General features: G+C 28.0%; 3 protein-coding genes and 1 long non-coding RNA gene across 4 annotated transcripts; 2 read left to right on the top strand and 2 right to left on the bottom strand.

The window, feature by feature from the left end:
* The first annotated feature begins 4651 nt into the window (after positions 1-4651).
* Positions 4652-6292, top strand: LOC135928040 (tigger transposable element-derived protein 4-like). The gene is made up of 3 exons (XM_065464363.1): positions 4652-4986; positions 5027-5965; positions 6007-6292. Exons 1-3 carry the CDS (start codon positions 4659-4661, stop codon positions 6222-6224), a joined length of 1485 nt encoding a protein of 494 aa, XP_065320435.1. The 5' UTR covers positions 4652-4658; the 3' UTR covers positions 6225-6292.
* A 418-nt stretch (positions 6293-6710) lies between these two features.
* On the bottom strand, positions 6711-7036 carry LOC135928041 (uncharacterized). The gene is made up of 2 exons (XR_010572230.1): positions 6885-7036; positions 6711-6844 (listed from the first exon to the last, which is right to left on the bottom strand). It is a non-coding gene; the product is annotated as an uncharacterized LOC135928041 (long non-coding RNA).
* An 18335-nt stretch (positions 7037-25371) lies between these two features.
* LOC135927830 (uncharacterized) lies at positions 25372-34094 on the bottom strand. Its single transcript, XM_065464031.1, has 5 exons — positions 34004-34094; positions 31992-32105; positions 27710-27820; positions 25896-26136; positions 25372-25644 (listed from the first exon to the last, which is right to left on the bottom strand). The coding sequence occupies exons 2-5, from the start codon at positions 32100-32102 to the stop codon at positions 25526-25528; spliced, it is 582 nt and encodes a 193-aa protein (XP_065320103.1). The 5' UTR covers positions 32103-32105; positions 34004-34094; the 3' UTR covers positions 25372-25525.
* Positions 34095-35879: 1785 nt separating this feature from the next.
* Positions 35880-36772, top strand: LOC135928109 (uncharacterized). The gene is made up of 4 exons (XM_065464460.1): positions 35880-35969; positions 36277-36386; positions 36425-36590; positions 36635-36772. The coding sequence occupies exons 1-4, from the start codon at positions 35880-35882 to the stop codon at positions 36770-36772; spliced, it is 504 nt and encodes a 167-aa protein (XP_065320532.1).
* The last annotated feature ends 18569 nt before the right edge of the window (positions 36773-55341 follow it).

Consider the following 55341-nt stretch of genomic DNA (forward strand, 5'->3'; position numbering starts at 1 on the left):
AAATTTGAGTGGTTCTTCGAAGACAGCATCACCTGTTTCATAGATTATCTCCTGGCGCTGATGTCCCTGGATCGCATGTTCGCTATTGCGTATCCGTTTCTATATTCTAATTTATTCAGAATTCGAAATATCAAAAGAAACGTGTACGTTATCCTACTCCTCAGCATAATATTATCACTACCATTCTTGAATTATTATCAAGTAAAACGCATTCTCTGGTTCCACCAAACAAATGATACGACATTAAACAACACGGAGAGGGCTATTCCATCTTCCACCCTAATATCCCATGATCACAAATATTTATTGAACATCGGCCCGATCTACACTTACACATTTAACGATAAAATGGAAAAATTCTCCTCCATATTCGATAAAATTAGCGCCGTGATTACGAATTTGCTTCCTTGCCTCATCACGTTAACTAGCAACGTTATAACCGCTATCCTATTTTATAGGCGTTCCAAGACTGGTTCGAGGAGAATAAAAATACCCTCATTCAGAGTCAGCCGCCTGGAAAAATATTTTAATTCCAAAATTCTCCTAAGATTCAAAGAATACACGATTTCGAATCCTAAAATGCTCATAAATAGCATCTCCTCTCTCAGAAATGTGAATAAGATAAACAATGCTGAGAATCCTAAACAATCGAACTTATCTTTGCAAGCCATTTCGAATGGCAACCAAGTCTTACCGTGCTCAATGGTGGCATCGTCATCTTCGAGAATAGACTTGGTGAAAGAGAGAAACAGGAATTTTACGATACTAACAGGATGCTTGAGTTTGGTATCTGTCACGTTTTCTCTGCCTTGGCTCATCTTCATATTTCGAAAGCTTCCAAAGTGGGAAGATGATTTTTTGATGTCCGATTCTAACCTACAATTCTTCGTGTACGTAATGATGTACAGTCAATACTCTATTTATCCCTACTTGATTATCCTGACTACACCTCTTTATAGGAAATATCTATTCAAACATATTTTATGCCATTGTTGTTAGCTAACGAAGATTTCGCTAATTTTTAAGATAACATTGTTTGAGATAATATGAAATATCTCTTCCCCCCCCCCCCCCAATTTATTTTATGATCAAACACATTTAATATGTATATAATATATATATATATATATGTATTTGTTAGTTATATAGTTTTATAGGATTGAGTAGCAAATAAATTTTATAAATTTTAAACTAATTCAAACAAAATTGATTGTGATCTATAAGGACCTCTTATAAAAAGCTCAATTTTTGATTATGATCTCGTTAAATAGCTCATTCATGAATTTATGAGTTCAAAATTGATTCGGCATCAGGTTTAAAAGATACAAAAAAAATATATTAAGTCTAGTTCTTTGCTTTAAAGAATATATATATTCCTATTAGGACTCAAACTTGTGTTACTAAATGAGAAAGATGAGAAAGCGTAAGCCAAACAGTAGAATTATTCTGAGACCTAACTCAAATAAATCCTACCTGACTTGATTCTCTTGTGATTCCCTAAATCCTATTTATTTTTTATTTTTTCCTTTTTAGAGAATTCTTGTTTGAAATTGAATGTGAATTATAAACTATAAAAACAATATTAAACAAAACAAATCTTTAATCTAGTCGATATTTTATATCCTTATAAAGCCATTTTGTTTTTATTAATTCTTTAATAATTTTTTATTATTAACTTAAATTTAACTTTTATTATATATATATATATATAAATATAATTTTTAGTAATTTAAAAATAAAATATAATACAATATCATGATCAGGAAAAATGTAATAAAAAAAATAATATTATTCCAATCAAAACACTAAAAAATTTCTCATTATTTAATTCATGGTCTTCTTTTCCACATGTTTTATTTTATGGTGATCAATTTATGTAATGCATATTGACTCCTGGGAATTTTCATCCCAAATTTAAACATGATTTTTGAACTCCTCTAGGGAATTCTCTCTTGGAGTAGGAACGACGCTTATATTTAAGAAAACCCTCTTTACCGATAGGCGCTACGAACAACTCCACTTACATAACCGAGTTTGTCCAAACATGAATTTCTCAAAAATTAAGCAACGACGCCAACGCTTATATCGAAAAATACAAAGTTTCTTCGACATCAGTAAGATTTCCATCAGAAAATTTATCAACATTGGAGCGATCTATACGGAAGCAGATCTCTTTGACCCCATCGCCTATCTTGATAAAATTTAAACTTACAATCCCTCCAAAGATCTATAATGCCAAGCTCTCCGAGTATGCTGCCGTGCAAACAAAGAAGAGACGTATAAGACATGGGTCATGGGATAGCCAGACTCAACAAAGAATGCAAATTCAGTGGTACTCAACACATTATTGAAAAGGTCAAAGTGGCCACTATTTTCAAAAAGATAAGGAGAGAAGTCAAAGAGCACTATGACTATAGAGGATGTCAACGATCTAGGTTTAGAAGAAGATATTAGGAACATGGCGAGGGTAGAAGCTATACATTTGGATCACCTCGAACACGAGAGGGATAAAGTATCTGGGCAAAGCTAAGAATATCTATGAGGCCAAGAAACCTAAACAGGACTCAAGTACATGTGACAAATCTCTTGTAAGATACGTCGCCTCCACCAAGTAACAGCTCCTGTACGATAACCGCCACGATAATCGCTACCACAATAGTCGCGGCAGCCGTTTCGGTAATCGCTACAATAACAGTTATGCCAATCACTACGTCGACCGTTATGACGATCGTTTTTACAACCATTACAACTCTCGCTATGACAACCTACATGACAAACGTTGTGACCATTGTAAAAACTGTTATTCACGTGATTATAAAAGCAGAGGTCTACATTAATACAACTATCCACCTCGCGATATCACAGACTCAATTCTTAAAACAGCAATGGCTTTCCCAAATTTTTACCTATGCCCAATTACTAAAACAAAGGCAACTATAATATTAAGAGGTCTTGTAATAATAAAGGTCAAAAATGCTTCTAATACTTCTAAATAATTGTGTACATTTATCTCCTAAACTCCATTTATTATTTTAATTGTATGAATGATATATTTTCTAAACTGTAGTAGATATTATCAACGAAAATCTAATATTGTTGAAGCAATGAATGACACCAATAGAATATTTAACTGAGCTGAGGCAGGTGCCATAGACATTTTTTTAGGTCAACTTTAATAATTTTTTAAGTTTGAATGATAAACTAAATATTAAAATTAATAAACTCAAGCTTATCATCAATGACATTTTTGCTTTATATCAATAAGTAATCTTTAAGCTGTCATCAATTACCTGTCAACAGTTGAGCGACACCAATAATATTTTTGGAATTTGTATAAAAAAATTAATCTTTTTTTAGAGTCTAATATGTCTCACCATCATTAGAGCCTTCCAGCAATTTCCAAGCAATTTTATCGACCTATTAAAATTTTCAACTTTAAAAGAATTTCAATATTCTTTTAAATCTAAGAACTGGATAATAACACTTTTATTAATAACTACCTGTACAAATGAAAAATTATTTTCCTTCTTTGGGCTACGCAGAAAAGTTATTTATAGGAAACATTTAACCATAGATTATTTCTTAAATATGATAAGAGAATATCAATCCCTTTCTAAATGAAGTCATTAAAGAAATGGATAAGAGGATATTTAAGATTAGATAAAAAATATATAAAGATAAATGTGCATATTTTGATCGAATTTATTATCAATATTAATAAGAAAATTTATAATAGTTTTATTATTAATAGCAAACACTATCTGAAATTTTGATAGATATTATAAAAAATTATTTATAATCTTTTTTGTATTTTTTGTGGTAAAATAATGAATTCTTAATTGCGATTTATATTCGAAATAAATCTTTGATTTTTGCTTAAAATTAAAGATTTTGTATACATTAAAATTAGCAAGCAAATCTTTTAGGCTTTTTGATAATTATAAGAAGTCATTATATTTATTTTATCGTTAATGGTTAAAAAGTATAAAATTTTATAATTTAATTAAAAAAAATTATTGTATGTCAAATTTTGTTATTATTTTAATATATAAAAATAAAAATATGAGTTTTTTTAGATAAACCAGACCAATGGTCAGTCAAAGGGTCAAATGCCCGTTAATAGAGACAGGGGTGTAGTTAGCGGGGGGGGGGTAGAAGAGAAATCCCTCATCCCACAGACCTAAATTGGAAGAACAGTATCGACAGCTGAGAATTATGCAAGATTATAAAAAAATAAGATTGTAGTCTGAGTTTTTTAACTCATAAAACATATAAAAGAAGTCAAATCTTGAAGCGTCTTATAGAATAGGAATTTGGTTAGAACTTTCATTTAGATTTCCTTATACAGTCAAAACCGTTTAATTGCATATCGCTTAAGTGCAAAAACTTTTAAATGCGAAAAAACCCCGCGATTTTGATAATAATTACTATGGTATAATGTTAAATTACATTTATAATTGCGAATCGGTTAATTGCGAAATATCGGATAATTGCAAAATTTTTCAGGTCCCATTTATATTACAATAACGTTAATTTAATCGGATAAATGAAAAAATAAAAAAAATTTATCGAAAAAAATTATTCATCATTTTTTTTATTTAACCTTTTTCCATTCATTCATTCATTCATTCATTTCCACGCCAGAAATTAATATAAAAATGGTAAAAAAATCATTCCAAACATTAACCCTGAAGCATAAAAAAGAAATAATTGATAAATTAAACACTACATCAAAAACACAATTAGCATCAAATTACAATTGCCACGTCTCGACAATCTACCGTTTAATAGCGAATAAAGAAAATCTATGCTCACAATTTCTAAGGAATAAACCTCCTACAACTAAAAGAGTTAGAATGAGTTGTTACCCAAAGACAGAAGCAGCTTTATTGGTTTGGTTTACACAAATGCGAAGTAAAAATTGCAGTCTAAATGGGCCAGTGATGTTAGAAAAAGCTATGTTTTTTAGCCAAACATTCAATGAAGGTAATTATAAGTTTTTATAATATATATATATAAATTATAGGCATTCCTACTAGCAGCTGGTTGCAGAGATTTAGGAAAAGACAGAATATAAATTTTCATAATGTTTGCAATGAAAAGGGGAGTGCAGATATTATTAATGCAAATGAATGGAGCAGAAATACACTCCCATCTCTGATTAAAGATTATCAAAGGAGTAATATTTACAATTGTGATGAGACAGGACTATACTACCGAGCATTACCAAAGGGCACAATGGAATTTAGTGGAATTCAACCACTGGGCTTCAAACCAGACAAGGAAAAGGTCACAGTTCTATTTATCATAAATGGGGATGGATCTGATAAAAAGTTATATGTTGTAGGGAAATTTAAAAACCCTAGGTGCTTTAAAAATAAAAAATTACCAGTTAAATACTACTCCAATAAAAGCAGCTGGATGACAACCTCAACTTTTGAAGATATTCTTAAAGAATGGGATTCCTCATTAAAGAAGAAAATTTTATTGTTTTGTGACAATGCATCTTGTCACAAAACAAAATTAACATTTAACAATATAAAATTAATTTTTTTACCAGCAAATACAACATCATTAATTCAACCTTTGGACATGGGTGCAATTAGATCCTTTAAATGTCATTATAGAAAGGGTATCATGAGAAAAATGATAACATTGATGGAAGGAAATGACACCATTTCTTTTTATAAAAGATTTACACTTTATGATAGCCTCTATCTTATAAAATTTGCATGGGGTGAGGTGACAAGTACCACAATCATAAAGTGTTTTATTGAAGCTAAATTTTTTGATAAGTCTATGGCATTTGATTGGGAATCGGAGGATGATATAGCATTAACTGACAATGAAGAAGATGAATTTGATCCCATATTTGAAGAATATGTGTTACACGATGATGATGCTAGCTGCCATGGAATTTTAGATGATCAGGATATTTGTAATCAGATAAGATTAGAGTTGGAAGGTTTAATTACTTAAAATTTTAATTAATCTTATTTTTTATAGAAGGTTATGAAAGCTCCGAAAATGACGAAGGGAACCTAGACATATCTGATCATTTAATTACAAAAAATCAGGCTCTTAATGGTTATTATACTTTTCTTGAATATGCTCATGAACATCTAAGGGATCAAGATTCACTAAGAAAGCTAGAGAATATAGTGGAAAAAGAATTATTTACTCCAGAGTCTAGCCAAGCTCTTATCACAAAATATTTTTATTAAATCTTATATTACTTTATAATAATTGTGATACATGTATAATAAAATTAGTTCAAATAAAATCTTATGTTATAAAGCATTAATAAACTTTCATTCCAGCATGGTCTGTTAATACATTTACATTTATAATATTAGAATTTATAAGATTTGAATAGGCATAGGATTTTAAATCAAATATCATGTGAATGAAAACAAAACACTTAATAAACTTAAATTCTTTTATATTAATCTTATTGTTTCCAGTTTTTTAGGCAAAATATTTTAAAATTTGGCTTTAATAATAAATTAGAATTTAAAAAGTGATAATATATTTGTGTAAAATTATATTTCAGTAAATTTAATGAAGGTAAAATGACAAAAGTAGTTAAAATTAATGGAAATAAATATTAGGGTATTGTAAAGGAAAAAATGTTATTATCTTTCACAAAAGCTTTTTTTTGCTTTAATTCTTACATATCTTAAATAAAAAATGAGATAAAATCAAGTAAACAAATTTAATTATAATTTTATTCAATAAAAAATAATTTATCAACAACTATAATGCTAATACATAAATAATTACAATCTTTTTATAATTAAGTCTTGTTTTCTTTGTTCTTTTCTGTCTATAATCATGTCTAGATCTAGAGAAAATATAAATATATTCAAAATATATCACATTACTTTCAAATGCTTCAGATATTTTAATATTATTTGATTGATCTAAATTAATTGAATACTTTTTATAAAATAATAACTTGATGAATTGACGATAAAAATATAGGATTATTGGTGGGAAGAAAAAAAAAGCTATGATCATATGTTTCAACAAATAAGATAAATTTTTAAAATTTAGTTTTTTTATTCGATACATAACTTATTCAAATTAAAATATATAGTTGGTTACATTAATTAAAAATTGTATTTATTGCAAAGTTTGATGGCTTATATGATTAAAATATATATAGATGATAAATATCTTTATAAAAAACACAAACTGATTTTTAATAAATAAATTGTTGAATTTTAATCGTATAATTGCGAAAAATCGGATAATTGCGAAATTTTTAAATATTTCGGTCCCAAGCTTTCGCAATTAAACGGTTTTGACTGTATTGTAATTCTTTTAATTAAACTAAATTTAATTTATTTTCAGTATTAATTCCCTAAAATTATTTTATATTGATCCATATTTTAAATGAACGAATCTTCAAGATAGGTCTAGGTAGCATTACATTATGTTTGGCATTGATTTCCATTTTTAGATAATGCCCCTCCCATGATTTCATTTCTGGAAAATCAAAACTCCCTTATTAAGGCTGACTCTTTATAGTCTCGATATTGTTATTATTATTATTTATTAATATTATTTATTATTATTATTTATTATTATTATTATTTATTATTATTATTTATTATTATTATTTATTATTATTATTTATTATTATTATTTATTATTATTATTTATTATTATTATTATTATTATTATTTATTATTATTATTTATTATTATTATTTATTATTATTATTTATTATTATTATTTATTATTATTATTTATTATTATTATTTATTATTATTATTTATTATTATTATTTATTATTATTATTTATTATTATTATTTATTATTATTATTTATTATTATTATTTATTATTATTATTTATTATTATTATTTATTATTATTATTTATTATTATTATTTATTATTATTATTATTATTTATTATTATTATTTATTATTATTATTTATTATTATTATTTATTATTATTATTATAGATGCATGGGGTGAGGGGCTGAGGAAACATTTCTAATTAGGCTAAACGTGGAATGATTGTTTAATATTGTTCTAAAAAAAATCTATAATTCACATTCTATTCAAACAAGAATTATACTAAGAAAAAAATAAAATAATAGGATTTAGGATACCGCAGAGAATCAAGTCAGCTGGGGTCTTATTTCAGTTTGAGTCGGTTTTAAAATTTTTCACGATTAATTCGGCTGTTTGGATTAAGCCTTCTCAGTTAATAACACTTGCTATTAGGAGAATACATATATATATTTTTTTAAAGTAATAACTAGAACTTAATAAAAAGCATTTTTGTATCTTTTAACCTGATTTTAAACTTATAAATTCATGAATTAGCTATATAACGAGATCTTTAGAAAAATTGAGCTATCCTCATAAAGAAGGCCTTATATATCACAATTCTGTTTGATTAGGCTAAATTTATATATTTATTTGGTACTCAACCGTATAAAACTATAAAACTAACAAATATATATATATATATATACTATATATATATATATACTATATATATATATACTATATACATATTAAATGTGTTTGATCATATAATAAATTGGGGGAAGAGATGATCATTACACATTATCTCAAACAATGTTAGCTAACAACAAGGGCATAAAATATGTTTGAATAGAAATTTCCTATAAAGAGGTGTAGTTAGGATAATCAAGTAGGGATAAATAGAGTATTGACTGTACATCATTACGTACACGAAGAATTGTAGGTTAGGATCGGACATCAAAAAATCGTCTTCCCAGGTTGGAAGCTTTTGAAATATAAAGATGAGCCAAGGCAGAGAAAAGATGACAGATGCCAAACTTAAACATCCGGTTAGTATGGTAAAATTCCTGTTTCTCTCTTTCACCAAGTCTATTCTCAAAGATGACGATGTCACCACTGAGCACGGTAAGACTTGGTTGCCTCTTGAAATGGCTTGCAATGATAATTTCGATTGCTTAGATGTTTCAGCGTTATTTGCTCTATTGGAATTTTTGAGAAATATGCTAATTTTAAGCGCTTTGGGAGTTGAAATAGTGAATTCTTTGAATCTTAGCAGAATCCTGGAATAAAAACGGGTTTCTAGGCCGACCCTAAATAAGGGTATTTTTATTCTACTTGAAGTAGCATTGGATCTCCTATAAAATAGGATAGCGGTTATAACGTTGCTAGATAACGTGATGAGGCAAGGAAGCAAATTCGTAATCACGGCGCTAATTTTATCGAATATGGAGGAGAATTTTTCCATTTTATCGTTAAATGAGTATGTATAGATGGGGTCGATGTTCAATAAATATTTGTGATCAGGGGATAATTTAATAGAAGATGGAATAGCCCTCTCCGTGTTGTTTAGTGTCGTATTATATGTCGTATCATTTGTTTGGTGGAACCAGAGAATGCGTTTTACTTGATAATAATTCAAGAATGGTAGGGATAATGTTATGCTGAGAAGTAGAATGACATACACACTTCTTTTGATGTTTCCAATTTTAAATAAATTAGAATATAGGAAAGGATATGCGATGGCGAGCATGCGATCCAAGGACATCAGAGCCAGGAGATAATCGATGAAACAGGCGATGCTGTCTTCCAAGAACCACTCGAATTTGCCGAACCATACGCTAAAAATTAGCGTATATTGGCTTTTAAAATAATTATTACTATCGTAAACCACCCATGGAATTAAAACCATTAATATTAGTATGTTGGCCAATGCCAGCGTTACAAAATAGAATCGGGATCTTTGCTGAACCTGACAATGGAGTCTCTTAGAAATCACCATAAAAATCGTCAAGAGGTTACCGGGGATTCCAAATGCTATGATGACGCACAGATGCTTCACTAGCGTTTTGTTGAGCTCCCTATGCTTACCTAGAATGTCCTTAAAAATTATGGAGGTGATATCTGTCACGTTCCCTGTGATCGTTTTATCGATAGTTCCAATCATTGCTTATTGAAAATATATCAAAGAATTATTTCATATTTTTGGTTTTTTAATTATAAGATATAAATTTCAAAAAAATTATTATTGGATCGATTTCTTAAAATTATTATATTTTTAAAATATTTTATATCAATTAATTTTTAATTTTTTAAATATTTATTATCATTTAAATATCGCCGTTTTGAAAGAAATCATTTTATGTTATATCGATTTAAAATAAAATAATATATATATTTTATTAAATAAATAAATAAATAGAAATTATGTCCCATGTATATAATTAAAGGATAATTAATAATTTATATGGTTTCTTGGAAATAAGTCACAACAAAAAAATCATTTTGTCTCCCAGCTGATCCGTGTTGTTTATATGTTATATTATTTGTCTGGTAGAACCAGCATAGGCTTTTTTTTACTTGATAATAATTTCGGGAATGGTAGAGATAATATTATTACTGATTGAGTAGGGATAACATGCAGACTTCTTTTAATATTTATACAATTTTGAATAAATTAGGATGTAGGGGACGGATACGCAATGGCTTACACGCGATATGAGGACATTAGCGCAGGGAGATTATCGATAAAACGGGTGGTGCCGTATCAATATCATAAACTCTCCCCCCATGGAATTATAACCAGTAATATTAATATGTTAGGGGCTACAAATTAGAATCGGGATCTCTGTTTTCCTGACATTGAAATCTCTTAGCGATAACTATAAAAATCGTCAAGAGATTACCAGGAATCCCAAAATTCTACGATGACGCACAGATACCTCACTGTTGAACCCCCTATGCTTACAAACAATGCCCTTTAAAATTAATGGATGTTATATCGGTCACGTTCCTTCAATCATCGACAGATTAATATATTAAAATAATATTCAAAGCTTTAGCCTTAATATCAGGTTGAAATGTAATTATAGATATAAATTCTTTCTTTCTTTCTTTCTTTCGTTTCTTTCTTAGAGTCCTTTATTAGAATACCATAGAACTATTGTGAATGCTTTGATATTCCGTCATTTGATACATCCGGTATTAAAGGAAAATGGATCACTATATTTTTCATGTCTCAGTTGGCAGGGCCTGTGATTGACATTTGATGTTTTATATTTTTAAAATCGGGAAAAGCGATAAGTTTGCGATGCAATTGCTTAGAATATAAATATCTAAGCAATTTTATGGGTGATGTGATAGATAAATGTCGCTCTCGATATCGAAAATACAGTTATATTATCGCCCACATAAATTATTGTTTTTTAATATCTTTTTGCCTTGATTTTTCACCTTATAAACTGCTCTAGGTTTGATATTAAAGTTTTGTATTGTATATTATAAGAATCGCATTTTAATCAATTTTTTGGTTCATCTACCTCTAATCATTCAATAATATAATTCGGCGGGTATTTAATTATAATTGCGTTTATAGGGTTATTTGATGTTAAATTTTATTTTTTTAAAAAAAGTATCTTTGTGATTTTTATATATAATAACTCAAATTAATGGAAATAAAAAAAGTAGAAAAGGAAGAGATAATTGTTAAACTTAAAAATTAAAATTTCATTTTTAACCAATCAAAAATTATAATTTCATTTTCAACCAATCAAAAATTATTTAACAATATAAAAGATGTAAAGTTCTGTTTTTTAAAAAAAAAACTTATATCCATTGTGTGTAGATTTTTGACTTTAAATATAAAATAATTTATTTCGCATTCATAAGGAATCATTTTCCAGTTGTTAAACCGCTCATTTTGGAGCCTTTAAAAAACGGCTAACTCAATATTTTATCGGGAAAAAATATTATGCAACCCCAAGATTTTGTTTCATAGGTGGCTGGCACGAAGGTTTGAAACATCTACCAATCAAATCTCGAGGCCTAGGCAATATTTTTCTGGCTAATGTTTCCTTCATTTCTAACGGTTTAGAATAAAGCAACCATAAAGAAGAATCCCTCTTTATACGCCCTCGTAGTCGATAACGAAACGCGGTTCCGACTTCAAACTTTGTTCGATCCGAACCGAAATTCGAACCGTAAACCGAGTTTTTCGACTCCGAAGCGCGACTAAATATCGTTACGTTTCTAGGAGCGATTCTGACTTAGAGGCGGTTAGTCCTTAATCCCCAGATGGTAGCGTCGCGTCGTCGGCTTTTCAGCCGGATGCCTGAACCATGTATGCTCAAGAATTTGGCATCAGGTTTCTGGTTAAACAAATTTTATATTCAAATTTTCTATTTTAAAAAAAAAATTATTGGGAAAACCTACAAATATATTTAATAAAAAAAACATATGGCGGCGAAGGCCTAACATTAACGTTGACGTAATTTTGGCGTAAACACGGTAAAATCATGCGCGCGCATGCGCACGTATAAATATGTAAAAATAAACAGGTGTATACAATTAATTTTTTTTAAATAATTTAATGCCCCCCCCCCTTGTAACGCCGAATTAGGGAATATTTATTTCCAAAAAAATTGAACGATTAATTATTATTGGGTAAATTTAAAGTCACTTATACGCCAATCAAAAAAACGTTAAATCTTACTTGACTTCACTTATTTTTTTTTTCTATAAAATCTGAGGAATTTTTTTTATTCGAACCGCTGAAAAAATACGATATTTATTGGAAAAATTATTTTAAAAAAATTAATAAATTTTGAAATCGTGGCCTAAATCCGATCGAGATGGGAAAAAATGTTTACCCCAATCAGATCGATCCGGGTTCGAACGGATTTCGATTCGGTAAACCGGTCCTTGCCTATGATATCTTGTGATCAGTTAACCTGCAAGCCAACCTGATCCTAGCCCCCAACTCATCCTGAAATAATAAATTTATCACAAATAGCTCAACCCAACTCAAGGCTCGGTTGACGGGTTTGGGTTTTTTGGGACAGGTTTGAGTCAACTAAGTATCTACCTCATCGCATCTACTCACATCTAGCGATTTTTTTTAAAAAAATTGCACCCGTTAAAATTCTAAAAAAATGTTTTTTTCTAACAAGAAATCTGTAATTATAATCCTTTTTGTTTTAAGACCTGCCCAACTCTGATTCCTTACGAGTGAGCAAGTTTTATTTAAAGACTTAACGGTGCCGACCTTCCCTTAAATCTGATTCTAAAGTTTTTTTTATAGACAATACACAATAGCCTTTCATGCAATTAATATGCTTATAGTTTGTTTTTTTAATTAAAAAAAACACCCTTTTGTTCCTCGTGTTTAATAGGAAAAAAAGAATTTTAAGAAAAAATTATTAGTTAAGGGGGATATTGTTTTTTTTTTGCGGGGAGAAAAAAATAAATAAACATTGTATTTTCTATTTTATCATAACTACTATAATCCACATGGAAAATATATTCTGACCAATATTTCATCGCACATTTTTCAATATCAAATTATACATTCCTAGTGTTGTTAAATGGCTTCATTTTGAGCCCCATTTTTAAAAAGTCGGTATTTTAGCCAGAAGAAGTATGACCTAACACTCGTGATTTGGCTAATAGATCTCCAAACCTTTGTTCCATCTACAAACAAAAGTGTTCTGGATGAAATACCCTAACCCTAACGAGCCGTTCAACAACACCAATTAGACTCCCTCAGCTTCGTGAACTTAAACAAATTTAATTTTTGACGAGTATTTTAAATATTCGGTTAAAATAAATTTCTAAGCGCGATTAATTTTTTTTGTTCCGTTTCTTTTCCCATTTCCAATTATTAAACACATTAAGGCGCGAAAAAAAAAATTTGCCGGTATACAAATAAAATATAAATTTTTTCAAAAATAAGTGGTATCGTATGGATATATCATATACCAGTGCTATTAAAGTAGCGCGATACTTTTTTCAGTAGCGGTAGCTCCGCCGCGTTACGTCTGCGCATCCATCTTATAGGGGTGGATATAAATATCAGATAGGTATCGGATCGGTTTTGAAGCAATATCGGAAAATATCGGATCGGTGAAAAATATGTGGATCGGCAAATACGTTTCAATTATCAAAATTAATAATTTTATAGCCTTTAAAAAAAATATAAAAACCTTTTTTAAACTTTTAACATCGGTTAAATTTGCGGACAATTAATGTCATACATGATGATTAAACTTCGGTATAACTTGTGTAATAAATTGAAATGATAAAAATAAAATATATTTAATTTTAATATTTTGGCGGTTGCGTGAGGTTATAGCTCGCGCTAGCGGCAGAAAAACGATTTTAAAATGGTGGTTTCAAAAAAATGTATCACGCCGCCTAAACCCTACGTTCACTACTGTTAGCGCGAATTCGCGGCGGGGTAATATAAAATATGATATAAACATTGGCGATCTGCATCGGGCCTAATAAATCCGGTCCCGCCCCCGGTTTTGTCCCGAAAAACCCGACCCGAAAAAAATTATTGGTCTGCCCGAAATATATTTAAAGAAGGCTTGGGCAGGGTAATGGAACGGGTCATGATTGGCATATCTCTAAAATATGATTTTTTGTATACGCCGTTAATTAGTGCTAACTCGCGAAATGTTTTATTTATACATCCCTACACTTAAAATGTATCATGATAAATAAAAAAAAATTTTAAATTTTGAATAATAAAATCAGATATGCCGGAAATATAAATAATCCTTTCAAATCTTACTTCCGGCAAAGACAAAGACCGGGTCATGATTGGCATATCTCTAATATGATTTTTTGTATATGCCGTTGATTAATGCAAACTCGCGAAATATTTTATTATACTTAAAATGTATCATGATAAATAAAAAAAATTTAAAATTTTGAATAATAAATTCAGATATACCGGAAATATAAATAATCCTTTCAAATCTTACTTCCGGCAAAGACATTATTTTTTAAATTCAAGCCGCGACTTTTAATTTTTCTCCAAATTTTTTATTTTTTTTATTTATTTATAACACGAATAAATTCATATAAATAATATTTAAATAAATATAATACATAAATAAATTACAAATTTCGTTTTTTCAAATGTTGGAAGAATAATTTTTCAAGATTTTTTTCGAGGATCGATGACAATGTGCAACGTCAACGCGTTAGGTTGATTAATAGCGGTATAACTTTAACAATAAAATATACAAGAGAGAAAATAAAAATTAAAATAAGTTTGTTTATTTAAATTTTTCCTTTAAAATTAAAATCCCAGCCCAGCGTAAGCTAGTCAATTGACAGAAAAGGTATGATCTCCCTCCCCCCTTATGACAAAATCTCGATTCAATAATTTTATTGGGGATATAAACGAACACTTCCCAGAAATCCCGGCATTTTTTGCTGGTTCCCAATCCTGGACTCTTCTTTTTAGAAAAATCTTTTATTCCTGAATTCGGAACTAGAAGGGTTCCCTGATAAATGATAGTAGTAAATTGAATGGCAAAAGATAAAAGTTACTGAATAAAACTTTACCATTTGATATAATATAATATTTAGGGGAGGATAGATGTTATAATAATAGTAAAACTTTAGCTAATCTATATTTTTTAAAAAAAAAACCACATTACCAAAAGATGACAGATTTCCTATGAAAAATTTCAAGGGAAAGGGGGGGGGGTTTAAGCACACAAAAAATTTCTTAGATTATCAACAAATAAGTGTAAAAAATAAATAAAATATTCATTACATCTCGCCCTTTTTTAAAACCATTCATTCATAAAAAAAATGGCGGTTGCAATGTGGCAATAATCATATTACGGTCAACTATTCCCCCCCCCCCCGAAAGATATGAAATGAATGATAACCTAGTGCCTCGAGGACGATAAGAACGTCCCTTTTCTTGAGTGCTTTTGATTATCGTCGTTGAAGTAAAGTCGCAGGAACCCAAGTATTGCCACGCGAAGATATCCGCTGCGTTGTTCCTGCCTATGTGCTCTCCTACTCCGTACACCAACACCTAATCATTTAAAAATAAGAAATTAAACTCGTAAATTTTTAGTCTCAGCCCGGAATATTCTCGAAATCAGCTGACTTATTCGATGGTGGAAAGGTTTTTATCGCCTTTTTTTTTAAAAAAAAGAAAAAAGATGGGTTTCATACGAATAACCGAAATTGGGGGGAAATGAATAAGAGTGGCAAATACCTTGACTTGGTAATCGTCCTCGTCGAACAAGGAAAGACAGCCTCTTTCGTTTATTTCGTTCTTGTGTCTATCTACCCAAAGATCCAACGCCACTGGTGGGTGGATGAAATCTTCTAGATCATCGCAGGGCGGGTAACCCGTAGATCGGTTATGCCTTGAACCTTAGAAAAATATTATGAATGATAAAGGATTTTTATTCTTCTTTCTTCATCACAATGTTGTGTTAATCCAAGCTGAACCTGTAAATAAGCGGGGTGTTTGGACCGACTCCTTGGGAATTCGGTTCAAATTTTAGCAAGCCCGTCTCTTATAATTTTTTTGGAAACATAAAGGATTCTAAGTAGATGTGCCTATTCTAAAGTCAAAATATAGTATAATTTATAATATCAATTTATACTTTTTATCTTTTATTAATTGCGTCAAAGATTTACTAAAAAAAATTTTACATAATTAAAAAAATGATGATTCTAATTGGGAGGGATTGGATGTTTATAAATTAAATATAAAAACTTTTGTTAAAATCTTAAATTTCAGAATTTGAAATGTTTGATCGACTCACAAGTGAAAACATGCATAAATACAGTGATCGACATGTCACGCGATTTTAAACGCGTTTTCTTATTATGAAATTGTTATTCCATCGTATGAGCAATGATATCTCAGAATTGTAGCGACCAACTTAACTAAACACAAATATTAATGTGGTGGCAACATATGTGGCCATCTAAAATACATGCCTCTGTTCAACAAAGTAAGTGGTTACTTGATTATCACTTTCGAAATTAAGCAAGATTTGCCACTTAATTTTGGTAACAAAAAGAAATAGGTGAGGGCAACTATAATTTATATTAAATTTATAAATATCACATGTCTCCCGAGTTTATTTCTTAGATAAGTTTTATTTTAAGGATGACCAAGATATGGTTAAATGTAATTATTATAAAAATGTTTATATGATAAATATTAATTACACCGATAATAAATGTAAAAGAAACATTAAGGCAGAGTATCAGCAACTTTGAAACACAGCGGCTAATCGATGTACTTTCTAATCTTCTTTAAAAAAAATACTAATCAAAGATTTAATATCAGATTTTTTACAAAAAAAAAACCCTAAAGAGAATTCGGGATAAAATTTTTTTAACGCCCATCAAACTTAGACTGAGTATTCCAAAAAATTGGTATGGTGATTAAACTAGATTTAATTGGGTCCTGACAGTATAGTAAATTACTGCCAAACAGTGGGTGCAAATCCACTGCACCTGGATACGCCCTCTTTGGGTGGTGGAAGCCACTTAATTGTGTGTTTCCCAGTGAAGGACAAGACAGGACTAGACTAGATTTAATTATTTAATTGGGAAAGTACTATCGCTAGCTCCAACCCAATTCCAAGATTATATAGAAACTGCCAAAACCGAGGAATTAATGAAATCTTGGTCAACTACTTCAAAAAATAATTATTATAATATACAACGCCCAAATACGGCAACGATCAATATCAATATCCCACAAACAATTCATCGCAGAGGCCCCCGTATAACCAACACATACCATTCCAAACTCCCAAATGCTATAATTGTGGATGATTAGGGCATAACGAAATTGCCTAAAGAATCGAACTTATCCAAGTAGAAGCACAAATCCCACCATACAAAACGAACCAAACAAAACCATTACGAATAAGGTAGTACATGCTATAGAGCAGTACGAAACTGATCCAACCGATCATCAAACAATAAATTCTTTAACCATGGAAGTTAACCCTACTAAAGATAATCTTGCCAGTCTCACATCCCTAACCATTAATCAGGTTGAACAAAATAATAACCGAAGCATATCAAACCTCCATAATTATAAATTACATTCCAATAAACATGAAAATCGATACTGGTTCACCCATATCCATCCTAGGAAGGGATATTTATAAAGGGCTTAGCGATCTTCTACGCACATCCATCATTCAAATTAAATCATATTCCGGACATACAATTCCCATATTAGGCACCATCACAACCTGGATAAAATATAACCAACAATCGGCGTTCATAATATTGCTAATCTCTGATAATAATAACAAACCAATTGTAGGCAGAGATATCATTAAAATTTTTCTCTCGATTATGTTAAACAGACCCACGGAAACCAACACTACTAAGCTACTAACCGCATTTCCAAATATCGCCAACGATAGTCTAGGGAAATTTCCTACCCCCATCAATGTACGATTTATTAAACCTAGGCAAGTCCCCTACGCCTACAAAACTCGAATTGAAGAAGAATATAATCGATGGGAACATACCAACATAATAGAAAAATGTGGATATAGCCCATGAGAATCTCCTATTGTTTCAATAATTAAATCAGACGGTACACTCCGATTATGTATAAACTATAAAGTAACGATTGACCCATGGGTCGAAAACGACTGTTACCCACTCCCTAATATAGATGATATATTTGGGCAATTAGAAAGAGGTACCTTATTCACCACAATCGATTTAAAGGATGCCTATATGCAAATTCCGGTCACCCAAGAAACAGGTGAAATCCTAACTATTAGTACACATCTTGGTCCCTACCGAGTAAATAGACTACAATTGGGGTCTCCACCGCTCCCATGATTTTTCAACGAACCATGGATATGATAATTGCTGGTTTAAAAAAACTACCACCTACTTAGACGACATAATAGTCACGGGAACGACAGAAGAGGAACATTTGGGACAATATTCATAAACTATTCCAACGTTTACACAAATACAAACCTTAAAATTAACTTACCTAAATGCAAATTCGCCCAACCATCCGTTGAGTATCTAGGACATATAATAGATGGTAATGGTTTATCTCCAAATAACAAAGACACTGAAGCCATTGTAAACTGCCCAACACCCAAATCGGTCAAAGACGTTCAATCCTATATCGGACTAATAACTTACTATGCAAAATTTATGCCCAATTTATCTACAATTGCTCGACCTATTTACAATTTACTGAGACACGGGACCGAATTTTCTTGGGATAAAAGTTGTGAAATAAATAAGCAAATAAAAGCCATTTTAACGTCACCTCTAACCTTATACCACTATCTGTTTTCCTCTAACCTTAGCCTGCGATGCCTCTCCGTACGGAATTGGAGCCGTCTTACCCCATATTTTATTGGACGGTAGCGAACATCCAGTCGCCTATGCTTCACGAACCTAAATTCCGCCGAAAATAATTATTTGTGCTTAAATTTTAATTATTTTTTGTATGTAAAAATATAATTTATGTGTTTTAATTGATGCTTCTTAAGTAAAAAGAAAACACAAAAACGGTCCGGGAGATCACCCTTCATCCAGTGGTATAATTAGATTTTTAAATATTGATAAATGCTTTTTCAAAACCTGTTTAGAAGAGTAACGCCTTTTCTTTATAAATATTATTATCATAAATTTTTAGGCAAATGATAAAATACTAGCCTATATTAAATACTAATGGAATGTTATTTGCCGTTTTTAAATCTGATCAAATCCGATATTATTATTGTTAATGGTTATTTTATGTTTATGTATAATTATATCATTTTTCCTTTTTTACACATAATTTCCTAATAATCAAAAATTCAATTTATTTGTAATTAAAAAATTTTTAAAAATAGCATATATAAGAAAAAATTGCTTAAAAAAAATATTATTTTATTTTTGCAACCAGAAAAAGATTTATATTTAATGAATTCAGAATCAGCCATAAACATTACCCATATTTTAATTAAGATAATGAGGTTCGTGATGATCAGAGTTGTTAAAAGATACTTTTTAAATGGATCTAGATAAAGATACAGATACATAGTCTCAAAAGTTATCTAGATACAGATACAGCGTCTAAAAAGTTATCAAGATACAGATACAATTTTTAAATGTATCTGTATACCGATACATTTTTATTAGGATCTTATAGGTTTGCATAAACCTAAATTAATATTATATTGTGAAAATTCATGAAATGAGCTAAAAAATTTATTGACGCGATATAACATTTATCAGAATATAACTAAAATAATGATTTTAATATAATATATGAAAATATATGATTAAATAATTATAAATAATTATTAGATTTCAGTAATAAAATATTTTCAAAATTTTGATCATTTAGGCATCCTCGTTTATCTGTAAAGACATTTTTAGCAACACTAAATAGTCTTTCCACAGGGGCGCTAGAAGGAATTGTAGTGTTATATTTAATAAATAACAATTTTATATCAGGGTATTAAAAATGCTAAAATCTCTACATTCATTTTTGAAAAAATTATTTAAAATTTGTTGATTATCAAAATTTAAATCATTATTATAAATTATATCTGCTGTAGGGTACTGAAAAAAATCTGAAATTAATTTTTTTTTTTTTTGGCAGGTTATTTGCTTGCAGTCAGTTGATGACTTTGATAATTCACCAGCTAATCTTTGTATCAATTGTTTTCTTTTATTAAGATTTTCTTCCATTTGCAACCATGTCCAATCAAGTTTAAAAAAAGGGTGGAGCATGGCTGCTATAATATTATCATCTTCAAATAAGGTCACAATAAACCTAGAATTATTAAATATTTTTAATTTATTATATTAATTTACCTATCCTCAATCCCTTTATGTAAGGCATCTAAGAGTGGTAAACAGAATCTCAGGTTCATTTCTTTATAATTCTTTAATTTGATAATAAGTTGTGAAATAGTTGCACAGTAATAAGCTGTGTACATATACTTATCTCCCTGCAAAATATCAAGGGAATTAGCTATTGGCTTCATTAGCTAATTTAAAATAATGCTACATATATAAATATTATTTATAACTTACTAAACAATATTCATGAATAAAATCATATTCATTAGGTAAAAACCTAGGTAGTTTTATTCCATCACATATCTTGTCCACTTTGTCAGATTTAGCTTTTATAATTTTTGACATTAATTGTAAGGCATTATAGGTGGAGTTCCATCTAGTTATATTAGGACATATAAAATAACGACCAATATATTCCTTAATAATCTCAGATGAAATAGGAGACTTATTTTGCCTATTCCATATATTTTGGCATTTATGTAGTGTTGTGCTATATATCTAATGAAGAAAATATTACTTATTTAATTAAAATTAGTTTTACCCTCTGATATTGTTTACACTGCATGTCTCTATTGGCATCCACAGTGGCTATAAGATTCAATGTGTGACTGGCACAACATTGGTGATGAGGTAAACTTAATGATTCTGATAATTCAGAATCCTGTGCAGTATTATAAAGATTTGATATAGAAATTGGCACAACTGCTTCATCTTCCAGATCATTAATTGATTCACTTGTATTACTTTCAATTGGCTTGAAAACTCTTTAATAAATTAAGTAAATCAATCATATATTATGTTTATATTTATTTACAATAAAATAAACCTAAAACATTTTATAAAATTTTTGGCATTATCTGTAATGGTCTTTGAAATTTTATTTTGAATGCAATAATCCTTAGCTATATCTTGTAAATTTTTTGCTATTTTATCATATGTATGACTACCAGTCATTCTTTTACAAGCCAACGCTATATTTTTTCTTTCCAAACTTATTGGATTTATATAGTGAGCGGTTACTCCTATGTATGAACTAAAAATTAAAATTTCTTAAAATTGCTGAAATAATTTATTCTTAATTAATTATTATACAAATTTAATTGTTAGCTATACCGGCGATAGGCACTCCAACAATCTGCTGTTGTGCATATTAATGATGGTTCTATAAGACTTTTAATTATTTCTTTCTTTTCATTTTCCCATCTTTGGGAAATTCTACCAACAACTGTCTGTCGGCAAATTATATTTTTGTGTGGAGCCAAAGTGTTGATCATTTTTTTAAAAGAAGGATTTTCAACAATTGAAAATGGCTGCATGCCATCTATAATAAAAGCAATAATTAAATCATCTAAAGTGCCTTGAGTTAAAGTCAAAGGTCTTTTAGCAAAAATATTATTGGAGGATGAGCCTTGTCCAATATTTTCTTTGGTAGTTTTATTTTCCCCTTTTTTATTTTTTGTTAACAAGGTTGGATGTTTTCTCTTAAAATTTAAATTAGAATTTTAAATATATAATATCTATACCCTTATGTGCTTCACGATATTGCACGTTGAAGTCATACTGACGGATATTTTTGTATTTTTAGGTAGACACGGCAAACATTTTACCATCAGAGAATTGTTTTCTTTGTATTGAGATATTATTTTAATATGCTCTATAAATTGGCCATGGTAAAGCAATAGAACTTGTTGTTGCTTCCTCTTCTTCATCGATATAGATCTAAATAAATATATAAACTTAAAAATTTAGTTATAAAATAAAATTTACCATTTACATATTGTAATATTAAAATTTGTATGGTTTATTGATAAACTCGGACATAATATTTAAATTAATGAATATTTATATAGATTTTTTATATATAAGTTTTAATATTTTATGTATATATATTTCTTTATTATAGTATTAATAAATATTAATATATATATATATTTATTTATTTCATAAGCTCATATGAAATAAAATAAATTTTACAGTCAAATATTTTTTATTTATAATAAAAAAAAAGGGGTATATAAAATGTATCTTAAAAGTATCTAAAAACAGATACAGATACCTCTAAAAAAATATCTAGATACAGATACCTTTCTAAAAAATCTATCTAGATACAGATACTACATTTTTATATCTAGATACTTTAACAACTCTGGTGATGATACATCAAATATCGCATTGACCATGAGAAACGAAAAACAAAGTTATATCTTGTTTTGCTAATAGTTAAAAGCTTATATTTTCATGCCAAATATTATGATATATATCATATCGATTTTGTATGAATATCTAAAAATATCGGATCGGAAAAAAATTTGTGGATCGGCATAACCCTCTATTAAGTACCTTAGCCCACATCACGCATTTATATGAGAGGAAAGAGAAGAGAAGAGAAGAGAAGAGAAGAGAAGAGAAGAGAAGAGAAGAGAAGAGAAGAGAAGAGAAGAGAAGAGAAGAGAAGAGAAGAGAAGAGAAGAGAAGAGAAGAGAAGAGAAGGAAGGAAGGGAAGGAAGGAAGGAGAGCTAGAAAAAAAAGTTATATTTTATCTAATATTTATTCTAATCCCTGGCATCTTATATAAAAAGAACTCACGCCTATCTCTAGTTTTGGTTAAAAATTTATAACCCTAAAAATCTGATATTATTATTAGGACTGTACCGATATTGAAACTAAATTATAAATGTGTATATCACAGAATTGGTAAGAGATTAGCAGCTAAATTTTTATGCATAAACATCTTGGAATTCGATTTAACAACATAAATTGTTATAATACGAAATTATTTTGAGGAAGCGTTTAGAATCGGACGACTGTAAAATTTATTCAAAACTTGATCGGCTTTGCAATGTAGGCTAAGTTAATTAGCCGCTACCAACTCCCTTTTAAAATATTTTTGTTTTATAACATATTTCAAGTGTTATTAACATTTCAAGATGGCTATATATTAAAAAAGATTTGTTAATTTTGTGGTAATTTCAAATACACATAACCAAGCCATTTTAATATCGGCAGAAAATCGGCGCAGTTCTACTAAGAAATATATTTACCTTATTCCACATCAGGCCTTAATCTTATTTAACAATAAAATATATATAAAACATATAGACTAAAATCAATCATTTTTTACCCCTATATAATATTTTTTATAGCCTTACTCCTTTTTCTCCCCATTTTCTTGCTTTACCATGTTTTTTTTTAAAGTGTATATAAAATCAAAATAATAATATCCTCTAATACCCGAGGATCATCTATCAAACGTATCTTGATCTAGTTTAGATGATAATTGACATATCATAACTTCGTTAATCGAGGATTTGACGGGAGGAACAATGACTGCTGCACTAAATAGAAAATAAATTTCATTTTTGTTATATTTGTAAAAAAAATAATTTATAATATTTCCGCTCGAACCGACTCTGAAATGGAAAAGCCAAGCTTTTAATCAATAAATATTGGCTCATGCCGCTAAGATGGAGTTTTTCCAAATCAATATATCAATAACTTTGACTTTAGTCGTTATCGTATCTTATTCGTGATAACTATTTAGGTGATTGTATGTTTAAATTATATTTGCAATTATTTTTAAAAAATATATAAAATACATTTAAATTTTGCAAAATCGAATATGGGAAGAATGCGACACCCATGAGCTCTGAAAATAATACTCAGATATCTTAAATACTTAGGTTTGCGATTTTTCTTAAAAAAATAATGAAGAATAGACGAGGTTTTGAGAGTTTTAAACTTTTGAATAAGCAAATGAAAAATTTCAAAAAAAAATTTAAACACTAAATAAATCCTATAAAATGAAATCAAGCTAGTTTGAAGAAATTAAGCATATAAATTAGTTGCATTTTTGTAAGAACTAGTGTTGTTAAAGGCTCGATTAACTCCATATTTTAGCCAGAAAAATATTGCCTATGCCTTGAGATTTATTTAATAGATGTCCAAACCTTTGTGCCATCTATGAGCAAAATATTCAGGCTTCCATAATATTTTGCTGAATAATATATTGATTTAGTCGTTTTTAAAAATTAGCTCAAATAGAGCCGTTTAACACTAGAAAGAACCGATGGTTCTTTGACATTTTAAAATTCCGGTTCTTGATAATTTTGTGAAAAGTTCAGTTAGGAGTTCCGGATTTAAATTATGATAAATCGGGCTATGTATGATGTCCATGACTTGTTGAACAAAATTAAATAAAGAAAAATAACTTTGTTTGGCATTCCTTCCCCTTACAACGCTAGCTGGCAAACCCAACATGTTACCCGGACCCCAGCTAGGTCTGAAACCTCTGTAATTTGGACATAGACTATTGGGATTAATATTATAAGCATCGGTAGACATAAATGAAGGCAGTGGATATGGGATGTACTGAAAGATGGAATAATCTGGAAGCAGGGAATTCGTTACTTTTTTTTGTTTTTTTTTAAATGCATGTTACATCTGATAAAATAAAAGAAACTTATTCCTTATGATACAACATTTTAATAATCTGTATTTTTTGTTCAAATCTTTAAATGTTTCTATCGTAGGTGAACTGACATAAGGGGAAAAAATAGGGTCATTTAATATTCAATTCCAGCCCCTAGTGGTAACTGGGGCTATTGGCATAGTCCTAATTTCGATACACTTTATTAGGTGGTTAATAATAAAAGACTCGGCTAAGACAAAGAGTTGTAAATTGTAATATGTAATGAATATATTAAAATAATTGTTTTTTACTAGTATTGATAGACGTATCATCAACTAAATCACGGACTTCATTGGTATCATTATTATCATTACGCATTATATTAAATAATAGTTTTGCTTCATTACCACTCACATTCATTATCTCGCCACTGAACCTAACACTTTTTTTTCTCTCGTTAGCATCGAAACCATCTTGTATTCTTTCATTATTTCAATCCATTTTAATAATATTGTCATTACGATCATTCATTTGAATAGGAAAGTACACTGTTCTTGTAAAAGAATTTTCCAGGTTGTTGAATAGGAGTGAAGGAGACATTAGGTTGGGAGCTTTATGAAAGAATGAATTATTAGAGGGCTTTATTCAAAGATGATTAATTTTAAAAAAAAATTTAACCTTTTTTAAAAGTATAGATTCTGAATTTGAATCATTATTAACAATAATTGTATACTATCTTTTTATTTTATACTATTTGTGCTACAATACAAGGGGAAAAAAAATCTTAGATTCCTTTAAATATTCATGATTACGAGTATTGTCTATTGGAATTACGCTTTACATAAAATAATATATACACTACGCGAAATTTTAGGTTGAACGTCGATTTTGGTTGAATTCATATTTTCACCCAAGACCCAGCGAGAGCCCTTGCCGCGCGAAATAATTCCATTTTTATGCCGTTTAATTAGATATACATTTTCCTCTCTCCCAAAATTATATTCGGAGGGAGAATCTTTGAAAGAAGAAATATCGCCTTCGAAAAGATTACCGCTTCCATCTGGATGATTCGAGATACGCGACCGATGTAAAGGAGGTCTGGCCTAGTCATATATAAGAAAATCAATAGAAATTGTTTTAGTAACGAATGTAAAGTTTGAACAAATTCTAAATAGGGTAATTTCTGAAGGATTATATATACCAGCCATTCCATTTGCCATATTTTTAAAAGTTACAAAAAAAATCGAGAAAAGAAGCGAATAAAAAAATAGAGAAAAAAAATAAATAAAGCAAAAATAAATAAAGAGTAAAATAATAGATTGGTGAAAAAATGGGATTAAAATATTTTTTGGAAGGAGGAGAGCTGGGGAATTAAAAGAATAAAAATTTGCAAAAACAAAAAAAATTTAATTATTATATCGCATAGAGATAATATTATTTTATTTTTAATGATATATTAAAAAACCAAAATTTTTAAACAATCCAAATAAAGTTTTTTCAAAAAAAATATTTAAAATACAAGAATTTAAATCAAAAACAAACAAGGATAATATAATATTTTTGTTTTAAATTTACACAACCCTTTCAGGCAGGATAATATGAATTGAAAACCACTCATCTAATATTGAATCAAACTTAATGCCTAGATTTATTGAAACCACCAAAATATTAAAATTAAATATATTTTTAATCATTCCAATTTAATAAACGTATACAATATTTATTGAAACAAGAGTTAATCAAATATGGCATTTATTATTTTTAAATTTATCAAATGTTAAAATATCTTAAAAGATAAGATTTTATCTTTTTATGGCCATGAAATTAATAATCTTGATGATTAGAACAGATTTAAATAGATGGAGGTGCAAACAATATAATGTTCTCCTATATTTAATCTTATTTAAAAAATTATAAATGATGCCACTATTTTTTTTCTAAATATTTTGGAATTTAAAATATATTTTATTCATATGTGATAAAAATAAAACATTTACTATAACAAAAAGAGAAAAAAATTACATGTTTTTTTTTGTACAAGAAAGGTGATGATATAATGAGTTATTTTATTTTGAATCTATTTTTTTTTATTAAAAAGAGTAATATATAAATCAGAGACCGACAGGCCAGGACCTAAGCCCGGCCAGTGTACCCGGGTCGTATAATTTTTATCTAAAAATATAGGCCTGGCCTAAAAAAATTTTTTATATAAATATCCGGCCAGGCACATAAATTTTAAAACCAAATATTTTGAATCTATTGGCTACAAAAATTTAAAATAAATATTATATATTTCAAAAAAATAAGGGCCGGGCCATGTAAATGGTATTAGAGATCTGGGCTTCGGGCCTAATTCTATTTAAAATAATAGGATTCGAGCCGGGCCTAATATTTTTAAAAAACTTTTGGGACTGGTCGGACCTTGGAAATTTTATTAAATATATCCAAATTTTATCAATTTTATATCGAATTTTTTATGTAAAATAAATAAAATTTTGATTTAATTTATTGAAACTAAACGCTATATAACATATGTCATTTATTTTAAGTAATTATAAAATTAATTTCTATATTTAAAAAAATTTCGGGCAGGGCCGGGCTTGAAAAATTAGGCCCGATGCATACTAATTGATATCTCTAGAGATCGCTGATATAAATATACATTAAATTTTATACGAATGAATCCGATGTTAAATTGGGCTTGGTTTGAAATGGCTGAGTGTAAGATACTTCTTCTATCTCTTCATCATCACTATCTTCTAATTTGTAACGCGAAAAATGAGGAACCTAAAATTTATACATTTTTTTTTCAGTAGTAAATTAAGGGAAATGGCAATAGTACATAGCATAATAATGTTAATCTCAACCCATAGTGGGCATTAGCTTAGCCTATATCTTTTATATTATTTTATACAATTAAATGACATTAGGTAGTTAGCCTAAGGAAAAGATTATTGAACGAATGAATTTTATGTTACATTTATGTCATTTATATTAGTTTTAAGTAATTCGTAGCGTCGTTGAAGGAGGAGAGTGTGTGCACAATACTTTTTTGCCTATTTTTAGATAAAATTCTCTATTTCTTTATAGGATAGAATTACCTTCTTTTTTTTCAAAAGGACTGCAGGCAAATATACTAATTAATGTTTTCTACTATAATATCAGATATACAACCTATACCGATATTTTGTTGTAATCTTTTGTTTTTAATTTATATTATATTAAATTTTGAAAAATTTTGAAAAATTAACTTTATTCCTAAGAGTAAGGCATACATGTAAATAAATTCACACACAAGTTACAAAATGACTGGAAAAAACATTTTTATGGCTTAAATTGATAATGTAAGAAGAGTTATTGTTTGAAGAGTTATTGTTTGAAGAGTTATTGTTTGAAGAGTTATTGTTTAAGTCTGGGAACATTGATAGTTTTAGCTACGAAAGAAACCTCATGCTGAAAATAAGAAAATGCAGTTTAAAATTTTTTTTTAATATAAAAATTATATATGATAAATTTATTTTAAAAAAAAATGATTATGTTGATGAATTATATTATATCTTCGCTTTTTCTTCCTTAATAAAACATTAAATATAATACTATATTCAACAGTGTCTTTCTTTCTTTCTTTCTTTCTTTCTTTCTTTCTTTTGATATTTATATCTCATTTATAATCTAGCAGAGATAAATATAATTTGGGGAAGGGAAGAGAAGAGAAGAGAAGAGAAAAGGAGTATGGGGTCGTAATAAAATGACATTTGAAGATGTTAATTGACCGCAGTTTTTTTGTGTATTATCACGATTTACTAAATATACATTTTCTTAAATAAATAATCCTGATTTAAATTGTACGTGATATTTTTTAAACAAATTGGAATGTATGGAATTAACTACATCCCCTCTTCCCCACAAAAAAGGGAAATAGAAGCAAACTATGACGAATAATAAAAGGGTGTTTGAATTAGGGCCATAACCGGCCCACAATTTTTTTGTCGATCTGATCCGATCCCATATTTATTTCAAACGGCACTGATATCGATCGATACCCTATTTATATTGATTTTTTTTTATATGGAATAATAAAAATTTGAATCGATTTTTTTTAAAGTGTTATAATCAGAATATTCACTTATCCCGGCTCTTAAAAAATCAAAAAGTCTCAAAGCTTTAAAATTTTAAAAATATGTCTTATCTTTAAATTTGTAAAAGATTTATATCTATGATATATATATAGTAAATAGTGTCTTATTTTATTAAGTTATAGCCCTTAAAGAATAATTATACATATAGTCCATATTATTATTTTAATGATGATCAGAATATTCACTTATCTATTTTAGTTAATTTAAATAAGCATAAATTTATATGCTAGTAAAGTATATATATATATATTCATAATTTTCTATATAATAATCTATGCATCTTTATTTGAATTTAAAAAAAACAAATTAACCCTTACTATGGTGGTATCTATAGAATCCAAGGCAGTAATTATGATCTAGAATCTTCAGTAGCTTCATTAAATATATCTTGAATTATATTTTCCAAATTTCATATATTTTAATTGAGTAGTTTTAGCATATCGTGACTAATTAGGGTCTATGAAACCCCACTAAAGTAAACTCCTAAATTTTATTTACCCCTAGTTTAGCTAAGATTTTCTTAAATTTCCATATTTAGATGAATTGTAATTTTATGAAATGTCTTGATTTTAACATCCAATAAAATTTTTTGTATTTATTTAGAATTAAATATTTTTTTAACCCTTTTCTAAAACATTTTGGCACATGTTACAATTATCTTATGAAATACTTATGTGCAAGGTTTGCCAAAATTGGAAATAGTTTAGCATTAACCCTCCAATAATCAAGAAAATGGAAGATAAAATATTGATATCTTAGAATTAGTGAAATTTAGATTCGCAGGATTTTAATTTATTATAATTTTTTTCAAATAACAAAAATTTTAAACATTCTACGTTTATATCAATTAATTAATATACTTTACTTCTTCTCTCGTTAAAAAATGTTTAAAAAAAACCATTAAACATTTCAATTTTATAAGAAACTTTTTTATAAGAGTTATGAAAATTTATTATAAGAAAGGGAAATTATTTAAAAATGTGAAAAAAAAAATTAATATATATAAAAAATGTGTATAAAATCGGTATCGGTTAAATTTTTGAAAAATATTGCATTTCTAAAAGTTCAATATCGGCAAAAATCGGTATAACCCTAGTTTTAATAAATAACAAAAAAGTATATAAATTGCAAATAAATTGATATATTTTTTTATTGTTATATAATTTATTCGAAGGTTTATCAATACCACTTTTCAGATACTAATATTTACTTATCAGTGCCTAGAGAAGGTATCGGGCCGATATCACTGATCATTACTTTTTTTAAAGTTACTTAAAATATATATAATTTTTTATTGTTATATAATTTATTCGAAGGTTCAGCAATACCACTTTTCAGATACTAATATTTACTAATATCAGTGCCTAGAGGAGGTATCGGGTCGATATCACTGATTATTACTTTTTTTATAGTTATTTATGAAATGTTCTGGTAACCAACTCTTATTATAATAATTATGTTAATAAATAATAAATGTTATACTTTATAATTAAATGTATAAAATTTAAAAAGAGGTATATTATTTTTAATAAATATTTATTTTTCAAAATTATCAGACATCTCCAATGTTATCAATCAATGTTTCCAGTTACATTAATTCATTCTTCTGATCAGTGGTAGGAATGTTATGCTAATACCGCCAGATTGGAAATTTAACATGACAAAAATAAAGAGTCGCTTTGATGTTAATATTAAATTGATTCGATATTAAGATTGATTTTAATTTACTATCTATCTTTGAACTATTTTCATTTTAAAAAAACTAACAACTGGCTAAAATAGGGGCAACAAGAAACACTTATTATTAAAAAATTATGTTCAAAATAAAAAACATTATTATAATATTGAACCTTTCGAATATTAAACAAATCTAATTTCAAAAAATACTAAATATCTTCCTCGATCTGATATGTAATATTGGCACAGCCCTTAGTAAGTAACATTATAGGACAATTTTCAAAATTTCAAATATGAGGGTTTGAAAAGCAGCTAATCGTTATTCATAATTGGAGGTTGGCACAAGCGAGCGCCCAAATTAGCTCGTGAAATTTTTTGGTCTAGGCCTATATATTTTTTTCCAAGCCCATAAAATTTTGTTGAAGGTGGCCAGTTTAGCTCGGCTCGTAATAGTAGGGCAAGCAACATAATTTAGCTCATTTTTGAGTTTAAAAAACTGTGAACTTCCAGTCTAGTAAGTATAAATATTTTGCACAAGTTGTCCATCCTGGTCCTAAAATATTTTTGTCATGTGCCAACCTTTAATTTCTATCAAATGATTGCAAATTTATTAGAGCCCTAAATAAATGCTTTTTTCTGCTAAACTTTATATAAAAATAAGCGTAGCTGTTATAATTATTTAATAATGCAACATATGTTTTAATTACATTTAGAAAACAATTTTTACATATTGTCATTTAACATAAATATTAATATATTCCAATTCAACATTCAAGACTTAAGTTGATTACAAATTAAATGAATTGACTTTGTTTATATAACTTTTATTTACTATTAACTTAGCTTATTTCAAATAATAAAATTTTATTTTATTCAAATCAACATTATTATTTTAATTATTTTAAATATATATATATACTTCGATTTTAGATTAATAAAACAATATAATGTAATGTAATATATAAATTTTGATTTATTAAAAAGATATACTACGAATCCCTATTCATCATGCTTTCCATCATTATATAATAAAAAAGATAATATCCATTTTTATTGACTTTCCTTCCTTTTTTGTACTGGTAGAGGCAGGGGGGTAGGTGGGTAATGAACCCTAAATATCAAAAACAAAATTTACTAATTACTTGAAATATTAAGGTTCCAGTATATGGTAGGTATCTCACATATGTTGCACCCATTTTAAGGCAGGCTCTTTTTAATTTGTATTCATAATTTAATTTGTTTAACTCCCACATATCCTTTGAATATATATTTTTTTTAATTGTCTAATATAATCATTAAAATAAATGAATTCTTAAAAAAATAATATTATACACAGGATAAGTTGTGTAAAGTATTTTAAAAAGCTCATTAACCAATTTTTTTACAAATCATATTAAATAGGTCTAATCTTAGTTGTTAAAGAATCGATGATCCTGGATTTGATCAAATAGGTTAATCTTAGTTGTTAAAGGATCGACGATCCTGGATTCGATCCTATATTTGGCAATTTTCCCGGATTTATGATTCTGTCTAAAATTGAAAATAGTGATAGAGATCATTTTGTTTAATATTCGATCTCGATCCTTTTAAAAATCTATTTTTTACTTAAAAAAGCAATAAATTAAATAAAAATTTTTTTAAATATTATTTTTTTTAAAGAATATCTATTTACATCACATTTTATCACATTCCGTCATATTTTATATTTCATAAATTTTATCGAGACAGCCTGCAAGTTTTATTTATTTAATTATATATAATATAAATTAATTCCAGGTTTTAATAATGTCCATTTAGAAGATAATACACCTACTGACGGGTATCTTTTACCTTTTCATAAGCTACGTAAGTATTTTGCTGAATATGAAACGGATGGAAGTAACTACGCCATGATAATTGTGACATGCTCTTTGTGTAAGAAGAACATATAGTCTTAAATATTAATAGTTCAAACCTCAAAAGGTATTTAGAAGTAATTAATTACTTCTTTTAAATTTTTTATATTTGTTAATCTTAATGTCAACATATTAATTTATAATTAATACTATATTTTTCTCTTATAAAGAGAAAGCATAGTGAATTCGAAATGACATTGCCAAACACAAATGAATTTTCTGCAAAATAAAGTGGTGGCAAACAAAATTAAATTTTTATAATCTAAATATGCCAGCAATATCACAAAAAACAGTTGCCTATAATGGAATTGATTAGTGACACTTCCAACCACTGTCTGATTCTGATTAATATTCTTTGAAAATAAACACATTATGCTTATTTCTTTGTATATTAAGTCTAAATATAATATCAAATTTAATTAATATTTATGATGAAAATATAAATACCATACAGATAATGGGTGAGGTCTGACTCTAAAATTTGAAAGGGCTGCGTTTTTCAGATATCTGATTTATATGAATGAACATTTATTTAATAATAAATTCGTTATCATTTCTTAATATAGATTTCCTTCGATGTATGATGAAATGAAAGTAACATATTAACAGCAATAATTCACTCAAAATTTAAGCTAAATTGGCCTTATATTAATCTGCCACAAAATCTATTAGTAAAAGATATGTTAATTGCCCATTTGGAAAATCTGCAGGATCAACCACATTTAGATGCTTCAAATGAATATATGGATGAAATAGTTGGAGAAAAAATTCTTCACAAAATGCGCTTTCCATAATAATTTGTTTTATACAAATGATGATTCAATTAATATTTTTAATAATTATGTAAATTTAAAATTTTTTTATTGAATATAACACACCTTTGCCATCAAGTGCTCCTGTGGAGCGCTTGTTTAGTAAAGTCAAATATATACTTAGTGAAAGAAGTGGATGTTTAAATGATAATAACAGAAAAAATTTTATTAGTAAAGGCTAATTTTAATTATAAATATAATATATTCTAATTGTTATATTATATTATTCAATTACAAATTTATACCATATTTAATTTATTTTTATATTAGTTAATTTTAAAAAAATTTCCTCCAGAAATTTAAATAAAAAGATTTTTTAAAAAAAGGTCGGTGATGGACTTCATCCTCTTTTTAAGATCGTTCGGAATTCGATTTTTTTAAAAGGATCGATTCACAAGCCTAGGTCTAATATAAATAATATTTAATAAAATATGATAAATTTTGAACCTTAATAAAATATCCATTTTTCTTGTCTTTAGGCCAAATGGAATGCAAACACACATGTGCTTTCTTGCCTGCAAGATGTGTATAATTATTCAAGGAAGTGTCTACTTCTACATATCTATGATTTATTTTAACTTAAAAAAAAATGTATGAAATATAAAAAAGGCATGACCTGTCAAATATGATTCGGTCAATTGACCAATATTTGACAAGTCAAATATTGTCAAATTTGAATAAATGTGTTTAAGACAATAATAACTTACATTATTTCATATATAATAGTAAAAAAATGAATCTATGCATTATTAAATTATATATTTTAAATTCTATAATTAATGTTTCTCCGTGGCAGTCTTTTTCTGATTTATATTCAATATTATCATTATCTTCAATTTTTTAATCAATCTTAAGTTATGATAGATATACTTTTATCAATTTTCCTGTTGTCGTTTCTTCGTATGAATATTACCCCGAACTGATCAATTTTTTTCTGAAAAAGAAGTATAACTAGGAGTTGTTTGTAAGATATTAGATACTTCTCATTCAACATGGGCAAAGTTCATTCCAACAACTTGAAGCCAAAATCTTATTATAGTGTTGTTAAACGGCTCGATTTGAGCTAATTTTTAAAAACGGCTAACTCAACATAGCCAGTGTCAGACTTTTAGTAGGACTAAAAACTTGTTTAGACCGAGATGCCTCTTTAATGTAAAAGATAAAATAAACTTTTATTGATAAATGCTTATAATAGGCAAAATAAAAATGTTTAGTTCAATTCTTGGAGTTTAACAATAGATTTTATTTTTTTGGCATTGTGCTAACTTTACAATATAATTATTTTCAATCATGTTTCGATGATGTACTTGTTACTGAGAAACATTTTTAGAACATGTCTCTCTTATCTAGATATATTTGAAATATAGTATAGGCTATATTGGACTTAAAGTTAAAGAAAGAGAAAAAAAAATGAAATAACACAGCGATCAAAAATTTAATAAGTTTCCATATTACACTAAAAATAAAATAGCCCAAATTGAAGGATTTAATATCATCATCTCAATAACTTTAAAAGGATTTGAATAAGAATAAAATCTTTGTGCTTGTGATTTAAATATATTTAAAGATTTTCTTATATTATACATTTGGGATAACATTCACTACCTTACCGTGCACATGTTAAAGACTTTTTAATATTGCTAAAGTTTTACAGATAAACAAGGAAGCCTCAATGATAAATGCTTTGAGAATGGTTTTATTAATAAAATCTTAAAATATTTTAATAATCATTGTTTATACATTTTACATAAATAACATAAAGTATCAAACGTAAATAAAAAATATTTGTACTCAACAATTTAAGTTTTAATAATAGATTCTAAATTATGACATTATGTCCACTTTATATGATTACAATAAAAAAAGTTGAGATTGTATATGTATCTAGAGTTACATGCTTTGATGATGCATCCTTATCCGTTACTAGATATTATTTTAGGCAATGTATCTGTATTAAAATTCATATAAAAGTATAATAATGGGAGCCAATTATGCTATTCACTTAATTAGGAGCTAATACCCATAAAAACATACTTGGCATAGGATGATTTGATGAAGGTATTTACGATAAAGGGGCGAAGTTAAATCAAGTGAGGATAAACCGGGTATTGACTATACATCATGACATACACGGAAAATATTAGCATAGGAGCATATTCCAATAAGTCATCTGTCCCGGCTGGCGGTTTCTGAAATACGAATATAAGCCAAGGCAAAGAAAATATTAGAGATACTAAACATAAACATACCGTAAGGATTGTAAAATCTCTATTCCTCGCTCTTATTGTGTTTATTTTCAAGGAGGACCTTGTGCTTGTTACTAATGAACCCGAGGAAACTTTGTTACCCTTTGAAATGGTTATCGCGGGTGTTAGGTACTGTCGGGTCTTGCCAGCATTACCCTGAATTCATAGTAAGAGCGATTGCGTTTTCGCCGCGATATCGCAGCGACCGATCAGCTGGATCGATCGCAGCGATTTTCATTATAGAGCAGTGCAAAGCGTTATTAATTCAAAATGGTATCCATCCTCAAATTATATATTTTTATACAAAATGATGTTGAAGAGAAGATTAAACACGCTTAATATTAATAAAAGAAAAAAAGGCGAATTTTACATCCTCTTTCCTAATCTCTTAAAAGATGATCCTAAATTTTACAACTATATGAGGATGACAAAAGTAATTTTGTTCTATTTTATCTATAATTCATTTTAATTTAGGAAACTTTTTATTATATAATTAAGCATATAAAACCTATATTGCCTACAACATCATCAAATTTTATAAAGGATCCTATTACTGTTGAAGAAAAGCATATGATTTGTCTAAGGTAAAGCAATTAATTATTTAAATATATTTTTTATTTAGGTATTTAGCAACAGGATGTAGGTATCCTACCCTAGCTTATTCTTTCAAAAGGGGTATATCTACTATCCAGCAAATTGTTAAGAGAACTACCAAAGCTATATGGCAAGCTTTGGTAAGCCAACATATGCCACCACCTACTCTCTCTGATTTTGAGAGAATAGCGAAGGTATAATATATAATATTATATTTATGTTAATTATTATTTAAAAGGACTTTGAAGTAAAATGGAATCTACCAAATTGTATAGGTAGTATTGATGGTAAACACTGCAGAATAAGGAAACCACCTCATTCTGGATATGAATTTTACAATTACAAACACTTCTCTGTTGTTTTACAAGGTTTGTGAATTTGTTTTTTATTTATTCTAATTAAATATTTCTGCATTAATTAAAGATTGTAATGAAAACTTGATAATTACAAAAATATAATTTTTGAAAAAATATATTATTTAAATATTGTAAAAACAAGGAATTGTGGATGCTAATGGAAAATTTATAACTGTTGATGTTGGCAGTGAATCTGATGGAGGAGTTTTTGCTAACTCCAAAATATATAAAATGATAGAAAGTGGAGAGATTAAATTGCCTCCCAATTCCAGCCTTATTTTCCCACATTATTTTGTAAGTGATGATGCTAATTGAAGTCCTATATTTTAAAACCTTATAAGGGTATATAGTATATATTGAATTATTTATATAATATATTAAAGCAATTATTTTGGCTAATATTAACTTAATTGAAATGGCCAGTATCTTAATATTCATGAATTATTAATTTTTTATATATAATTAAATTTGTTTTCAATATTATCTTAAGGTAAACTTACACCCCAACAGGAGGCCTATAATTATAGAATATCTAGGGCTAGAATACAAGTTGAATGCACATTTGGTATTCTAAGAGCTAAATGGATGATCTTTGATCGACCAATGGATACCAAATTAGAGCTAACAGAAGATATAATAAAAACATGTACCTTACTCAATAACATTATTATTGATAAGGAAAAATATATTCCTTTTAACCCTCAAAAAAAATCAACTCCTTTAAATAATTTATTTAATCAACAATCAATTAAATCTTCATCTAATATTGCAAAATATAATAGAAATTTATTATGCTTATATTTATATCAAAATCCTATATTATAAATATATATATTTTTTTTTATAAATTAAATTATATTTTATCTTGTATTTTTCATATATTTTAATAAAAATAAATTTAGTTTTAATAAAGTCTAAATTCATTATAAATTATATGTGTAGAAATATATCACTAAGAAGGCTAATTGTCTAATTTATTTTAAATAAAATATATATTTCAAATAATACAAATACATAATATCTATTTCATATAACATAAAAATATACAAATTAATTTTTTTCAATTCAAATCTTTAATACTTTTAAAATTTTTTTAGCATCAAATATTATAGTTGTTAAATCTTTTTTTTCCTTATTTGTACAATCATCTAATTTTTCTTTCAACATAAGACATATTCCATATGTAGTTGGTTTATTTCTAAGCATTTGCATGGTTATTAATGTTTTTTCTTCTAATTTAATTAGTTTCTTAAAGTCATCTTTTAAAAATTTCAAAAAATCAAATAATAAAATAACCTAAATCATTTTTCTTTCTCTTATGACATTATAATATGAACGAGGTGATAGAACATAGGAGATAGATTCTTCAATATAAATCATATTTATTTTTAGATATTATTATTTACCAGAATCATTAAGGTTTAGTTCTACGGGAGGTTTTGGAATAAGTTTATCATCTATTATATTCTCATTGTCAATGAGATCACTTAAATAATAAATACATTATCAATTAAAATTCTATATTTTACATTCATATAACTCCCCTGATATTTCATTTAATATCTCATTGACATTTGCAGGAGTAGAGTTCACTTTATCTAAAGAGGACTGCTGTAACCTAGGTGTTACAGTATCTACCAAGAAATGCATATCCTGGTAGAATGGCCATGAAATATGATGGCCAGCCTCTGACCCACTTTTAAGTTTGTGAAGCTTGTTTCTCTCTTTTAAGAAACAATCTCTTAGATTTTTCCAAAGAGCTTTGAGAGATGAACCTAAAAAGGTTTATAAATTTAATATATATGCAAAATTATTACTAGGCATATTATACTGGTGGGCTAATAATTCCCAAATATTATTCTTGTATATAATATTTTTATATAAATTATTATGTTTATTATACAAACATTCATATACTATAAAAGCTGTTTTATCTATTTTCTAAAAAAAATTTTTTGATTTAAATCATAATTTTAACTTGATGATTCTTTGATTTAACATCATCAAAAACTGTATTGTAAGCATTGAATTCATTTCAAATAATTTAAAAATAGCGCTACTTAAATTATGAGATAAATTTACCAAAATGTGTATTTAACGAAGCAATATTTCAAAATCTTCGCGATAAACACAAAATGATTTGTGTTTTGAAAAAATCGCGGCGATTTGCTTTCGCGTATCAAATCGCGCGATCGGTAACTATGAATGCCATATCATATTTACTGTATTTTGTATTTATCGCGTCTAAATCGCAATCGCAATCGCGCCACTATGAATTCAGGGTTATTTTTACTAATCTCTTTGCTTTGAGAGTAAATAGAATTTGAATCACTTTTGATAGGCATGATCACACTTCTGTCAGTATTTTTAGGATTTAAACTACTGCACGGTTTTGAACTCGCACATGGTTTAGAGACACTTTGGGAATGCCAATTTTCTGAAAGTGAAATATTAGGTCTTTCGTGATGTATTAACCGGGGGAGATTGATTGTAGGTATTTCTAATCTCTCGAGATTTTTCTTAGACAGTCTATAAAGAAGGACAGCTGTTGTCGTGTTACTAATTAATATGATGATGTAAGGTATTAAATTCGTGAATATGGCTTTAAATTTATCGAATATCAAAGAAAATGCTCTCATTTGCTTGTTAAATACGTATCTATATACTGGGTTAACGCTTGCAACCAGGGGGCGAATGTATATATAAGGCGACATCATCTGTTAAGTTGACAATTGTCGCATTAATTATTACCTTGTTACCCAATATTTTAAAAGAGGGAAAATTGATTCCAGCTTGGTGAAAACAACATATCTCCTTTACTTGATAATAATTTAAGAATGGCAATGCTATATTATGCTAAGGACAGTGATAACGTACACATATTTTTAACATTTTGAAATTTGAACAAATTAGAATACACGAAGGGATATCTAATGGCGACCAGACGATCTATGGACATTAACGTTAAGAGATAAATGATGAAACAGTTGAGGCTGTCTTCGAAGAACCATGCTAATTTCTCGAACCATACTCCAGAAATTAGTGAGTACTGTCTTTTGAAACTCATATAATCGTGAACGACCCAAGGAATCAAAATTATCAATAACGACTATATGTTTGCCAATGCTAGTGTCACAAAATAAAATTTGGATTTTTTTTGAACTTTGACAATTGGAGTCTTTTCGAAGCGATCACCAAAAAAAATCATTATGAAGTTGCCAGGGATTCCGAATGAGATGATGAAGCAAAAATGCTAATTCCCCATTCGCGCCAATGATATCCTTTAGAATAATGAATTGTATTTCGCTCATGTTTCCACCCGTTATCCATTTGTTCATAACTCCAATCATTGATAGATGATAAATAAAGTCGCTGGCCCAAAATATAGTAATAACTCAAATTTAATTTATATCGATTTTAATATTATCATTATTATCTAAAAATAATAAGATAATTAATTTAATACCATATAGCCATTTCATCTTGAAATAAAAATAAACATTTTTAATATGTTTTATATTATTATACAGTTTATTTTTTTCGTATTATTATAATATAGTTTCAAAAAAAACAGGGTTGCTGTATTCCAAACTTACCCCATTCCTTCCCGCCCCCTACTCCACCCTCCTCACATATACTACCTAATTTCAAATTTCAATTATGATCGTAAATGTTTTAAAATTTAGAGCTTTTTGAACCGATGGATTTCGAATCCCAAAGTAACATTTAAAATATCAAAGGAAAAATACTTTAATTTTGATCAAACTATAATATATCATAACAACAAATAATACAAATATTTAGTGTATTTCACAATGCTTATTTATAATTATCATGTAGAATATATGTATCTTCATGTAATGAAGCCTATAATTTATTTGTTTATAAACAGATAATGAGGGGGGGGGGGTTTAGAAATTTACACTTATATTTAAAAGATTTACAATTTATATAATGTACAACTAAGATTATATTTGTTGTTTACAAGATTTAATCAAGGAAAAGAGGAAAGGGAAGGTCGTACAAAATGAAGAATACCATATAATGCGAGAGATCAAATAGGCTTTGAAGAATTCTATATACAATTTTAATAAAGTTGGGGATAGGGGAAAGACACATAGTAATATCCAGACTGACGATGCAACCATTAAAAGTGTTAGATCAATGAATACAGCTGTGGACGCCATTTTTATTACCCATATCATTATTAAAATTTAAAACTAGGTCCCAATTTATTCCTATGTCTGACGCAACAAATTTTATAAAAGAATTTGTCGCCTGAATCGAGATGATATGGAAGAAAGTTATCAATTTATTGGTAGTTTTTAAAACGAGAATAAGTGCTATATATGTTACTAAAATGTCGGGTCCAGCTGATTTGCTATCAACGATGCTTTTAGATGCTTATTGTTATGAATTATCAGCGGTCTAGGTATTACTATATGTCGTTGGGATCAATGTGGATGAGAAGGCCTTTGGGCAACTGTCCGCTTCAGAAAAAATATGCCAGTGATGTATTAAAATCTGTATTATAGGAGTAACATATAAATATCTACGATAAAAAATTATTAAGTTATAATAACAATATAATATTTTATTAAATACAAAAAAATTTTTATCTAATCATTTATGCAAAATTATTTCAATAAATTTAATTTAGAAAGTAGAGAGATTCTATATAAGCACATGTTCTTACATATAATTCTACCATTTCCTCCTCCATATGTCGAATCTTTTTTTAAAGATCAGGATTATATCCGGATCGAAGAACAGATGAACATAGACACCTAACAAAGGATAACTGATTTTTACTAAATGCACTATTAATTGCGCCCGCCTTGATTCCAGAGATATATTTTTTAAAGCTGTTAGAGATCCGACAGAGAAGAAATAAGATATATAGGGTAGATTAAAACATATTATGGCCGCGCATTGTGCCATTATTAACTTGTAAAATCTGAAGAAAGTTTTAGACCTGTTAGAACTAGCGTGCGCATTTTGTCTTACCTCCACAGCTGTAAGACTATTACAGTATGAACGGATCTTTTTATTTCGTTTATGCAGAACAACTATCATGGCAAGGTTGCCTATAATGGCAATAATTACTGGCAATAAATACATAAAGAAGAGTACAATCATATTGTATTTTTTCCTCCAATTTCTTATTATCGGCCAGCGGTAGTATATTTTATTCTTGCAATCTGTCATATTGTAATAAGAGTCGTTTTGATTTGCAGGGCTCCATTGAATATCAAAATTGATGTTATCCAGACAAATTGATTGTATTTTGGAGGTAGCTATGTATGGCGTAGTGATTAAAATATTGCAAATGGTGAATGATATAGTAATAATCATTACACGTTTAAAAGTAAAGTATGTTTTGTACAAGAATGGCTTGCATATGGCCATGGTCCTATCGATCACTTGAAAAACTGTCATGTAATTGACATTAAAAGAGCACAACTCGTCGATAGCCCATATAAAGTTTGCCATATAAAATGTGATCCCGTATTTGCGGAAAAGGCCTAGATTTTTAAAATCCAAAAGAGGCCAGATAATATAGTTGACGCATGACACCACGTCAAAAATCAAGATGTAGTACAAGTAAATGTAATAATGGCTTTTCCGTTTTAATTTAAAGCTAGTTACAAAGTAAGCAAGGTTACCCAACCAACCCAATATTAGGTTGACCATAATCACGTCCTTAAATAAGTGCGCAATTTTATCATTCTTTAGGAAATTGGAATATTCGGCAATTTTGCTGTATATGACACTTAGATTGTAAGCATTTGATTGACTTAACATATTTATTTAGCAAAATGTCTTTCCACCAACTGAGTTTATGTATCGAAAATTGATTTTAGCAATACAGCTACTATTCAAATAAAGTAACCTTTGACCGGAAAAAAAATAATTTAATTCATTTTAAAAAAAAATATAATTTTAATTATTAACAAAATGTAAAAGATCGAAAGAAACACTTTCAAACAATAACATGTTCGTATAGACATCTTAAGTATATTTTCGAAATATCAATCATCAAATTATTATATTAAGTGTATAAAATGTATATCCTAAAACCTAAATCCAAATTATTTATAGTTTTAATACATTTCATAAGTTCAAATTATATATATTTATATATATATAAGTAAAAACTGTCAATTAAAATATTTGTACCAAAAATTGCATTAGTCTAACATATCATAATATTAAAAAAAAAATTTTTTTTACAGGATATAAAAAAAAATTTATGTGAGACGAACTTAATTTTTACTACTATAAAATTCTAACACTCCAGCCAAAAAATAAATAATTTTATAAAATTAAGGCCTTTTATTGCACTTCTTTTTAAAAATGCCGTTTAAATGATGAAGGCTATCAATATAGATAACAATTATTATATATGTCTGTGTTTGGATAAGGAATCCATGGAGATAAGAAATCATCTCTCTATATTAAAATCATTTAGGAAGATTTTTTAAAAAAATTTTTTTTAAATTTCAATTACACCGGAAATGGAATTTTAGGCTGTTACAGAAATTTCGAATAATCTTGCCATAGAAACTGCTTCTAATTTATTTAAAAAAAAATACTCAAAGGTTTATAGCTAAAACTGTTTGACATTCATACTGTAGATCCGATTAAAGAGTGGCGCAAAGCGGGACTAAAAATTACGAATTTATTTTTATAAATTACTAACTTACTCTCAATAAGTTGGTTTTTTTTTCTCGAGAAATTATATATTTTAATTTATATTTAGATGGCGATACTGTAATGATTACCCCGGGGTTATCATAACTTAACACTTTAAGTGAAATATATAGATTAATTTTAAAGCTTATACATCAATCTCATTCATTAATTATAATATAGGGCTAACTTGTAGGGTGATTAGTGTTCGCTACTCTGCTAAACCGAGTCGGCTCAAACAGCTGACCCAACGACTTCGACCTAAGGTCTGGGTGGTTTTTTGCTAGTCCACGCAAAGTTCGGATTGTGTATTTCGACAGATTTAAAGTTGGGGTAGTTTTATTTCGACTCCGACTATTACTTCAACCCAAAGTTGCGGTTTTTTCGACCCGACCCAAAATATGGGTGGTTTATTAAAGACGACCTTAAGTTTGGGTGGCTTTTTATACTCACCTGACACAAATATCTAAGTCAATTTTGTTGAAACAAAAGTCGATTAATGCGATTCCAGTAAATATACAAAATATAATAACTAGATATTAATATCATGGTTTGGGAAAATTAATTAAAGCTTCTTTTAATTTTAAGACTGAGTCACTATAAAATCTTATTAATGGGCAGGGCATATTTTGAGAAAATTAAAATTTCTAAGAAGATGTACCATAGAAAAGTGACAATTGCCATAATCGTTATATTAAAACTTTTTCGAATTTTTTTTGCCGTAAATGGGTAAAAATATACATTGTAACCAGGTCTAAATTCAATGAAGATGTAATAAAGCAAAATGACAATTGTCATAATCGTTATTTTTAAACTCTTTTGAATTTTAGAAGCAAATGGGTAAAAATACAAGCTGTAAACATGTTAAATTAAAATTTCAGTGTAGATATACCATAGAAAAGTGACAATTGCCATAATCGTTATATTAAAACTTTTTCGAATTTTTTTTGGCCTAAATAGGTAAAAATGTACATTGTAACCAGGTCAAAAATTTCAATGAAGATGTAATAAAGCAAAATGACAATTGTCATAATCGTTACTTTTAAACTCTTTTGAATTTTAGAAGCAAATGGGTAAAAATACAAGCTGTAAACATGTTAAATTAAAATTTCAGTGTAGATATACCATAGAAAAGTGACAATTGCCATAATCGTTATATTAAAACTTTTTCGAATTTTTTTTGGCCTAAATAGGTAAAAATGTACATTGTAACCAGGTCAAAAATTTCAATGAAGATGTAATAAAGCAAAATGACAATTGTCATAATCGTTACTTTTAAACTCTTTTGAACATTTTAGAAGCAAATGGGTAAAAATACAAGTTGTAAACATGTTAAATTAAAATTTCACTGAAGATGTACCAGAGATCTGCCGACAGAACCTGACCCTAAGCCCCAGATACATAGGCTTTTTAATTTTTTATATATATACCCAGGCTGGACCTAAAAATATTTTTATTAAAATACCAGGGCAAGGCCATAAATTTTAAAACCAAATATTTTAAAGCGTCATTATTAGCTATTAAAAAAATTAATATAAATATTATTTTTTTAAAAAAATCTGGGCTAAATTAAAATATCGGTTTAAGATGTAGCATAGAAAAGTGACAATTGTCATAATCGTTATTTCTGAATTTTTTCAAAGCAAATAGAAATTTCAGTGAAGATGTACCATAGTGACAATTGTCATAATGATTATTTTTGAACTTTTTTTGAATTTTTCTTTGGAGCAAATGGGGAAAAATATAAATTGCAAACACGTTTAATCAATATTAGAATGAACAAAAATGAAAATCCGGTTAAAATTCATATGAGATGGGAGATTTAAAAAAAGTATTAAATAAATTTTATGGGGATTAAACCGCCCTAAAATTCCACTTCCATCCACTAAAAAAAACGAAAATTCAAAAAAAAAATATATATATCACAAAATATATAGGATGTGGAACCGCCATTTTCTGAGATAGCATCTTTAAGACAGACAGCGCATTTTCCCTCCTGTAAAATAAAGACGGGACGGATGTTTTACTTTCGAATTGCGGAACGTGGAGCGATCTTAGGAGTAAGGCTAATAATTTTTTTAATTAATTGGAAAGAATAAGAGAATACAAAAATAAAAATGATAGAAAGAAAGAAAATAAGTTATATGGTTAGAAAATATTAGTTATTCTTCGCTGTTGTTTTTTTTTCTTCTGTCATTACAAACTTGTTTCTTAATTTCTAAATAGTAGTCTTAACAACGTTCTAGAAGAAATAAATAAATACTAGAATATACTTCGTATCAATGTTATTCAGAAGGTCATTCAGCATAAGATTAATTTATCTTATATATAGTTTGAGGATTTATATAGTAAATTATTTAATTATAAAACGTCTGGCTACCAATTTTATCTCGCTGGAAAGTTTTTTTTTAATTGTAAGTTTAATTAAGACAGTTAAATCAAATTTAGAATTAAGGTATGATAGAATTGACATATGAAAAATTCTTCTTTTTTTTCCTAGTGCGAAAATAAATATTTTCACTATCCTCTTAAGTATTATATTTTGGGATACAAACACCAACTATACAATGTTCCCAAATATTTATATGTAATAATAATAATAATGATGATATTATTTAACTAAATCCTGTAAAATTAAGCCTTATTTAAGGGGCTGTTTGCAAATATAAACAGGTTAAGATTAACCTACCCCCTTCCTATCCCTATTATCAATGAAAGTCATTATCAATGAAATTACAATATTGCATGACAAATATCCCCCGCAAAAAGAAATTAAAATGAGAGATTAATGATTGTAGGCGGTAATGATAATAAGATTAGTTGATTATAGTAAATATATTTATAAATATAATACATATATATTAATAGATTAAATTTAATTAAAAAAATCGATAATAACCAAAATTAGGGGATTATTCTAATACTAATTTGGGAATAAAAACACGATCACCCCAATCGAGATCAGAAACAAAAAATTATACAGAGCAAATAAGCATCTTCTAAGCGTAGGAATTATCAACAAAAGGTTAAGGGGAGGAAACGCAACCGAAATCCAATCGAATATTTTGAAAGATATCATCGGCACGGATGGGGAACTTAACGCGAGACTAGCAAAATATCTTTGCGTTATCATCTCGTTCGGGATCCCTGGAAACTTGATAATGATCTTTTTGGTGATGGCTTCGAAACTCAATTGTCAAGTTCAAAAAAAGTCCAAGTTTTATTTTGTGACACTAGCACTGGCCAACATATTAATATTAGTAGTAGTTTTGATTCCTTGGGTCGTTTACGAATATACGATGTTGAAAATACAGTACTCGCTAATTTCTAGTGTATGGTTCGGGAAGTTTGTATGGTTCTTTGAAGACAGCCTCATCTGTTTCATCAATTATCTCTTGGCGTTAATGTCGATAGATCGCATGTTCGCCATTAGATATCCCTTCCTGTATTCTAACTTGTTCAAATTTCGGAATGTTAAAAAATATGTGTTCGTGATCATTGTCCTTAGCATAATAATAGCATTGCCATTCATATATTATTATCAGGTAAAAGAGATGAGTTGGTTTTACCAATCTGGGATCAATTCAATTTTTTTTAAAATATTGGGTAACAAAGTGATAATTAATGAGACAAATGTCAACTTAACAGATGATGTCTCATTATATATACATTCACTCCCTGTTCACCATCATTTAAGCGTAGACCCAGTTTATAGATACGTGTTTAACGAGAAAATGAAAGATTTTTCTTTGATATATGATAAATTTGAGGCCATAGTCTTAAATTTGATACCTTGTGCCATCATATTAGCCAGTAACACGACTACAGCTATCCTTTTTTACAAATTGTCCTTGAACAATCTTGCGAAATTAAAAATACCTACACTCAGTTACCCCCAATCAATGGATCAAGAAAAATCCAATATTACGTGCCTAAAAATTGAAGCTAGATACAAAGAGATGACTGGGGATAGTGTAAACCCCGGGGTAACTTTTCCTCTCAAAAAATTTTAAAACTAAAAATATTTTTAATTATTTGAAATTTAAATTAAATTTATTTTAATAAGATGATGCTCATAAAAAGTTTTAAGTTGCAAATTGAAGTAACATGTCAAAAGTGGCTTTAATTTTTAATAATAATAAACTCGCTAAAATTTTTTAAATATATTGTAAACTTACATGCATTCTTTATTTCAGTATTTCCTTTATATATATAATAAACTTATAATTATAAAATTTATTTTGTTAGCTTTTAAAATTAATAAAAACTGTATATCACTGAGACATCACCCTTTTTAATCTTCAGCACAGTTTTAGTAACTATTACAACTGGTGCTTTGGAAGGTAGCTATTCTATATGAATAGACACTTTTATATTTGGATAATCTTTAAAGAATTATTAAATCATGGGTATAAGGCACTCATTTTTAAAATTCATTCAAAACTTTATCCATATCCTCTTTAGAGCGTTAAAATATATTTAATTCTTTCGATTTTCTTCTTTAGTGTTGTTTGGTAAATTCGAAATCTCATTTACTAATAGCTGCATCAATTCCTTTAAACCCTCTAAGATATATTGCCGAGTTCAATCAAGTTTTAAAAAATTTTTGAAGATACAGGTTAGAGAGTTAAAAAAAAATATTTTCAAAAATATCAGATACTTTTGATATTTTATTAAACATAATTTTTTTTAAAAAAAAAAAAATATTATTCTAGGTGTCAAAATTTATTAGATTGCCTCGTCTTAATCAGTAATCTCTAATATAAATCATCTAAACATTTATGATAAATATAATATAACAAAAGAAAAACTTAACATAAAATTGTGTCAAAATATCTATCTAATGTGTCTGAAAAAGGTTACAGATACAACATGCTAGTATCTGTTGTATCGATTATTTTTTCAAGATTATCTCTACTATTTATCTAATAAAATAATAAGATTAATAATGCCAATTTGAATTTTCGTCTGTTTAAAAAAAACTCTTCTTGGATTGTATAAAAAATAAACTTAGGACATGATGCAAAAAATTTATCACAAAATAAATTATAACAAAAAATTTAAATATTAAATGTATCTATTAGAAGCATATAAAAAACCGCTGAAAATGTATCGAGATGCCGATATTTTTAATAGATAAATATATCGATAAAAAAAATTCACGAGTTATCTTTTAGTATTATCTTCCTATTATGACAATTATTTTTTTACATTTATAGTGGATTCAATACCACCCCCACCTCCCTCTGTTGCGGCATTCAAATAATAGAAAGTTATATATATATCAATTAAGCGAATTAAGCAGTCAATTATGAATGATAGAGATTAATATTAATAATTGTATCGATTTTTTTAATGTAAGACGGATTATATTAAATATAACCTCGATATTTAAGCTTCCTATTTTAATTGTCTCCGTAGGCAGCGAAAACGAGGGGTTAGGAAAGTCTGCGGAATACCGCGGGAACATATAAATCAAACTTCCGTTTTAAATTCATAATAAAACCCCGCTCCTTCGAAACTTAAGAATCGGACGCGATTTTTTTAAAATTCCCATTTAACGTTCGGAACAGATGTTCCTTCACATCTCGAACCAGGAGGTACTTCCGTTATTGACAACTCGCGGCTTGATGGGCTTAATAACTTTATATTGTAATAATCGATTAAATTATATAAAGAACAGCATTCTTTAAACAGGGACTTCTGGCGTATTGATGCTTCTCGCTCTTATTGACACCGAGGCAAATAAATTCGCTAAATATTCGCTAACACTACCTTACCAATAATCGCCATGACTTTAACTTAGGTTTGGCTCCGACGCTTTAGCCCGTTTTTTAGAGTTGGGGCACCGGATCTCTGTATAGGACCGAGGATCCTAATGAGGGTTACTACCCGCGTCAGAGGCTACAATCTTTTAACGCAGGATATAAATGGAAGATTATTGTCAATATCCACCTATGGTAGATTTGCTAGTTACAAAATGTAACATATTCGCTTATGATCATCTTTGCCTTATTTAAAATTATTTTTAAAAAGGGATAAAGGAAGGAAGGAATACTTATTATCTAATTATATGATATTTGAATCTGGCAGACAGACCAATTTATCTAATGTAATTATTATTAGTTAAACCTACTTCCTGTGATTAAAAATAGGAAACCAATAAGGCGTGTCAACCAGATGATTTCTTATTCCGCCACTCTCGGTACCGGTGTCACCCTTTTTGTCGGTACGCGATTTATAACTCAGAAACATCTTATCAAAAGTTACAAAGTAAAAAAAAGAAGAAAACTTTCATTTTTTAAAACTAACTGACATTTAAATAAATGTCCATCATCTGTCACCTACCCTCTCGACTCTTCTCATAATAAATTAATAAAGTAAGAGCCGTGCCTTTAATTATTAATGGAATAAAAATAGTAGCGACATAACTTGTTAGGAAATTTATTAGCGTTATCGCTAATGAAGTGAAGTAGCTATACCACGCGTTGGTTTTAAATCATTTTTAATCCGCCTGCTCACCCATTTACACTTTTTTTTCATAATAAAATTAGCTCACCACCCTCCCAATGTTGAGCATATTTTTTAAAAATCCGCCCAATGCAGACCTCTAAGCTATACATTCCTTTAGGCTATTCATTAATTTTTGGATTTCTTGGGTTTATACGTACCACTAGTGTTCAAAAAACGACTTAGAAGAGAAGAGAAGAGGAAGGAAGATGGAAGGAGATTTTGCGATAACTCGACAATTCTGGTTAAACATTTATTTGTCTTTCTGAGGAACGCTCTTTTGAGGTATCGAGAAAATCAATTTTGATCAGCAATGCTAAAAATTTTATATATAAGTTAGGATATCTGAAGCTATGAAATCCTTTTTTGTTATTCAAAGATGATTTGTTAATTTTATAAAATAATTTTTCAGTTGATTTGATTTATTTTTGACTAATTTTAATAATAAATGACTCACTAAATTTTTTTTTATATTGATGGAAATTTTAAAATAATTGTCGTTTTAGATAGATTAATGTTTTATTAATAAATAATGAAAGAGATATCGCCATTTATTGGAGTCCGTATTCATGCCGCTAACACTGTCTCGTTATTATTATTTTGTAAAAAATATCCTAAGAGAATTAAAATCATATGTTAGGCCCTCATTGTTCTGGTTCAGCCTCAGTTAAACTTTGAATTATATCAATTAATCACTTGGGTTAATGTTAATACCTTTCAATTTCCCTTTGAATATCTACAAACCTTATAATTTAATTATATGATTTTAAAAAAAAAATTAAAAAACGCGGCCAATGCGAAATCTTGTCCATGGCTTCGAAATGAAATAAAAATAAACGTAGAAAGAAAGAAGAAAGGAAAGAATTTCTAAAAATTTTGCTTTGCCATTCTCAAGAGCCTGGTTTTTGAGTTGTCGAAAGGTACTAGCGTCGACTTACACGGGTTTACAGTCACCGCTAAAATTCTCGCGTAGGCGGTAAGAGGGTAACAGATCATGGTCTCGATAAAGATGTTACTTTCTTAAATTAACTCTAGTACAAGATAGTATTTTAGAAAAAATAATGAAGGAAATAAAGATTATAAAAGCCGTCCTAAAATTTTGAAAATTTTTTTCAATTATGAATGGCAAAGGTATATTTAGGAATGATTTCACATGTAGGAAATCTACTACATGCTGTTAATGTGTAATTGAATGCAATCAGAAGAATCTTAACAAAGATTCACAAAATTATGCTGAAGATGTGTTCATCTTTACAGTTAAAAATTGACACTAAATTTTAGGCGCCAGTGCTAAAACTTAATTATATTTTATTTGAGATTTAAATAATAGAACTAAATGTTTACCGTCGTTATTGAGATATTTATAAAATTCCTGGCATGACATATTTTATATTTTTTTTAACCATTAGCTCGGCCTCTAATGTTCGTTCATCAAATCGTTTGTCACGGCAATAGTCGCAGCGTAAATCGTAAGTTCATCGAAATGCTGTCCGGGGCGATTGTCATTGATTAACTGGGGTTGCTTGATAAGAGATTTATTATGTGCGTGAGAGTCCTGAATGGGTTTTGTTGTTACGTAACTATTTTTACTCTGCCCATGTGATTAACCTCTTGTATTCCAGGTGATTCAGTCAAATGTATGGCTTCAAATTTCATTACGCCTTTGATGTTAATTGGCTCTGTGGTGTCTTCCTCTAGACCTTGATTGTAAATGTCTTCTATAGTTATAGAGCTCCTGACCGCTTTCCTGACATCTTTGGAATTCGAAGCAACCCTCATTTTCTCAATAATGCGCTGAATGCCATTGAATTTGTATTCTATATGTGCTACGCTGATGACCCAAGCCGAGAACGTCTCCTCCTTGCCTTGAGTGGCAGCATAAAATAATAAGTTTGGCATTGTCATACTAACTCCCCACTGTTTATATATTCTTTAAAATCACATCTATATTTAGTAAGCAAGCAAGGAATTCTAAAATATCCAAAAGAAGCTAAGATGTAATTCAATCAATTTTTACTAATTAGATGCGCGAGAAAAGATTAATTAATTTGTATTCACTAAGCTACTTTTATAAATATATGACTTTTTAAATCTATTATAATATTTTATAAATCCTGTTTAGTAAGAGATTCATTTCTCTTCCAATATTTTATAGCACAGTTCAACAAAATAATATTTTAAATATTTTATAAAATGCGTTAAGATAATTTTTGTAATAGTATTTTAATATTACCTCACTTTCTACATTCTTTATATATCAAATTTTAAAAATAAATTAAGATGGTAATAAAAGTCAATAAAATCTGCTATTTGGTCTTTAATGCTTATAGACATCAATACTGCCTCAGAATATAGAATTGTCTTAGGGAAACATCAATTTGTGAAAGCCATGCATTATTAATTCAATTATATAAAATTATTAGGAATAAATTAATCTTTTTTTTTTATTAAGAATTAATCATAAAATCATAATCATTTTTCTTTTAAAACTTTTATATAAACTAATATCTAAGGCAATTATTGATCAAATGAGTTCAAACTTAACCCTAATAATTTATTACAATGACAAGGCCCTTAATATTACGAAAAATGGTATTGCACTTTATAGCATAGCATGTCAGAAATAGAGAACAGTAAGAATATGATAATCGTGACTGAGTTACTCTCTTGGGTTATTACGCGTACCTTCTTATCATAATTATAATATTTATTTGATTAATGCTTATTACTCAAATTTTATAATAATTACCTATATTATAAATAATTTTTTTATAAGGGTGTGGTATTTTATAAACTTTTTTTGCTTCATAATTGTATTTTTTTATTACATGATACAAAAATAAATTATAAAATTGATATAATATCGCTATGCGCCTGAAAAATAAGAATAATAGAGAAAGTGTTTTATGATAAATCAGTACGGTTGCTGTATAAAAAAAAATTGATTTTGTCAATTATTTTAAAAACGGCTAAAACATTTTCTACAGGTTTAAATGATTTTAAATTTATTATAAATATACTTGTTATATTATATTTAGAATTTTGTAAAATACGATACCCAATTAGTTATAACTTCAGTCAACATTTCAACTCCTCTGAGTATACTTTATATTTGATTTTATTTTTTAGATTGTATCATTATTCGATTTTGAAAAACTAATAGTAGCAATTTTGTTAATTTTATATTTTCATAATGGTGTTTGTTAGCGGAGATAATATCATTTTGATCAGGATTTAATTTTTATAATACGTTGTAATATAAATCGTTATAGTTGCTAGAACATAGGTCAGGAATTACATATCTAAAGTTATAGAATATTTTTAAAAGATAGTATTGGTATTTAAATTATAAATTACAGATTAATTATTTTTAAATTTGAAAAAATAAATTAAAAGTGGATTTTAAAGATGTGAATAAATGTTTTATAATTCACATTCACTTAAAAACGGTTTAATTTAAGTGAATAAAATTTTTATTTACCTATATTTATAAGTTTATTATTATAAAAATTAAGTTAATTTAGTGAAGCTTCATTGAAATAGGTGTATGGTTTAGTCATTTGGAAGATGCCATAAAAAAGCACTTTATCGATTTCATAAATTCTTTGTAAAAATACTATCTTGATGAAATTTACTCAAATAATCTGAGATTAATTACTACTACTTTAAAAGCCAAGGTAACGTCCTGAAGGAATGTCCTTAATTCCTTGGTCAAGGTCCTCCTGGTTTGGGACTTCACCTATGTTGACCTAAATGCACTATCTAACCATAACGTCCATGCCACCGCCCTCGCAGAATCTCGAAAAACTATAAAGTATACCCATCGTCTGTTCCATTCTCACCACCTTAGGTAGCAAAGCTCAACGTTTTTTTAAAGAATTTGGTAAACGGATTCGGAGAAAAAAACCGAATATCGAAAAAAAGATCCATTTTTGATAAAAGATACTTTTTAAATGGATCTAGATACAGATACATCGTCTAAAATAATATCTAGATACAGCTATTTTAATCAAAAATCTATCTAAATACAGATATCATATTTTAATATCTAGATGTATCTAGATCCTTTAACAACTCTGGTAAAATTTATAAAATACAAACAATCATTTATTATTTATTTTTGTTGAAAAAAATTTTTTTTAAAAAATAATTTCGAATAAATAAGCAGAGAAATAAATAGGAGCCCTTTATAAACATACATATTAATAAATTTTGCAGAATAATTTTATGATTTTATCCCAGTTTTAATTATAATAATATTTTTTTTTAAAGATAACGTTGTGTGCCAGGTTTTGAAATAATTCTGTATTCCTATTTAATAATTTATAGCATTTTATTTAATGTTTTAGCTAATAAGAATAAAACGAGCTTAAAATCTTCTTAGTTAACGGAATATTTTAATAATATATAATAATAAACCTCTTATATTTTTTCATAAATTTATTTGGTAATTGCTTGAAAAAAGGAATTATCATTTTCAAAAGTAATATATATTCATTTGTATGATAAGAAGAATTAGTCAATTCGTATGTAATGTTTCCCTATATCGTATAAATTTTATTAAAATACCAAACTTTTATAATGGTATATAATCCCAATAAATACATATTATATTCACATATTATATATTATTAATTTTACTCCATAACATATTCACTTATATTATATTTATATTTATATATATCAAAATAAGACTATTCTATAAAAAAATTTGAATTGTGACATTGGCAAAATTAAAAAAAAAATTTCGTCTCTCAGTCGCGTTGGGATTTATATAGTTATAAAATTTTTAAGGTGGTAAACACTTTTAAAAATTTAAACAATAAATTTGTTACATTTTTTCAGAAATTCGAAAAAAAACCTTAGCATTTTTTAAATTATAATGCACCCACTCCCCGCTATTCTCAGCACCCATTGAAGGTTCCTGATATAAACGATCAATAAAATTTACAATCACTTATTTTTATAATTGTTAAGAGACTAAATAAAGGATTAATTTACACATTTTATAAGCCAATAAATTTATAATATTCTTTCTAAATTTCTTTTATATAATTTACCAACGAACCAAGGGGAAATTTAAAAATAAATATAAATGTTCGAAATATACATTATGTGTTATGCAATAAAAAAAAAAATTGTTACATAGAATTTTTATTCTATTTCAACCACATTGTAATTTCCGAAAATTAATAACCTCGTAATTCGTGAGCATTGAATACGTAACGTAGATTTTGATGAAACTTATAGGGACTCCAGATAATGAATTTTGTTTGTAATTCTTTTGTATATGTACATTTATATATTTATCCAATTTAACTTCTAATAATATGCAATTTGATTAAGATAATATAATATTACATGTCGAAAAGTTATAATATAATAT

The sequence above is a fragment of the Gordionus sp. m RMFG-2023 genome, chromosome 4, assembly GCF_954871325.1.
Source record: "Gordionus sp. m RMFG-2023 chromosome 4, tfGorSpeb1-WG-v2, whole genome shotgun sequence".
NCBI classification, from domain to species: domain Eukaryota; kingdom Metazoa; phylum Nematomorpha; class Gordioida; order Chordodea; family Parachordodidae; genus Gordionus; species Gordionus sp. m RMFG-2023.

Bases quoted from the DNA above. Each gene is read 5' to 3' on its own strand.
- LOC135928040 (XM_065464363.1), top strand. From the start codon at position 4,659: ATGGTAAAAAAATCATTCCAAACATTAACCCTGAAGCATAAAAAAGAA. The intron at 4,987-5,026 runs GTAATTATAAGT...TATAAATTATAG, and splicing joins TAGCCAAACATTCAATGAAG to GCATTCCTACTAGCAGCTGG. The intron at 5,966-6,006 runs GTTTAATTACTT...TATTTTTTATAG, and splicing joins GATAAGATTAGAGTTGGAAG to AAGGTTATGAAAGCTCCGAA.
- LOC135927830 (XM_065464031.1), bottom strand. From the start codon at position 32,102: ATGTGGGAGTTAAACAAATTAAATTATGAATACAAATTAAAAAGAGCC. The intron at 27,821-31,991 runs GTAATTAGTAAA...TATAAATTTTAG, and splicing joins CTGGAACCTTAATATTTCAA to GTTCCTCATTTTTCGCGTTA. The intron at 26,137-27,709 runs GTATAAAATTTA...ATATATGACTAG, and splicing joins ATTTAACATCGGATTCATTC to GCCAGACCTCCTTTACATCG.
- LOC135928109 (XM_065464460.1), top strand. From the start codon at position 35,880: ATGAACCCGAGGAAACTTTGTTACCCTTTGAAATGGTTATCGCGGGTG. The intron at 36,387-36,424 runs GTAAAGCAATTA...TTTTTTATTTAG, and splicing joins AAGCATATGATTTGTCTAAG to GTATTTAGCAACAGGATGTA. The intron at 36,591-36,634 runs GTATAATATATA...ATTATTTAAAAG, and splicing joins ATTTTGAGAGAATAGCGAAG to GACTTTGAAGTAAAATGGAA.